This window comes from Aegilops tauschii, chromosome 5 (assembly GCF_002575655.3).
Source record: "Aegilops tauschii subsp. strangulata cultivar AL8/78 chromosome 5, Aet v6.0, whole genome shotgun sequence".
Classification (NCBI taxonomy): Eukaryota; Viridiplantae; Streptophyta; class Magnoliopsida; order Poales; family Poaceae; genus Aegilops; species Aegilops tauschii.
In genome coordinates this window covers 366,011,783-366,083,871 of record NC_053039.3, presented here as the reverse complement: position 1 = coordinate 366,083,871, position 72,089 = coordinate 366,011,783, and the positions used below count along the sequence as shown (strand labels likewise).

The 72,089-nt window shown below is 44.8% G+C and overlaps 2 protein-coding genes across 2 annotated transcripts; one reads left to right on the top strand and one right to left on the bottom strand.

Moving 5' to 3' along the window:
• The first annotated feature begins 47,330 nt into the window (after nucleotides 1-47,330).
• Nucleotides 47,331-48,584, top strand: LOC109763249 (tuliposide A-converting enzyme b3, amyloplastic). Its single transcript, XM_020322097.4, has one exon. The coding sequence runs from the start codon at nucleotides 47,490-47,492 to the stop codon at nucleotides 48,462-48,464; it is 975 nt and encodes a 324-aa protein (XP_020177686.1). The 5' UTR covers nucleotides 47,331-47,489; the 3' UTR covers nucleotides 48,465-48,584.
• Nucleotides 48,585-51,384: 2,800 nt separating this feature from the next.
• LOC109763228 (uncharacterized) lies at nucleotides 51,385-53,288 on the bottom strand. The gene has a single exon (XM_020322078.4). It carries the CDS (start codon nucleotides 53,142-53,144, stop codon nucleotides 51,537-51,539), a length of 1,608 nt encoding a protein of 535 aa, XP_020177667.1. The 5' UTR covers nucleotides 53,145-53,288; the 3' UTR covers nucleotides 51,385-51,536.
• Nucleotides 53,289-72,089: the final 18,801 nt, after the last annotated feature.

The window sequence follows — 72,089 nt, the reverse complement described above, 5'->3', positions numbered from 1 at the left end:
TAGTGCAATCTCTCAACAGTGCTAACATAGTTGGATCATATGATTATCCCTCAAAGTGCAATAAAGAATCACTCCCGAGTTCCTATTAGCGGAGAACAACAGATAGAAATTGTTTGTAGGGTACGAAACCACATCAAAGCTATTCTTTCCGATCAATCTATCCTAGAGTTCATACTAAAATAACGCAAGCTATTCTTTCCGATTGATCTAATCAAGAGTTCGTACTAAAATAACACCATATGACACACATCAACCAACTCTAATGTCACCTAGATACTCCAATGTCACCACGAGTATCCGTGAGTTAATTCTACGATATGCATCAAACAACTTCATGATCATAATATTCAATCCACACAAAGAACTATAAGGAAACCCCAAAGTTTCTATCGGAGAAAAGATAATAAAAACGTGCATCAACCCCAATGCATAGATTACCCCAATGTCACCGTGGGAATCCGCGAGTTGAATGCCAAAACATATATCAAGTGAATCAATATGATACCCCATTGTCACCTCAAGTATTCATACCGCAAGACATACATCATGTGTTCTCAGATCTGAACATTCAATCCAACAAGACAAAACTTCAAAGGGTAATTAAAGACTCAATTCATCACAACAAGAGTAGAGAGGGGAGAAACATCATATGATCCATCTATGTTAACAAAGCCCATGATATATCAAGATCATGACATCTCAAGATCATGAGAGAGAGAGAGATTAAACACATAGCTACTGGTACAAACCCTCAACCCCGAGGGTGGACTACTTCCTCTTCATCGTGGTGGCCGCCGGGATGATGAAGATGGCCACCGGTGATGATCTCCCCCTTCGCCAGGGTGCCGGAACGGGCTCCCGATTGGTTTTCGGTGGCTATAGAGGCTTGCGGCAGCGGAACTTCCGATCTAGGTTAACCCCCAAGGGTTTTGGAATATTTGTGAACTTATAGGGTAAAGAGGGGGTGCGGGAGGCCATCGAGGTGGCCACAACCCACCTGGGCACGCCTGGGGGCCCAGGCTCGCCCTGGTGGGTTGGTCCCCCCTCGAGGCACCCCCAGGTGCTGCACTGGCCCATCCTGGGTGTTCTGGTCCATAAAAAATCTTCAAGAAGTTTCGCGGTGTTTGGACCCCATTTGATATTGGTTTTCCGTGATGTAAAAAACAAGTAGAAAACAACAACTCGCACTTGGCACTATGTCAATAGGTTAGTCCCAAAAAATGAAATAAAATGCTTGTAAAACACCCAAGAATGATAATATAACAGCATGGAACAATCAAAAATTATAGATACGTTGGAGATGTATCAGTGATGACCCACAAGTATAGGGGATCTATCGTAGTCTTTTCGATAAGTAAGAGTGTCGAACCCAATGAGGAGCAGAAGGAAATGACAAGCGGTTTTCAGTAAGGTATTCTGTACAAGCACTGAAATTATCGGTAATAGATAGTTTTGTGATAAGGTAATTTGTAACGGGTAACAAGTAACAAAAGTAAACAAGGTGCAGCAAGGTGGCCCAATCCTTTTTGTAGCAAAGGACAAGCCTGGACAAACTCTTATATAAATGAAAACGCTCCCGAGGTCACATGGGAATTATTGTCAAGCTAGTTTTCATCATGCTCATATGATTCGCGTTCGTTACTTTGATAATTTGATATGTGGGTGGACCGGTGCTTGGGTACTGCCCTTCCTTGGACAAGCATCCCACTTATGATTAACCCCTCCCGCAAGCATCCGCAACTACGAAAGAAGAATTAAGGTAAACCTAACCATAGCATGAAACATGTGGATCCAAATTAGCCCCTTACGAAGCAACGCATAAACTAGGGTTTAAGCTTCTGTCACTCTAGCAACCCATCATCTACTTATTACTTCCCAATGCCTTCCCCTAGGCCCAAACAATGGTGTAGTGTCATGTAGTCGACGTTCACATAACACCACTAGAGGAAAGACAACATAGATCTCATCAAAATATCAAGCGAATACCAAATTCACATGACTACTTATAGCAAGACTTCTCCCATGTCCTCAGGAACAAACGTAACTACTCACAAATCATATTCATGTTCATAATCAGAGGGGTATTAATATGCATAAAGGATCTGAACATATGATCTTCCACCAAATAAACCAACAAGCATCAACTACAAGGAGTAATCAACACTACTAGCAACCCACAGGTACCAATCTGAGGTTTTGAGACAAAGATAGGATACAAGAGATGAACTAGGGTTTGAGATGAGATGGTGCTGGTGTAGATGTTGATGGAGATTGACCCCCTCCCGATGAGAGGATAGATGGTGATGATTTCCCACTCCCGGAGGGATGTTTCCCCGGCAGAACAGCTCCGCCAGATCCCTAGATTGGTTTCGCCAGGTTCCGCCTCGAGACGGCGGCGCTTCGTCCCGAAAGCTTCCTTCTAATTTTTTCCAGGACGAAAGACTTCATATAGCAAAAGATGGGCACCGGAGGCCTACCAGGGGGCCCACGAGGCAGGGGGCGCGCCCAGGGGGTAGGGCCCCCCCTCGTGGACAGGGTGTGGCCCCCCTCTGGTGCTTTCTTTGCCCAATATTTTTAATATATTCCAAAACTGACTTTCGTGGAGTTTCAGGACTTTTGGAGTTGTGCAGAATAGGTCTCTAATATTTGCTCCTTTTCCAGCCCAGTATTCCAGCTGCCGGCATTCTCCCTCTTCGTGTAAACCTTGTAAAATAAGAGAGAATAGGCATAAGTATTGTGACATAATGTGTAATAACAGCCCATAATGCAATAAATATCGATATAAAAGCATGATGCAAAATGGACGTATCAACTCCCCCAAGCTTAGACCTCGCTTGTCCTCAAGCGGAAGCCGATAACGAAAACTATGTCCACATGTTTAGAGATAGAGGTGTCGATAAAATAGAATACGGACATGAGGGCATCATGATCATTCTTATAACAACAACATATGTATATATTGTCATATGATTTCTTATGCTAAAGTAACAATCTATTCCCAATGTCAAGTATGAATTACAAACTTCATTGAGAACTAACAAACTATGATCTCGGTCATTGAAGCAATTGCAATTTATCATAACATCAGAAAGAGTCAATATAAGAGCTTTTCAGCAAGTCCACATACTCAAATATCATTTAGTCTTTCACAATTGCTAACACTCACGCAATACTTATGGGTATGGAGTTTTAATTAGACACACAGAAAGATAGGGGCTTATAGTGCTGCCTCCCAACCTTTTACCTCAAGGGTAATGTCAACAATAATAGTTCATGATAACTTACATCCAATTGGATATATATATATATATATATCAGGATCTTTCCAACACAATGTGCTTGCCAAAGGATAAAATGTAAAAAGGAAAGGTGAAGATCACCATGACTCTTGCATAAGGTATAAGACAAGAATAAAAGATAGGTCCTTCGCAAAGGGAAGCAGAGGTTGTCATGTGCTTTTATGGTTGGATGCACAAAATCTTAATGCGAAAGAATGTCACTTTATGTTGCCACTTGTGATAGGGACCTTTATTATGCAGTCCTTCGCTTTTATTTCTTCCATATCACAAGATCGTATAAAGCTTATTTTCTCCACACTAATAGATCATACATATTTAGAGAGCAATTTTTATTGCATGCAACAATGACAACTTACTTGAAGGATCTTACTCAATCCATAGGTAGATATGGTGGACTCTCATGGTAAAACTGGGTTGAAGGATATTTGGAAGCACAAGTAGTATCTCTACTTGGTGCAAAGAATTTGGCCAACATGAGGGGGAAAGGCAAGCTCAACATATTGGATGATCCATGAAAATATACTTTATTTCGGATATAAGAAAACATAACCCATTATGTTGTCTTCCTTGTCCAACATCAACTTTTTAGCATGTCATATTTTAATGAGTGCTCACAGTCATAAAAGATGTCCAAGATAGTATATTTATATGTGAAAACCTCTCTTTGTTTATTACTTCCTATTAATCGCAACAATGACCAAACTTATGTTTGTCAACTCTCAACAACTTTTATTCATCATACTCTTTATATGTGAATTCATTACTCTCCATAAGATCAATATGATCTTTTTATTTCTTTTTACTCTTTCTCTTCTCTTCTATTTTTATTCCCTCAAGATCATAGCAAGGTAACCAAGCCCTCGACTCAAAACTAATCTTTATTATATGTAGCTCACGCACTCGATTACATAGATAAGGATCATAAAGCAAAACTCAAAACTAGATCATACTAAAACTTTATTCTACTAGATCAAGATATTACCAAAAGGATCGTACTAAGAAAAATGGTAAAGATAGGAGTGTGATGGTGATACGATACCGGGGCACCTCCCCCAAGCTTGGCAGTTGCCAAGGGGAGTGCCCATACCCATGTATTTATGTCCCTTTCTTCGGAGGTGGTGATGGTGGTGACAATTGTGCCTTCAACTTCTTCATATTGTATTTGAGAAGAGCAATTTCCTCCTTTAAATCATCGACCTCCGATTCCAGCTTCAAGATCTTGTCACATAAATCTCCTTTGCTTTTCTGCCGAAAACGAGAAGGAATAGATCGGTTGTTTGACAGTTTAGTCCTCTTCGGGAGACTAGACTTCTTGAACTTCACGTGCATATCCCCATGTTGAGGTAGAGGGACATCCTCCTCTCCCGAACTTGAATCATCGATCCTCATCAAATGAGCATCCTCCTCATCATCCGTAGTTCGACCACAAGGAGATAAGTCCCCATAGGTCTTTGGGTCAGCAATGAAATGTGAGACATAGCTCTCTCTGTCGCAGTCTTGAGATGACATCTTGCTCTTAACCTGCGGCAGAAACAACTAGAAACGAAAATAGAGGATATTTGCATGGTACGATGGTCAAAACCTTCAGGAGATTATATAATGATATTTTTACTAACCAAAAGAAGTATCATGCAAGAAAACGGAGTTTGGAGGGCACACGAGGTGCCCACGAGGCAGGGGGCGCGCCCTCCACCCTCGTGGATGCCTTGTGTCCTCTTCGGACTACTTATTATTTTCCTATTTTGTTAAATATTCCAAAATGGAGAAAAATTGCTATTAGAACTGTTTTGGAGTCGGTTTACTCACCGTACCACATACCTATTCCTTTTTGGAGCCTGAAACGTTCTGGAAAGTGTCCCTTATATATTCCTCCGGGGTTACAGTTTCAATAACATTAGTTTCAACATTTATGGGATTACCTGAGATGTAATGTTTGATTCTTTGCCCATTCACCACTTTCGGATTTGTGCCTTCGAAGTTGTTGATTTTTATGGCCCCAGAATGATAGACCTCCTCGATAACGTAAGGACCTTCGCATTTAGAGAGGAGTTTTCCTGAAAAAAATCTTAAACGAGAGTTGTATAGAAAAACATAATCACCTACATTAAACGCACGCTTTTGTATCCTTTTGTCATGCCATCTTTTAACTTTTTCTTTAAACAGTTTGGCATTCTCATAGGCCTGGGTTCTCCATTCATCAAGTGAGCTAATGTCAAATAGTCTCTTCTCACCGGCAAGTTTGAAATCATAATTGAGCTCTTTAATGGCCCAATATGCCTTATGTTCTAGTTCGAGAGGTAAGTGACATGCTTTTCCATAGACCATTTTATATGGAGACATACCCATAGGATTTTTATATGCAGTTCTATAGGCCCATAATGCATCATCAAGTTTCTTGGACCAATTCTTTCTAGATCTATTAACAGTCTTCTACAAAATTAATTTAATTTCTCTATTACTTAGTTCTACTTGACCACTAGACTGTGGGTGGTATGGAGATGCAATTCTATGATTAACGTCATACTTAGCAAGCATTTTATGAAAAGCACCATGAATAAAATGTGAACCACCATCAGTCATTAAGTATCTAGGGACTCCAAACCTCGGGAAAATAACTTCTTTAAGCATCTTAATAGAGGTGTTATGATCAACACTACTAGTTGCAATAGATTCTACCCACTTAGTAACGTAATCAACAGCACCTAAAATATGTGTATAGCCATTAGAGGAAGGAAACGGTCCCATATAATCAAAGCCCCAAACATCAAATGGTTCAATAACAAGTGAATAGTTCATACGAATTTCTTGACGTCTACTAACATTACCAATTCTTCGACATTCATCACAAGACAAGACAAACTTACGGGCATCTTTGAAGAGAGTAGGCCAATAAAAACCGGATTGCAATACCTTATGTGTAGTTCTATCTCCAGCGTGGTGTCCTCCATGAGCCTCGGAGTGACACTTGCGTAGGATCTGTTCCTGTTCATGCTCAGGTACACAACGTCTAATAACCCCATCTACTCCTTCTTTATAAAGGTGTGGGTCATCCCAAAAGTAATGTCTTAAATCATAGAAAAACTTTTTCTTTTGCTGGTATGTGAAACTAGGTGGTATAAATTTATCAACAATGTAATTATCATAATCAGCATACCATGGAGCAGTACGAGAAGCATTTATGACAACTAATTGTTCATCAGGAAAGCTATCATCAATAGGTAGTGGGTCATCAAGAACATTTTCTAACCTAGACAAGTTGTCTGCAACGGGGTTCTCAGCTCCGTTTCTATAATAATATGCAAATCAAATTCTTGTAGCTAGAGAACCCATCTAATAAGTCTAGGTTTAGCATCTTTCTTTTCCATAAGATATTTAATAGCAGCATGATCAGTGTGAATAGTTACTTTAGAATCAACCATATAAGGTCTGAACTTATCACAAGCAAATACAAATGCTAAAAATTCTTTTTCAGTAGGAGCATAATTTCTCTGGGCACTGTCTAGAGTTTTACTAGCATATTGGATAACATTTAATTTCATGTCAACTCTTTGTCCTAAAACAGCACGTACAGCATAATCACTAGCATCGCACATAATTTCAAAGGGTAAATTCCAATCAGGTGGCTGAACAATAGGTGCAGAAATCAAGGCTTTCTTAAGTATGTAAAATGCTTCTACACAATCATCATCAAAGATAAAAGGAACGTCTTTTTGTAAGAGATTAGTCAGAGGCATAGTAATTTTTGAGAAGTCCTTAATGAACCTCCTATAAAAACCGGCATGACCAAGGAAACTTCTTATACCTTTAATGTCCTTAGGACACGACATCTTCAATAGCATCAACTTTAGCTTTATCAACTTCAATACCTCTTTCAAAAATTTTGTGCCCCAAGACAATACCTTCATTAACCATAAAGTGGCACTTCTCCCAATTCAAGACAAGATTAGTTTCTTCACATCTCTGCAAAACTCGATCAAGGTTTCTCAAGCAATCATCAAAAGAAGTTCCATATACGGAGAAATCATCCATGAAAACCTCAACAATCTTTTCACAAAAGTCAGAGAATATAGCAGCCATACATCTTTGAAAGGTAGCAGGTGCATTGCATAAACCAAAAGGCATACGTCTACAAGCAAAGGTACCAAAAGGGCAAGTAAAAGTGGTTTTTTCTTGATCCTCTTTTGACACAGGTATTTGAGAGAAACCAGAATAACCATCTAGAAAGCAAAAATGTGTATGTTTGGATAATCTTTCTAGCATTTGATCAATAAAAGGTAAAGGGTAATGATCCTTTTTAGTAGCTTTATTTAGTTTGCGGAAATCAATTACCATTCTATAACCTATAACAATTCTTTGTGGGATCAATTCATCTTTATCATTAGGAACGACAGTAATACCTCCCTTCTTAGGAACACAATGGACATGACTTACCCACTGACTATCCACAAGAGGATAAATTATACCTGCCTCCAGAAGCTTTTGTATTTCTTTTCTTACCACTTCTTTCATCTTAGGATTTAACCATCGTTGGTGATCAACAACCAGTTTAGCGTCTTTCTCCAATTTTATTTTGTGCTGGCATAGAGTGGGACTAATGCCCTTAAGATCATCCAGAGTATATCCAATAGCAGCACGGTGTTTCTTCAGAGTTTTCAATAATTTCTCTTCTTCTTGCTCTGAAAGGTTAGCACTAATAATAACAGGATATATCTTCTTTTCATCAAGATAAGCATATTTAAGAGTATCAGGTAATGGTTTAAGATCAAACATGGGATCACCCTTGGGTGGAGGAGGATTCCCTAGAAATTCAACAGGCAAGTTGTGTTTCAAAATAGGCCCCTGTTTAAACAATACTTCATCTATTTCCGTTCTTTCATTTATAAACATATCATTTTCATGGTCTAGCAAATATTGTTCTAAAGGATCATTAGGAGGCATGGCAATCGAAGCATGACCAATAATTTCATCTTTACTAGGCAATTCTTTATCATGGGGTTGTCTATGAAATTTAGCAAAATTAAAGTCATGAGACATATCCCCTAAACCAACAGAAACAACATCCTTTTTGCAGTCTATCTCAGCATTAACAGTATTCAAGAAGGGTCTACCAAATATAAAGGGACAAAAGTCATCTTGTGAAGAACCAAGAACAAGAAAATCAGTAGGATATTTAACTTTCCCACACAAGACTTCAACATCTCTAACAATCCCAACTAGTGAAATAGTATCTCTATTGGCAAGCTTAATAGTAACATCAATTTCTTCTATCTCAGCAGGTGCAATATCATGCATAATTTCTTCGTATAAAGAATGAGGTATTACACTTGCACTAGCACCAATATCACATAAGCCATGATAGCAATTATCTCCTATTTTAACAGAAATAACAGGCATGCCTACAACAGGTCTATATTTATTTTTAGTATCGGGTCTAGCAATTCTAGCAGCTTCATCATAGAAGTAAATAACATGCCCATCAATATTATTGGCCAAGAGATCTTTAACCATAGCAATACTAGTTTCAACTTTAATTTGCTCGGGGGTGTAGGTGTTCTAGTATTACTCTTACAAACCACAGTTGAAGCTTTAGCATGATCCGTTATTCTAACAGGGAAAGGTGGTTTCTCAATATAAGCAGTAGGAACAATAGGATCAACATTATAAGTGATAGTTTTTTCTTCAACTTTAATAGGTTCAACTACTTTTACTTCAATGGGAGGATGATATTTAAACCACTTCTCCTTAGGGAGATCAACATGAGTAGCAAAGGATTCACAGAAAGAAGCTACTATCTCAGAGTCAAGTCCATATTTAGTGCTAAATTCACGAAAAACATTGGTATCCATAAACGATTTAACATAATCAAACTTACGTGTTATACCTGACTCCTTACCTTCGTCGAGTTCCCAATCTTCAGAGTTGCTTTTAATTCTTTCCAATAAATCCCATCTGAATTCAATAGTCTTCATCATAAAAGAACCAGTACAAGAAGTATCGAACATGGAGCTATTATTGAGAGAAAGCCGAGCATAAAATTTTTGAATAATAATTTCTCTTGAGAGCTCATGATTGGGGCATGAATATAACATTGACTTAGGCCTCCCCAAGCTTGAGCGATGCTTTCTCCTTCGCGAGGCCAAATATTATATATGTAATTACGATCACGATGAACCAGATGCATAGGATAAAACTTCTGATGAAATTCCAATTTCAATCGTTTGTAGTTCCATGATCCAATATCATCACATAGCCTACACAATGTCAATGCCTTTCCCTTCAAAGATAAAGGGAAGACTTTCTTCTTGATAACATCCTCGGGCATACCTGCAAGCTTAAATAATCCACAAACTTCATCCACATAGATTAGGTGCAAATCGGGATGTAATGTTCCATCTCCTGTAAAAGGGTTAGCTAGAAGTTTCTCTATCATACCCGAAGGAATTTAGAAGTAAAAATTTTCAGTAGGTTCAGTAGGTTGAGGAGCAACTCTTTGCTCTACTGGTCAGGGTGAAGATACCCCGAACAAGGCCCTCAAAGTATTACTTTCCATGGTAACAAGTGACAGTAAATTTCAGCACACTATATAAATTTTTCCTTAGCAAATTCCACTTACCAAAGGCGCTTCACTCCCCGGCAACGGCGCCAGAAAAGAGTCTTGATGACCCACAAGTATAGGGGATCTATCATAGTCCTTTCGATAAGTAAGAGTGTCGAACCCAACGAGGAGCAGAAGGAAATGACAAGCGATTTTCAGTAAGGTATTCTCTGCAAGCACTGAAATTATTGGTAACAGATAGTTTTGTGATAAGGTAATTTGTAACGGGTAACAAGTAACAAAAGTAAACAAGGTGCAGCAACGTGGCCCAATCCTTTTTGTAGAAAAGGACAAACCTGGACAAACTCTTATATAAAGGAAAACGCTCCCGAGGACACATGGGAATTATCGTCAAGCTAGTTTTCATCATGCTCATATGATTCGCGTTCGTTACTTTGATAATTTGATATGTGGGTGGCCCGGTGCTTGGATACTGCCCTTCCTTGGACAAGCATCCCACTTATGATTAACCCCTCTCGCAAGCATCCGCGACTACGAAAGAAGAATTAAGGTAAACCTAACCATAGCATGAAACATGTGGATCCAAATCAGCCCCTTACGAAGCAACGCATAAACTAGGGTTTAAGCTTCTGTCACTCTAGCAACCCATCATCTACTTATTACTTCCCAATGCCTTCCCCTAGGCCCAATTAATGGTGAAGTGCCATGTAGTCGACGTTCACATAACACCACTAGCGGAAAGACAACATACATCTCATCAAAATATCGAATGAATACCAAATTCACATGACTACTTATAGCAAGACTTCTCCCATGTCCTCAGGAACAAACGTAACTACTCACAAATCATATTCATGTTCATAATCAGAGGGGTATTAATGTGCATAAAGGATCTGAACATATGATCTTCCACCAAATAAACCAACTAGCATCAACTACAAGGAGTAATCAATACTACTAGCAACCCACAGGTACCAATCTGAGGTTTTGAGACAAAGATTGGATACAAGAGATGAACTAGGGTTTGAGATGAGATGGTGCTGGTGAAGATGTTGATGGAGATTGACCCCCTCCCGATGAGAGGATAGATGGTGATGATTTCCCCCTCCCGGAGGGATGTTTCCCCAGCAGAACAGCTCCGTCGGAACCCTAGATTGGTTTCGCCAGGTTCTGCCTCGAGACGGCGACGCTTCGTCCCGAAAGCTTCCTTCTGATTTTTTTCAGGGCGAAAGACTTCATATAGCAAAAGATGGGCACCGGAGGCCTGCCAGGGGGCCCACGAGGCAGGGGCGTGCCCAGGGGGGTAGGGCGCGCCCCCACCCTCGTGGACAGGGTGTGGCCCCCCTCTGGTGCTTTCTTCGCCCAATATTTGTAATATATTCCAAAACTGACTTTCATGGAGTTTCAGGACTTTTGGAGTTGTGCAGAATAGGTCTCTAATATTTGCTCCTTTTCCAGCCCAGAATTCCAGCTGTCGGCATTCTCCCTCTTCATGTAAACCTTTTAAAATAAGAGAGAATAGGCATAAGTATTGTGACATAATGTGTAATTATAGCCCATAATGCAATAAATATCAATATAAAAGCATGATGCAAAATGGACGTATTAATCAGCAACCCCAAGCTTAATTCCTACTCGTCCTCGAGTAGGTAAATGGTAAAAACAGAATTTTTGATGTGGAATGCTGCTTAACAAGTCATCTCATAATCTTTTCTTTTGTAGCATGGACATTTGGACTTTTATATGGTTCAAAGTAATAGTCTAGTTTTGACATGATAACTTAAATACTCAAGCATATCAACAAGAAAGCATGTTTTTCAAAATATCAATGCTAAAATAAGCTATCCCTAGCCCATCATGCTCAATCATTGATCCATTCATGAAACACACTCGCATATTTACTACACCCGATACTCAAGTACGATCATAGTGCCTCCTAGTTGGTGCTTTTATAAGAGAAGATGGAGACTCAAATTCAAAATAAAAATTGCATAAAGTAAAAGAAAGGCCCTTCACAGAGGGAAGTAGGGATTTGTAGAGGTGCCAGAGGTCGAAGCGAAAATTGAGAGATAAAAACATTTTGAGAGGCATACTTTTCCCACCAACGAAAACGACTTAGAGCTCCCAACACTTTCCATGCTAGATATATCATAGGCGGTTCCCAAACAAAAAATAAAGTTTATTCCTTTTTCCACCATACTTTCACTTTCCATGGCTAGCCGAATCCACGGTTTCCCTCCATACCAACACTTTCCAAGGAATTTATTATTTGACAACATAAAGTAAATTTATTTTTCATTTCGGGACTGGGCATCCCTAATACCTTTGCCTTACTCTCGTGGAATGACAAGTGAATAAACACTCATCGTGAGAATAACACATCTAGCATGGAAAATATTGGCCACCCCTCACTGCCACGCGAGCGGTACGAGCACACAAAATAGAAATTTATTTTGAAAATTAGAGATGGCACATACAAATTTGCTTATAACGGCAAAAGAATATCGCATATAGGTAGGTATATGCTACCTCTTGAGCACTGCGTTGGTTTTCCCTTGAAGAGGAAAGGGTGATGCAGTAGAGCAGCGTAAGTATTTCCCTTAGCTTTCGAGAACCAAGGTATCAATCCAGTAGGAGGCCTCGCACAAGTCCCTCGCACCTACACAAACAAATAAATCTTCGCAACCAACGCACTAAGGGGTTGTCAATCCCTTCGCGGTCACTTACGAGAGTGAGATCTGATAGATATGATAAGATAATTTTTTTGGTATTTTTATGATAAAGATGCAAAGTAAAGAAAGTAAAATAAAAACGGCGCAAGAAATAACTTGTTGAAGGAAGATTAATATGATGGAAAATAGACCCGGGGGCCATAGGTTTCACTAGTGGCTTCTCTCAAGAGCATAAGTATTACGGTGGGTGAACAAATTACTGTTGAGCAATTGACAGAATTGAGCATAGTTATGAGAATATCTAGGTATGATCATGTATATAGGCATCACGTCCAAGACAAGTAGACCGACTCCTGCCTGCATCTACTACTATTACTCCACACATCGACCGCTATCCAGCATGCATCTAGAGTATTAAGTTCAAAAGAACAGAGTAACGCTTTAAGTAAGATGACATGATGTAGAGGGATAAATTCATGCAATATGATATAAACCCCATCTTGTTATCCTCGATGGCAACAATACAATACGTGCCTTGCTGCCCCTACTGTCGCTGGGAAAGGACACCGCAAGATTGAACCCAAAGCTAAGCACTTCTCCCATTGCAAGAAAGATCAATCTAGTAGGCCAAACCAAACTAATAATTCGAAGAGACTTGCAAAGATAACCAATCATACATAAAAAAATTCAAAGAAGATTCAAATATTGTTCATAGATAAACTTGATCATAAACCCACAATTCATCGGTCTGAACAAACACACCGCAAAAGAAGATTACATCGAATAGATCTCCACAAGAGAGGGGGAGAACATTGTATTGAGATCCAAAAAGAGAGAAGAAGCCATCTAGCTAATAACTATGGACACGAAGGTCTGAGGTAAACTACTCACACATCATCGGAGAGGCTATGGTGTTGATGTAGAAGCCCTCCATGATCGATGCCCCCTCCGTCGGAGCTCCAAAAAAGGCCCCAAGATGGGATCTCACGGGTACAGAAGGTTGCGCCGGTGGAATTAGGTTTTTGGCTCCGTATCTGGTAGTTTGGGGGTACGTAGGTATATATAGGAGGAAGAAGTATGTCGGTGGAGCAACATGGGCCCCACGAGGGTGGAGGGCGCGCCCAGGGGGTAGGCGCGCCCCCCTACCTCGTGCCTTCCTGGTTGATGTCTTGACGTAGGGTCCAAGTCCTCCGGATCATGTTCGTTCCAAAAATCACGTTCCCGAAGGTTTCATTCCGTTTGGACTCCATTTGATATTCTTTTTCTGCGAAACTCTGAAATAGGCAAAAAACAATAATTCTGGGTTGGGCCTCCGGTTAATAGGTTAGTCCCAAATATAATATGAAAGTGTATAATAAAGCCCAATAATGTCCAAAACAAAATATAATATAGCATGGAACAATCAAAAATTATAGATACGTCGGAGACGTATCAGTATAGTGGACTCATGTGGCAAAACTGGTTTAAGGGATTTTGGATGCACAAGTAGAGATCATACTTAGTGCAAAATGAAGGAAAGTAAAAAGACTGGGAAGCAACCAACCAAGAAACGAATAATCTCATAAGTGAGCATTGAGCATAATTAACACCGAATAATGCACCACAAGTGTGACGCCCGGATAATTAAGCTACAGTAACCCTCTACTAATGATACCACGTCACCACTTTTACTGTTACTAAACTCACTCTGATTCAAATCCCCTTCGAATTCAAAATTCAACATCAAGTCAAACAGTAAAACTTTTCAAATATTTAAACTAAATTCGGGTTGTGCCAAATAATCCATACTAAATATTGTTGAAGAAACCACACTTCTTTAAAGTATTAAATTGCACTATAATAAGTAAAACAACGACAAAACTATTATTTAGCTGCTCTTAAGATAATAAACAAATACAAACTACTGTATTTAATGTGTCAAAATATTTGTGGCAGTGGCATAATTACATATACTCCCTCCGTCCGGAAATACTTATCTTAGAAATGGTTGAAAATTTATAAGACAAGTATTTCCGGACGGAGGGAGTACTAAATTTGGTACAACTTTTGTATTTTACTAAAACTAAAATAAATAGAAGCTGAGGCAAAAACAGAAAAGGAAATAAAAAAAGAAAACGAAAAGCTACACTGTGCACTTGTAGCCCAATGCTACACTGCAGACACAAGCCCACCACGGCCTTCTCCTCCTCCTCTGTGCAGAGAGGAGGCAGTGCCCGTGCGTGGCGTGCATCCACGCCCGCCATGGTCTCGTCTGTCGCCGTGTCGATCATCCACCGGCACCCCGAGGTGTATAAAGCCCTCCCCGACGCATCAAACAAACCCTAGGCCAACCATTCTTCCCTCTCGCTCGCCCCTTTCTTTTTCATCGTCCGAGCGCGTGGTCGCCGCCACCTCGTCGATCCCGCGGCCACAGGACTCCCCTCCCCCTGCAACAAGTCCAGGAGCTCCGCAGTGTTCGTCTACGTACTCTACGCACCACCGTTCGAGCTGGAGGGGACGACATCGCTGGGATCGACTTCATCTACTTCCTTCGGTCGTCGGCATTCATCGCCAAATCCGGCTACCCCCTGCTGCTCCTAAGCTACTCACCGAGCCTCCTTGTGCTCCCTAGGTGAGCTCCGCGTCAACCCCCTCTCTTCCCCGCTCATTTTCGTCGCCCCATCGTTGTCCCATCGTGACCGAGAGCTCCTTACCGCCGGGCATGGCGCAGCCATGGCCACAGCCACTACCGCTCGCTTCCGAGCACGACATTGTGCTCCTCGTCTCCCCCGCCTTCAACCGGGACCCATACCTCCTCTCCCCGTGCCCTGCATGGCCGATGGCCAAGCACGCCCAACCGCACCAGTCCGCACTCGCCCCTGCGCGTACTGCGTCGCCCCACGCACCGGGCCGCGCCCGCCCGCTTCCCCCGTGTGCGCTCGCCGCGCTCAGGCCACGCCCCGCGCGTGCGCGTGGCCGCTGCCTGCCGGTCGGTCTCCTCCCACTCCTACCTTGTTCTGCTGCGCCGCTGCCTCTGCTTCTGCTGTCGCCGCCGCTGCCAACCGCGCCCCGCGCCCGTCTCCGCCTAGTGCTCGCCTAGCCGCGCCCTCTGTGGCTACCCACCCAGGCCTGCTCCTGCTCAACTGTTGTTGTCGCTGCTGCTTTGCTGCCGCTGCTCGTCCTGCCATGTCTCTACTCTGCTGCATAACTGCTGGTTACTGCTGCTGTCGAGCCTTCCTCTGTTGCTTGCTGCTCCGCTGCCAACTGCCACTGCTCATCGCTCGCACCGCCGCCCCGCTGCCGCACCCCCTCCCGCTACGCCGCCCGGGTCTGCCCCCCTGCCGCCGCCGCCGACGGCCAGCTGCACCAGCCGTGCCGCTCGACCCCGCTCCTGCCGCGCCTCGCTCCTGGGTGGGATGCGGCTTCGCCCACAGCCGCGCCCGCTCCCGCCCAGCGCCTAGTGCCCGGTAACCGCCCCTATGGCTTGGCCTTTGGGCCACTGCCCAGCGGGACCCATAGCCCCTTTTTTAAAAAGGAGAAGATAAAATAAAAGTAAAATAAAAATTAATTAATTAATTAATTGGGTAATTAAGTAACTTAATTAACCTTGCTTAACTAGCCTTTTTTTGAGTCCATGATTAGACTAATTAAACATGCTTAACTAATTGAGTCCATGACAGATGGGCCCCACCGTCAGTTTGACCGGTCAACGGTCAGAGTTGACCGCTGATGTCATGCTGACATCACGCTTACGCAATAAACAATTTTTCTGAATTAAATGAATTTAATAATTCTAGAAATTAATTAAATCTTTGAAAATTATTATAAAATAATCCGTAGTTCGGATGAAAATACTTTGTACATGAAAGTTGCTCAGAACGACGAGACGAATCCGAATACGTAGCCCGTTTGTCTGCCACACATCCCTAGCATAGCGAACACGCAACTTACCCCCTCCGGTTCATCTGTCCGAAGACACGAAACACCGGGAATACTTTCCCGGATGTTCCCCCCCTTCGCCGGTATCACCTCCTACCGAGTTAGGGCACACCTAGCACCGTTACTTGTCTTGTCATGCATCGATATGCATCTGTTTGCGTTGTATTCATTGTTTCTTCCCCCTCCTCTCTCCGGTAGACTACGAGACTGACGCCGCTGCTGGTGCCCCGGTCGACTACTGTGTTGACGACCCCTCCTTGCCAGAGCAACCAGGCAAGCCCCCCCCTTGATCACCAGATATAGCCTATTCGTTCTCTCTACTGTTTGCATTAGAGTAGTGTAGCATGTTGCTACTTTCGGTTAATCCTATTCTGCTGCATAGCCTTTCATTGTTGCTACAATTGTTGATACCTTTACCTGCAATCCTACATGCTTAGTATAGGTTGCTAGTACTTCATCAGTGGCCCTACATTCTTGTCCGTCTGCCATGCTATGCTATCGGGCCGTGATCACTCGGGAGGTGATCACGGGTATATACATACATACTATACAGGTGGTGACTAAAGTCGGGTCGGCTCGTAGAGTACCCGCATGTGATTCCGATGTGGGGGCTGAAAGGACAGGTGGCTCCATCCAGGTAGTGGTGGGCCTGAGTTCCCGATGGCCCCCGATTGTTACTTTGTGGCGGAGCGACAGGGCAGGTTGAGACCACCTAGGAGAGAGGTGGGCCTGGCCCTGCCCGGCATCCGCGGTTACTTCAAAATAACACGCTTAACGAGATCTTGGTATTTGATCTGAGTCTGGCCACTGGCCTATACGCACTAACCAACTACGCGGGAACAGTTATGGGCACTCGACATCGTGGCATCAGCCGAAGCCTTCTTGACGTCAGCGACTGAGCGGCGCGCGCCGGATTGGACTGGAACACCTGCTCTTGTATTAGGGAGGCTAGGTCTACTTACCGGCCGTGTACGCAACATGCAGTTGTGCAATGGGCGATGGGCCCAGACCCCTGCGCGCATAGGATTTGGACCGACGTGCTGACCTCTCTGTTGTGCCTAGGTAGGGCTGCGACGTGTTGATCTTCCGAGGCCAGGCATGACCCAGGAAAGTGTGTCCGGCCAAAGGGGATCGAGCGTGTTGGGAAATGTGGTGCACTCCTGCAGGGAAGTTTATCTATTCGAATAGCTGTGTCCCTGGGTAAAAGGACGACCCAGAGTTGTACCTTGACCTTATGACAACTAGAACCAGATACTTAATAAAACACACCCTTCCAAGTACCAAATATAACCCGGTGATCGCTGTGACACAGGGCGACGAGGGGGGGGATCGCCGGGTTGGATTATGCTATGCGATGATACTTGGTGAACTTACCATCTACTCTCTTCTACATGCTGCAAGATGGAGGCTGCCAGAAGCGTAGTCATGCACAGGACTAGCTATCCCCCTCTTATTCTGGCATTCTGCAGTTCACTCCACCGATATTGCCCCTTTACACTGATACCCGTGCATATGTAGTGTAGATCTTTGCTTGCGAGTACTTTGGATGAGTACTCACGGTTCCTTTGCTCCCCCTTTTCCCCCTTTCCTTTCTTCTCGGTTGTCGCAACCAAATGCTAGATCCCAGGAGCCAGACGCCACCGTCGACGACAACTCCTACTACACCACGGGTTCCTACTACTACGTGCAGGCCGTCGACGACTAGGAGTAGTTTATGAGGATCCTAGGCAGGAGGCATGCGCCTCTTTCGATCTGTATACCAGTTTGTGCTAGCCATCTTATGGCACCTTGTTTAACTTTATGTCTGTACTCAGATACTATTGCTTCCGCTGACTCTTCTATGATCGAGCACTTGTATTCGAGCCCTCGAGGCCCCTGGCTTGTATTATGATGCTTGTATGCCTTATTTACTTTTAGGGTTGTGCTGTGATATCTTCCCGTGAGTCCCTGATCTTGATCGTACACGTTTGCGTGCATGATTAGTGTACGATTAAATTGGGGGCGTCACAAGTTGGTATCAGAGCCGACTGCCTGTAGGAATCCCCCTTCCACACTCCTTGGCCGAAGTCGAGTCTAGTCATTGCAAAACTTTTACTAACATGGATGTGTGCCTTATGGGCCCATGTCGCCATTGGGTGGTATTAGGATCTTTTATTCCTCGTCTATACTCTGGGACTCTGAGCTCCCTTCTATTCGGGTTAAATGATTTTGCTAAAAACGAAACTAACTTTAGGTTCTCAAAAATACTTTCTCCCGGAGAGCCCCTCACTTCAAATGATCGCCTGCTGCACTAGAAGATTCCAAAGTTACTCTACGATGTTCCCTCGAGTCTTTGTGCCATCGCATTTGCGATTTCCTTCCACCATCAACCCCTATGAAAACTGCATACACTTGCCATTCATGCAATCATTCCCCGTTGATCTTGTTATTACAAGATGCCTCGAAATCCTCTCTGTTGTCCCGACAATCCTTTGAGCTTACTGCCTTGCAGTTCTTTACCACATGAATACCCCTACGGATTATTTCTCACACTTATCGAGTATCCGTTCATCCATAGTTGATTCCTGTATTTCACAAATGTCTTCAAAATACCATTGGATCTTCTGAAAATCCCCAACAGCCTATTGCTCTTGAAATTCTTACTTGCTTGGATTATGATTTACCATAAGTCTGGTAATCTAATTGGCATCCTTTGTCGTTATCATTTTGAGTTCCTTGATTCAATATGTTGCGAATGCCCGCAATCATCAGTTGATCCTTATAAATTATCTTTCCGGCTCAGCCGTCATTTTTAACTGGAGCTAGTTCTCGACCAATCAAATTGCAGTCGATTGTACCCCTAAGCCTACTCAACTTATCCATCCTTTATCAGAGCGTTTGCTCCCCTTGGTGAGAAATCATAATTCCTTTACATTTGAGCTTTGAATTAGTCAGTTGTTTCTATACCCCAATGCATTTGCATTGTTTTTTCCTTTGATTGTGTGTCGATGCTCACATCAGCTCCGTTGTGGACCGTCAGATCCTTTGTTGAATTATCAATCCGACAGTGTCCTTTGTATACAAAAACCTCGAGAAGTTTTTTCCCTAATACATAATGCCATTGGTAAATTCTATTCTCTGATATGGCCAACGACGCTCTGCTTTCGAGCTTGAGTTATTTACTTCGGAACTTTGTAGTATATGTTCCTAAGATACCCGATGGGTTGGGCCAATGCCTTCCCTAATCTGTGCAAACCCAAGAGTTTTCACGAGTCATATTCTCCTGGTGATTTACCAGATAAAATTTCAACACTACAACTCCATCGAAAATGATAGGTTATGCATTGGAGAAGTGGGAGTCGACCTTGAACTTTGTGTTCATGCCCATGGACACGATGGAGATCCTATCATGGAAGCTTTTTGTAATAATAACTATTTTTCTTGATAAATATCATCTGGTATCTATGAATTGATCATTTGCAATCGTCGTTCCGACCATGATTGTTCTCCTTTGATTCTATTTCCCGGATAAGTTAAAGTACTGCCTTCTGCAGATCAATACGCGTGCCCAACCTCTATTTTGATCTACATTCGAGTATTACCCCCTGGTATCTCGAGATTATCACGGAACTGCATAACTCCTTATGAGTTCTCCATCAAGTACTACATTCTCACCGATTCCAATTTTTTCATGGGATTTGAGTTATTAAACACTCAAGGACACCGATAACTGAATCGAGTCCGCACTGCGATTCGACAACTCTTAGTAATCTTCATTGCTTACGAGTTTGTACTCGATCATGTCATTCTCAACTGATTGACTACATCATCATCGTCAGGCTGACTACTTAACCATTCTACCTATGTCCTTCATCCCCGGGACACAATCCCGATAGTGCTCTAAGCTTACATAGAACTTTTCGCATCATATTGTTTGTCTTGAGAGACAACTCCAAATTCTGAGATGGCATCTTATCTATGGTTATAGTAACCTTTTGCTTCACCATTCCCTTGGTGTGATGTCATCGCCGATCGATTATATCTTCATGAAATCTCTCGACAAATGTGTCATGATCATCATCAACATTTTGAGCTCTTCAAGGATATTGATCGAATTCATGTTGAGAAATACCATCCTTGCCCCTCGATGAATTGTGTTATCATCGACCACATCCTTGTCTTCCCTCAACACAAACGTGTTCATGTTTTGGATTGAATCTTGAGTTCCTTGCTATCCAACATCTGTTCTTCTTCACCTTGGAGTATTACCATCTTTTATGTCAAGAAGGTCGTGAGAATTGCTCCGCCCCTTAAAATTCCTTGGTATAGTGATACTTCTCACCATCACCATTCTTTCTTGGTCCCAATGTTGATTCTAAACGGAATACCAACAAGTGAACGGTGTTGCTTGGATTCTGTACTCCTAGCAACCCTATTGCTTTGGAGTTAATGGCCGACATTTCATTCTTAGACTATTGGTTATCGAATCACCATTCTAACATTGATCATGCTATCTAAGCCCATATTTCGGGTGCACCTTTCAGCCAATGTTTAATTGTGTTTGTTTTCCTTGATTATACATCATTATACCACTTGATCTAACAAATGTTACCTCCTTGTGGAAATCCATCTTTTGGAGATCTCGATAAATTGTCGCTGAGTTCATTAGCTACCTCCTCATCCCCTCATTGGTTTAATGATGAACTTCTGTTTTGGAAATCACTTCCATAGTTCATTCCCTAGAATCTTACAATGTCATCTCGTCAATTTGTGTTGCCCCTTTTCTTCTCAGGCATCCTGAGTCTGAGGTATCCTGACACCAATTAGATCTGAATCTCAGTCAGATATGATGGTTGGAACATATTTCAAAGAGTTATAACATTGGTCTTTATATGACCCGGTAAGGTGATGTCATGCCTGGCACACCTGGCCGGAGGGCCTATTGTTATAGCTTGCTCTTTGGCAAGGTTATCCATTCTTCCATGAGGAAATTGCAAGACTTATAGATCTATAAGTTGTTCCTGATGGATCCTTTGTGTATCCAAAGCCTGATCTTTACCTGATGACCATGTCAATGCTATCTCGAAGAATGACTGTGCTACTCCGATCATCAATAAGAGCATTTGAAGCACAATGCTAAATTCTCTTTATCAATTATCCAAACACTGTTGTATGGGTAATGTCATGAAATTTCTTCCCCCTTTACTAAAGGGTTTTCTATGTTATATCCTATCATGGATTCATGCTCTACTTGTCCTTGGGAAGGATATACCCCTGAAATATGCGTTTAAACACATTTTCCTTTCCATTGTTCTATTTAATATGATGATCACCTTTTCCATTGTTTTGTTTAACCTTTCTGGTGATCTATATGATCTAAGCGGTAATATTCTTCTGCTTATGAAAACACCTAGGTGTACAACCGTGTCAGTAAGACCCTGTTGCTTTTGTTGATGGCATTCCGGTAACCACTGATGGACAAGAACTTTGCCTATAGGTCCGCCTCGTTTCAACGAGCAGGAAAATGGTTCTCTTTGTCCCTCGCCCTTGGTACCAACGTTGTTGCCAACATAACTGGCAGGCTACCCTCTGACATGCCTTGCTATCATGACCGTGCAAGATGTCAGTACCCTTCCTACATTTAACCCACATGGTGGGCCCATAACCCACAGGTCCCAGGATCAAAATCTGACTCTCCTGTACACCCTGTTGCCAAAGTTATTCCTCGCGCTTGACTTTCTATGTAATTCATGGGCCACCTACCTAGTGATCTATTCTGGTATCAGACGCAATACTAATTCCCATTGCTCTGAACCCCTTTCACACTTCGTTTCAGGCAACGAACAATTGCCTATGCGCTTGAAACTCCTATTTTGCACCTTCTTACTTTGCTCTCGATAATTTCTTAAGTTTCAATTCGAGAGATACTTTCTACCACATCCGTGGAGTTAACTACTAGATAAGCAACCTTGTAGAGTTTCGTTCTCCCGGAATACCCACCCTTCATTCTTTCATAAGTACGACGGAGTTCCCGAAGAAAGGATGCCGATTTCATCATAATGACCTGAAGCAGAGTAATGAAGACATCCACGTAATGGATTGACCTCTTCGAGAAGAGCAACCAAGTCCGAGAAGTTTTGTTAGAATTTCATAACCAGATATTTCCCCCTTACACACCCCTTAAATCTCGGGACGAGATTTCTTGTAGTGGGGGAGAATTGTGACGCCCGGATAATTAAGCTACAGTAACCCTCTACTAATGATGCCACGTCACCACTATTACTGTTACTAAACTCACTCTGATTCAAATCCCCTTCGAATTCAAAATTCAACGTCAAGTCAAATGGTAAAACTTTTCAAATATTTAAACTAAAATGTTCGGGTTGTGCCAAATAATCCATACTAAATATTGGTGAAGAAACCACACTTCTTTAAAGTATTAAATTGCACTATAATAAGTAAAACAGCGACAAAAATATTATTTAGATGCTCTTAAGATAATAAACAAATACAAACTACTGTATTTAATGTGTCAAAATATTTGTGGCAGTGGCATAATTACATATACTAAATTAGGTACAACTTTTGTATTTTACTAAAACTAAAATAAACAGAAGCTGAGGCAAAAACAGAAAAGGAAATAAAAAAAAGAAAACGAAAAGCTACACTGTGCACTTGTAGCCCAATGCTACGGTGCAGACCCAAGCCCACCACGGCCTTTTCCTCCTCCTCTGTACAGAGAGGAGGCAGTGCCCGTGTGCGGCGTGAATCCACGCCCGCCATGGCCTCGTCTATCGCCGTGTCGATCATCCACCGGCACCCGGAGGTGTATAAATCCCTCCCCGACGCATCAGACAAACCCTAGGCCAACCATTCTTCCCTCTCGCTCGCCCCTTTCTTTTTCTTCATCGTCCGAGCGTGTGGTCGCCGCCACCTCATCGATCCCGCGGCCACCGGACTCCCCTTGTCGTTGCAACAAGTCCAGGAGCTCCGCAGTGTTCGTCTACGTCCTCTACGCACCACCGTTCGAGCTGGAGGGGACGACATCGCCGGGATCGACTTCATCTACTTCCTTTGGTCGTCGGCGTTCATCGCCAAATCCGGCTACCCCCTGCTGCTCCTAAGCTACTCATGGAGCCTCCTTGTGCTCCCTAGGTGAGCTCCGCGTCAATCCCCTCTCTTCCCCGCTCATTTTCGTCGCCCCATCGTTGTCCCGTCGTGACCGAGAGCCCCTCGTCGCCGGGCATGGCGCAGCCATGGCCACAGCCACTACCGCTCGTGTCCGAGCACGACAGTGTGCTCCTCGTCTCCCCCGCCTTCCAGTGAGACCCATACCTCCTCTCCTCGTGCCCTGCATGGCCGATGGCCAAGCACGCCCGACCGCACCAGTCCTCGCTCGCCCCTGCGCGTACTGCGTTGCCCCACGCACCTGGTCGCGCCTGCCCGCTGTCGGTGTCAAAACCGGCGGACCTCGGGTGGGGGTCCCGAACTGTGCATCTAGGGTCGATGGTAACACGAGACCGGGGACACGATGTTTACCCAGGTTCGGACCCTCTCTATGGAGGTAATACCCTACTTCCTGCTTGATTGATCTTGATGAATATGAGTGTTACAAGAGTTGATATACCACGAGATCGTAATGGCTAAACCCTAGAAGCCTAGCCTGTATGACTATGGTAACGAGTATATCCTTTCCGAACTAAACCCTCCGGTTTATATAGACACTGGGGGGATCTAGGGTTACATGGAGTCGGTTACATGAGAAGGAATCTTCATAGTTGGTCGCCAAGCTTGACTTCCACGCCAAGGAGAGTCCAATCCGGACACGGGTACAGTCTTCGGTCTTCATGTCTTCACAGCCCACCAGTCTGGCCCATAGATAACAGGCCGGACGCCCGAGGACCCCTTAGTCCAGGACTCCCTCAGTAGCCCCTGAACCTGGCTTCAATGACGAGGAGTCCGGCGCGCAGATTGTCTTCGGCATTGCAAGGCGGGTTCCCCTTTCCGAACTCCCAGATAGTCTTCAGATGTAATGAGTGTATCCGGACTCGTATACTCAACTGCAGAGGATATAATATTTCACGAGTTCAATCCGTTGACAACTTTTTGGTAATATGACATCACGCCTACTCGGCCATTATTTTCGAACCGTTAGCTGGCCCGCCGTCCCACATCTCAAGACGTGGTTTTATTGGCATGTCTTATCCAAGCGGAGATAGTGTCTCCCTTTTTTGAGGGATTCTTATCAACCCGGGCGTGGGTAACCCAACCTTCGTTTGGGTACAACTCCTTGGGAACAGGCAGGTCCTGAGGCCCAGGAGGGGAAGTTCGATATTCACGGCCTTTATATAGGGGTTCAGACCCGTCTTTTTCTTTCACGCTTGCTTCTTCCTCAACCCTTGCCACCCCGAGTTCCAACACCCAGGTTCGAAGCGCCACAAACTCCAATCATGTCCAGATCTAGCCGTTAAGGCCGGTGGGTGGCTTCTTCTGTCACGGAGGGAGATATTGCAAAGCTTCAAGCGGCGAGATATCTGACCGCAGAAATCCTTCATCGGCTTCCTGCCGAGGGGCAGGTTATTCCCACCCCTAGATCCATCGAGAGGGTCGTGTTCGTGTCCCACTTCCTCCGCGGGTTAGGGTTTGCACTTAATCCCTTTGTACGAGGACTCATGTTCTATTACGGGCTAGATTTTCACGATCTGGCCCCGGACTCTATTCTTCTTATCTCGGTGTTTATCGTCACGTGCGAAGCCTTCCTCTGAATTCCTCCACACTTCGGCTTGTGGCTCAAGACCTTCGACGTGAAGCCGCAAGTGACAGAGGGGGAGCAGGCAGAGTGCGGTGGTGCCATAGTGAGCAAGCTCGCTAGCGCTGTTTGGTTGGAGGGATCCTTTGCCAAATCTTCCAATTTATGGCAGCAGGGGTGGTTCTATATCACCGAGCCCCGTGGCTCCAAGTGGGCGGCTGCGCCCGCATTTCGATCCAGCCTACCAACTCAGCTTGCATCGTGGATTAACAAGGGGTTGGACTGGGGATCAACGAACGAGGTGCGGACTTTGCAAAGGTGCATCCGAAGCCTCATTGAGAGGGATACCAATATCGTCAACGTTGTTCAAGTGATGCTAGTCCGCGGGACCCTACCGTGCCAGCGACGGCCTCTCCGCATGTGGGAGTTCAATCCAGAAGGGCCGCGGACCCTTCAGCACTTCTTCGGCACTACGCACGAAGGAATGTGGAGATTATTTTTCGGAAAACGAAAGCAATGGTCGGACACCACCGAAGACATCGGCTTAGACTGCAACCATCTCGGACACCCCGGTAAGTACTCGTTCGCCGAACACCTCATAGTCAGACACTCAGTGGTACTGACCAAATCATCCTTTTTCAGGGCTGGATAAAGAAAGTGGAACGGATCAGGTGTCCGGCTCCCCTTCCCGAAGACTCAGCTAGTCCTTTGTTAACAAGGATGCTGGCCTCGGCACCATACAAGGCGCCGGCAAGGGAGGGTAAACAGGAGAGTGAGAAGACCTGAGATGACCTTTGTTCCGAAGGTAAGTCGGATGTAGAGTCTGAAGAAATCAATCTTTCCTCGCCTGAAGACAGAGGCGAGAGAGGACCCAGTATCCCTTCTCTAAGAAGGAGGAAAAGGGCCGCCTCCAAAGGTACGGAGGGGTGGTCTCCCAAGAGGGGCAAGACGCCACCGTCGAGCGGCTTGGGTTTGGAAAGCAACGCTGTTGTACGGCTCCATCATGGGGACAAGCCCTCGACCAAACCGTAAGTGAATCCGGGGTACTTTGATACTCCTTTGTCGTTACCGAAGATATACGTAACGCGTTCGTGCATTTTTACAGGTCGACACAGAGTTTTTCTGGGCAATCCTCTTCTTCGGGAGGTCTCCTCCCAGAGATGATGGAGAGTGAGACGCCTCCCCCAACCTCCTCGCCTAATAAGGCGGACGATTCTGAAGTGTCATCGCGGAGGGTTTTTCTTGATCAACAAGCTATGCAGGGGATAAAAGAGGCAGTACCCGAAGGTGGATCTCCGACCGTCCGAGATTTTGGGGCTGATAATAAAGGCCCCGGACTATCCGGCTCGCAGCCGACGGTGATTCTGGAGACAGGTGACCAGATTCCTTCAAAGGATGGTGGTGCTCCTAGAGCGGCTTTCGGAGACCCGGAGGCTCCGGATATATTGCGGGACATGTTGCGAAAAGCATCTATCTCGGGGGAACAGCGTACCTTGATGGGTATAGTGGTTGAGAAGATTTCGTCCACGAAGAGCGGATTGAATGAAGCATTCATGAGCCTGCTAAAAGGCTTCGAGGTTTGTGACATAATGTCTTCAACTATGTTTTATTTGCAAAGATGCACCTGTGTATAGGTAGTAGCCCCTGAGACTCAGGTCGCCTTCCACTAGGAAGCGAACGGAGGATCGAAAAGAATTACTCAAGGACTAATCTGGTGAACTTGAACACAGGCTGCTTCCCCCTTGTCCACTTCCCAGACTATGGATATTGCCGAGCTGCAGCGGAAGCTGGATGTAGCAGGGGACGATCTTGCGTTAATCAATATGCGTCTTGACGAGTCGCAAGGTATGTATTCCGGGCAATACCCGTACATTTGTGTGGTATAAGCATGATGCTAAAATTTATATGCTGGGATGTCCATGGCTGCAGATGGTGCTGCCGTCGTTGAAGTTCTTCGAGCGGAGCTGGCCCGGACCAAGGAGCAGGCCCAGAGTAGCAATGCGGCTGCCGAAAAGGCATCGGCTGAGTTAAAAGCCGAACAAGCTGCCCGGCGCCAAGTCGAGGAGAAGATATCCACGATGGCGCTAAAACTGAATAATGCTACTGGCCGCTGTGAATTGCTGGAGAAGGAGAATAAAGCCAAAACGGCTGAACTAGATAAGGCCTTACAAGAGGCGAAAGAAGCGCGGTCCGAATCCAGAGCAGCCCGTGAGGAGATCCGGCAAGCTGGGGAGATTGTGGCTGGTAAACCCTTTTTGTTAAAGACTAAGTTCGGCGATACGAACTATGCTCAGCTTGACCTCGTGTGGAGTTCTTCGGACGAGTTTTTAGACTTGCCGAAGAGTTCTTCCGATGCGGCGCAGTATTGTCAAGCGTGAGAGGGGTACGCAACGGAGAAGCTTTTCTGGTCACAGTTTGGCATATCAAAGCGCCCTCTGTTGCTGAATGAACAGTTGTCCCAATGGGCCGAGCTTCATAGGATATCCGGCGCTGCCATGAAGAATGTCATAATCCGGTTGTGGCCAACCGAGCCTGTTCCGAATAGCTACTTCGGTTCAGTGCAAAGGCTTGTTGTGTGCCGCGTATCGATGCTGTGAAGTGGTCGACGTGCATTGAGGGTGCACGGATGGCTCTTGCCCGAGTCAAGATATTGTGGGGGAAGATGAAGGCCATCGACGTCGCGGCGAAGAGTCCACCCAAGGGCAAGGACCGTCCTGAACTGGAGCACTATTTTGAAGACGTCCTAGAGGCTGCCCGCTTGATAGAGGGTCAGTGCTCGAAAGACATAATGTTCGAGTGAGGTGTATGATAATTGTAAAAGACAATTTTATAGTTAATCTATTTTTATGTTTTTGCTCGAAAGCTTGTATTCCTCCTGTGCGGCCGTTTTAATATAATCTGAAAGTTTTCCAGTCGTCGGCTTCAGCCCCCTCGTAGGAAGTACGGGGGTGTTCGTAAAAGCATTTAATCACTCTTTATCCAACGTCTTGGTCCATGAAGGAGGTGATAATGCGGCGAACCAGGCAATCGGACTATAGGGCGTTAACACTTTCACTTAGCCATAGGAGTTTTATGGTGGGGCTACGACATAGCCCCTGGTATGTATGCGGCGTATTATAATATAGTGCCTTACATATTTGATCTGAAAAAGATCCCTCGTGTGACACGGAGAATCACTAAAGATTCCACTAAGTCGTCAAGTGGTTGACCAGCTCTCGCCGCATCATGACAGTCAGTTTTCAGCTTTCTCTACTGAGGTGCTCGTCCGGTTTAAGCCAGGGCACAATCGTAGTAGTTCTCCCTTTATTACCCTACCGATGGAGCGGAGCATAGGAGCCGGGCAACCCAACTATTGACCCAAGACAATGATTCGGAGCTGATGCATATAAGGCCAAACTTGCAACGCCGAAGTACGCTATAGAGCTGTTCGAACTTTTGCTGGCAACTCATTTGTTCCCATACTGAGCCCCTGGCAGGTTGTGCCAGGGTATATCTGTGAAATAATCATGGGAGACGTACTCATTGGCGGAACAAAATGGATGATTAATTCGGATACTGTTTACTGGGACCCAATCAATATGCCAATGATTGCTTTGTATATATAAAGACCACAACCCCGACTATTTGACATGCTCGGGGTTGGAGGAGGAGGAAGAGGCATAGTACAGGCTTGAAATAAAGAGTGTGATCTACAAAAAGTTATTTTGGACCTCCTGTCGCACGTCTGCGCTGCCTGTCCTCGGTGAGGGGAATCCTTGATGGAAGTAGCCCCTTAGGTGAGTGTACGGATCCGAACTCCGATGGAGTTAGTTTTAGATATTTGCCCTGTTCGTCACCTGTTTTTAAGAGATAGTGAAGGAATAAGAAGAAAATAGATAAAAAATATTACGGGAATGTTTGTAGGCCTGTCCGTAGTGTGCTTCCGCCGACGCCCATGGTATCTTGAGTGCGTAGTGATGTATGCACGGTACACATTTTGCAGGTGTACTAGGTGGGCGTCGGAAGTCGGACTGCTATTTCCGCTCTGGGAGTAGTCGATCCTCTGGTGGAAATCGTTTCTGGCCCCCGGTATTTCGTTGGTGAACCTCTCCGTCGTCCCTGTCGCCTGGCGGCCTCCTCCCCTTGTGTTCGGCGCTGATCTTGCCGGCCTGCTTGAAGACCCAGCAATTTCTATTGGTATGGTTAGCTGGTTTATCGGGGTGTCCGTGAATCTGGCAGGGTCGGTCCAATATCTTGTCTAGGTTGGATGGTTCATCTCGGTTCGCCTTGAATGGCTTCTTCCATTGACCGGGCTTGGGGTTGCTGAATCCGGCGTTGACCGTTGTGCCGCGTGATCGTTCATTTTCATTGCGACTGTTGTGTTTGCTTCGTCGTGGCTTGCCATTGCCGTCTCGGATTTCGAAGGTGCCCGGGTCATTGGCGCTATTGCTTCTACGAGCGAGCCAGCTGTCTTCTCCCGCGCAAAAGCGGGTCATTAGAGCAGTAAGGGCTGTCATGGATTTAGGACCTTCTTGACCGAGGTGTCGTGCAAGCCATTCGTCCCGGACGCTGTGTCTGAAGGCTGCGAGGGCTTCCGCGTCTGGACAGTCGACGATTTGGTTCTTTTTGACTAAGAACCGAGTCCAGAGTTTCCTGGCTGACTCTCCGGGCTGTTGGATAATGTGACTTAGGTCATCGGCGTCCGGTGGCCGGACATATGTTCCTTGGAAGTTGTCGAGGAAGGCTTCTTCCAAATCTTCCCAGATGTCTATGGAATTTTTGGGTAGGCTGTTCAACCAGTGCCGAGCTGACCCTTTTAGCTTTAGTGGGAGGTATTTAATGGCGTGGAGATCGTCCCCACGAGCCATATGGATGTGGAGGATAAAATCTTCTATCCATACCGCGGGATCGGTTGTTCTGTCATATGATTCAATATTGACGGGTTTGAATCCTTGGGGGAATTCATGATTCATTACTTCATCAGTGAAGCAAAAAGGGTGTGCGGCGCCTCTATTTAGGGCCACACTGCAGCGTACCTCCGAAGGAATCCATTTGCGATTTTTGGCTCGGGCGTGGCTAGGTTCGTCACGTCCGAATAGGTGGCTGCCGTCGTGTGTCGAGGCATGCCCTCGCGATCCATAGATCGGTCTTGCGTGTCCTGCTCTACTGTCCAAGTCCCGTTGAAGGTCGTCTGTGCAACCATGAGTTGTGTTATTCCTGCCTTTATGGCGAGGTGGGGCGTTCTGGTGTTCGGCTTGAGTTGCCTCTTATTCGGACAGAGTTGTCGACGGCCTGCCGCATTCTGTGATGATGGTACGGGCTCCAATGCCTCATCATCGAATTGAGGTAGCAATTTATGCTTTGGGTAGCTTTTGGCTGGGCCTCTAAGGCCGTATTCTTCAGCGGCCAGGACTTCGGTCCATCTATCGTTGAGTAGGTCTTGGTCAGCTTGGAGCTGTTGCTGCTTCTTTTTCAGGCTCCTTGCAGTGGCAATTAGCCTGCGCTTGAAGCGCTCCTGCTCGAGGGGCTCTTCGGGCACAATGAAGCCTTCGTCACCGAGGCTCACCTCATCTTCGGAGAGCGGAAGGTAGTTGTCATCCTCCAAATTGTCGCTGGGCAGGGCATGTTCATCGGGGCTGACTTGCCCGTTTTCTTGTTCCTCCTGTTCGGATCTTGCTCCAACAGGGTCTTCATTGTTTTCGGCGTCGTCTGGAGTACTATTTTTTCGGTGTCATCGTTGCTGCGATGTGACTTGGATCGGTGTTTAGGGCGCCGGTACTTAGACTGTGTCTCAGGAGGTTTATTCTCAACTGGATCTTCCTTGTCAGCATCGCTAGCTTTTGTAGGTGTATCAACCATGTACACGTCGTATGAAGAGGTGGCCATCCCACGTCCCGTGAGTGGCGGGTCTTGGCCTTGCTCTTTGTCGGCATCGTCGTCTATACCGTCGATGTCTTCGGAGCCATAATCAGACATGTCGGTTAAGTCCTCGACAGTGGCTATGAAGTGGGTGGCGGGTGGGAAGCGAAATTCTTCATTATCGGCCTCTAGCTCGAACCGGACATAGTTCGGCTGTGAGTCCCCTGCCAAGGACAGGTTTTTTCATGAATTTAGAACATCGCCCAAGGGCGAGTGTTGGAAGATATCTGCGGCGCTGAACTCGAAGTTCGATAGCCGATCCAGCTCTGCGTCCGCAGGCGTGTGTGGTCCGAAACTTATAGCCGGAGGCGAGTCCGGAATTCCATTGACGCAAACATTCCGAGGTGCTGAGTCCGTGTGCGGCTCCAACGCCGCGGATTCTACGGTTTCGGATGGCGTAATCCGCTCTGGATCTAAGGCCGTAGCAGTTATAGGAACCATCTCCTGAGTATGTTCCGATGACAGATTTAGGTCATGTTCATCGGAGCGAGCAGGAGCGATCGCCGTGGTCTCAAATCCGTTGAAGATCAGGTCTCCACGGATATCCGCGACGTAGTTCAAGCTTCCAAATCTGACCTGGTGGCCAGGGGTGTAGCTATCGATCTGCTCCAGATGGCCAAGCGAGTTGGCCCGCTGTACGAAGCCACCGAATACGAAAATCTGTCCGGGGAGGAAGTTTTCTCCTTGGACAGCGTCACTATGGACGATCGAAGGGGCCATCGAAGCTTTCGTCGACGGCACAGTGGAACTCTCAATGAAAGCACCAATGTCGGTGTCAAAACCGGCGGATCTCGGGTAGGGGGTCCCAAACTGTGCGTCTAGGGTCGATGGTAACAGGAGACGGGCGACACGATGTTTACCCAGGTTCAGGCCCTCTCTATGGAGGTAATACCCTACTCCCTGCTTGATTGATCTTGATGAATATGAGTGTTACAAGAGTTGATCTACCACGAGATCGTAATGGCTAAACCCTAGAAGCCTAGCCTGTATGACTATGGTAATGAGTATATCCTTTCCGGACTAAACCCTCCGGTTTATATAGACACCGGGGGGATCTAGGGTTACATGGAGTCGGTTACATGAGAAGGAATCTTCATATTTAGTCGCCAAGCTTGCCTTCCAGGCCAAGGAGAGTCCAATCCGGACACGGGTACAGTCTTCGGTCTTCATGTCTTCACAGCCCACCAGTCCGGCCCATAGATAACAGGCCGGACGCCCGAGGACCCCTTAGTCCAGGACTCCCTCACCCGCTTCCCCCGTGCGCGCTCGCCGCGCTCAGGCCTGGTCCTGCGCGCGCGTGGCATCTGCCCGCCGGTCGGCCTCCTCCCGCTGCTACCTTGTTCTACTGCGCCGCTGCCTCTGCTTCTGCTATCGCCGCCGCTACCAACCGCGCCCCGCGCCCGTCTCCGACTAGTGCTTGCCTAGCCGCGCCCTCCGTGGCTCCCCGCCCAGGCCTGCGCCTGCTCAACAGCTGTTGTCGCTGTTGCTTTGCCGCCGCTGCTCGTCCTGCCGTTGCTATACTCTGCTGCATAACTGCTGGTTACTGCTGCTGCCGAGCCTTCCTCTGCTGCTTGCTGCTCCGCTGCCAACTGCCGCTGCTCATCGCTCGCACCACCGCCGCCCCGCTGCCGCACCCCCTCCCGCGGCGCCGCCCAGGTCTGCGCCCCTGCCGCCGCCGTCGACGGCCGGCTGCACCAGCTGCACCGCTCGGCCCCGCTCCTGCCGCGCCTCGCTCCTCGGCGGGCTGCGGCTTCGCCCGCAGCCGCGCCTGCTCGCGCCCAGCGCCCGGTGCCCGCTAACCGCCCCTGTGGCTTGGCCTTTGGGCCACTGCCCAGCGGGACCCACAGCCCCTTTTTCAAAAAAATGGAGAAAACAAAAATAAAATTAATTAATTAATTGGGTAATTAAGTAACTTAATTAACCTTGCTTAATTAGCCTAATAAACTAGATTAGACAAATTAAACCTCCTTAACTAATTGAGTCCATGACAGATGGGCTCCACCGTCAGTTTGATCGGTCAACGGTCAGAGTTGACTGCTGATGTCATGCTGACATCACGCTGATGCAATAAACAATTTTTTCGAATTAAATGAATTTAACAATTCTAGAAATTGATTAAATCTTTGAAAATTATTATAAAATAATCCGTAGTTCGGATGAAAATACTTTGTACATGAAACTTGCTCCTCAACGACGAGATGAATCCGATTACGTAGCCCGTTCGTCCGCCACACATCCCTAGCATAGCGAACACGCAACTTTCCCCCTCTGGTTCATCTGTCCGAAAACGCGAAACACCGGGAATACTTTCCCGGATGTTTCCCCCCCTTCGCCGGTATCACCTCCTACCGCGTTAGGGCACACCTAGCACCGTTACTTGTCTTGTCATGCATCGATATGCATCTGTTTGCATTATTCATTGTTTCTTCCCCCTCTTCTCTCCGGTAGACTACGAGACTGACGCCGCTGCTGGTGCCCCGATCGACTACTGTGTTGATGACCCCTCCTTGCCAGAGCAACCAGGCAAGCCCCCCCCCCCTTGATCACCAGATATCGCCTATTCCTTCTCTCTACTGCTTGCATTAGAGTAGTGTAGCATGTTACTACTTTCGGTTAATCCTATTCTGCTGCATAGCCTGTCATTGTTGCTACAATTGTTGATACCTTTACCTGCAATCCTACATGCTTAGTATAGGTTGCTAGTACTTCATCAGTGGCCCTACATTCTTGTCTGTCTGCCATGCTATACTATTGAGCCGTGATCACTTGGGACGTGATCACGGGTATATACATACATACTATACAGGTGGTGACTAAAGTCGGGTCGGCTCGTAGAGTACCCGCATGTGATTCCTATGTGGGGGCTGAAAGGACAGGTGGCTCCATCCAGGTAGTGGTGGGCCTGAGTTCCCGACGGCCCCTGACTATTACTTCGTGGCGGAGCGACAAGGCAGGTTGAGACCACCTAGGAGAGAGGTGGGCCTGGCCCTGGTCGGCGTCCGCGGTTACTTCAAAATAACACGCTTAACGAGATCTTTGTATTTGATATGAGTCTGGCCACTGGCCTATACGCACTAACTAACTACACGGGAACAGTTATGGGCACTCGACGTCGTGGTATCAGCCGAAGCCTTCTTGACGTCAGCGACTGAGCGGCGCGCGCCGGATTGGACTAGAACGCCTGCTCTTGTATTAGGGAGGCTAGGTCTGCTTACCGGCCGCGTACGCAACGTGCAGGTGTGCAATGGGCGATGGGCCCAGACCCCTGCGCGCATAGGATTTAGACTGGTGTGCTGACCACTCTGTTGTGCCTAGGTAGGGCTGCGACGTGTTGATCTTCCGAGGCCGGGCATGACCCAGGAAAGTGTGTCCAGCCAAAGGGGATCGAGTGTGTTGGGAAATGTGGTGCACCCCTGCAGGGAAGTTTATCTATTCAAATAGGCGTGTCCCTCGGTAAAAGGACAACCCGGAGTTGTACCTTGACCTTATGACAACTAGAACCGAATAATTAATAAAACACACCCTTCCAAGTGCCAGATATAACCCAGTGATCGCTCTCACACAGGGCGGCGAGGGGAGGATCGCCGGGTAGGATTATGCTATGCGATGATACTTGGTGAACTTACCATCTACTCTCTTATACATGCTGCAAGATGGAGGCTGCCAGAAGCGTAGTCTTCGACAGGATTAGCTATCCCCCTCTTATTCTGGCATTCTGCAGTTCAGTCCACCGATATTGGCCCTTTACACTGATACCCATGCATATGTAGTGTAGATCTTTACTTGCGAGTACTTTGGATGAGTACTCACGGTTGCTTTGCTTCCCCTTTTTCCCCTTTCCTTTCTTCTCGGTTGTCGCAACCATATGCTGGAGCCCAGGAGCCAGACGCTACCGTCGACGACGACTCCTACTACACCGTGGGTGCCTACTACTACGTGCAGGCCGCCGACGACCAGGACTAGTTTAGGAGGATCCCAGGCAGGAGGCCTGCGCCTCTTTCGATCTGTATACCAGTTTGTGCTAGCCATCTTATGGCACCTTGTTTAACTTTATGTCTGTGCTCAGATACTGTTGCTTCCGCTGACTCGTCTATGATCGAGCACTTGTATTCGAGCCCTCGAGGCCCCTGGCTTGTATTATGATGCTTGTATGACTTATTTACTTTTAGAGTTGTGCTGTGATATCTTCCCGTGAGTCCCTGATCTTGATCATACACGTTTGCGTGCATGACTAGTGTACGATTAAATCGGGGGCGTCACAACAAGTAGGATATTATTTCATTGCATGACTATTGACTTTCGTGCTTGCATAGGGAATCACAAACCTTAACACCAGTATTCTTACTAAAGCATGATTACTCATCAACGTGACTAACATATCACATCATCATATCTCAAAACTATTACAAAGAATCAAGTTTATTTTGTCCAATATCTTCATGAAAGTTTTTATTATATCCTTCTTGGATACTTTGGGACTAATTTTCATAAGTTGCTTTTGATAAGCTCAAACAAATATAAGTGAAGATCATGAGCATAATATTTCTTTCCCTCAAATTAATTTAAGTGAAGCAAGAGAGAATTTCTTCAAAAATACTAAAGCACACCGTGCTCAAAAAGATATAAGTGAAGCACTAGACCAATTCCATAGAAAAGAGCTTCGTTGACGGGATGTGAATGCCGCTTACTTAGCCTCCCTGGCAACTATTTGAGCACTCTATTTTATTTAAAAACTTTCAAATCTAAGTATTTTATTAAAACAACAAGAAAAATGAAAATAAAATGACATTCCAAGGATATCACACATCATGTGAAGCAGCAAAAACTTATGATCAACCGATACTAACCGATAACTGTTGATGAAGAAAGGTGGGATGCCTACCATGGCATCCCCAAGCTTAGATGCTTGAGACTTATTGGAATATTAACTCGGGATGCCTTGGGCATCCCCAAGCTTGAGCTTTTGTGTCTCCTTAATTCCTCTCATATCACGGTTTCCCTAAATCTCAAAAGCTTCATCCACACAACACTCAACAAGAACTCGTGAGATAAGTTAGTATAAACCAATGCAAAAACCTCATTCTCTACTGTAGCAAACCACAAAAATTATTATTTAACATTGCATACTAAATGCCTTTGCATATTTAATACTCATATCCTCAAATAGAATCATTAAACAAGCAAACATATGCAAACAATGCAAACAAAACAGCAATCTGCCAAAACAGTGGATGCCTACCGGGGCATCCCCAAGCTTAGATGCTTGAGACTTATTGGAATATTAACTTGGGATGCCTTGGGCATCCCCAAGCTTGATCTTTTGTGTCTCCTTAATTCCTCTCATATCACAGTTTCCCTAAATCTCAAAAGCTTCATCCACACAACACTCAACAAGAACTCGTGAGATAACTTAGTATAAACCAATGCAAAAACCTTATCATTCTCTGCTGTAGCAAACCACAAAAATTATTATTTAACATTGCATACTAAATGCCTCTGCATATTTAATACTCATATCCTCAAATAGAATCATTAAACAAGCAAACATATGCAAACAAAACAGTAATCTGCCAAAACAGTACAGTCTGTAAAGAATGCAAGAGTATCTATACTTATTCAATTCAAACAATTCTGAAAATTTCACACACTATAGAAAATTTATCAGAGCTTATTGTGCAAAAAGTTTAATGCCTTTTAGCTAGGCATGATGATATATAGGTCATGCTCTGTGATGACATGATACAGTTTGAGCACTACACATGCATGTGTACGCATGAATGATGTCTACTACGCAACTTTTTTCTTGTAGACTCATGTTGGGCCTCCAAGCGCGGAGTTTTGTAGGACAGTAGCAATTTTCCCTCAAGTGGATGACCTAAGGTTTATCAATCCATGGGAGGCATAGGATGAAGATAGTATCTCTCAAGCAACCTTGCAATTAAATGCAAGACATCTCTTGTGTCCCCAACACACCCAATACAATGGCAAATTGTATAGGTGCACTAGTTCGGCGAAGAGATGGTGACAAAAGTGTGGTATGGATAGTAGATATGAGTTTTTGTAGTGCGAACAATAAAAAACAGCAAGGTAGTAAATATTAAAACGGAGCACAAACGGTATTGCAATGATGGAAAATGAGGCCTAGGGTGCATACTTTCACTAGTGCAATCTCTCAACAGTGCTAGCACAGTTGGATCATATGATTATCCCTCAAAGTGCAATAAAGAATCACTCCCGAGTTCCTATTAGCGGAGAACAACAGATAGAAATTGTTTGTAGGGTACGAAACCACCTCAAAGCTATTCTTTCCGATCAATCTATCCTAGAGTTCGTACTAAAATAACGCAAGCTATTCTTTCCGATCGATCTAATCAAGAGTTCGTACTAAAATAACACCATATGACACACATCAACCAACTCTAATGTCACCTAGATACTCCAATGTCACCACGAGTATCCGTGAGTTAATTCTACGATATGCATCAAACAACTTCATGATCATAATATTCAATCCACACAAAGAACTATAAGGAAACCCCAAAGTTTCTATCGGAGAAAAGATAATAAAAACGTGCATCAACCCCAATGCATAGATTACCCCAATGTCACCGTGGGAATCCGCGAGTTGAATGCCAAAACATATATCAAGTGAATCAATATGATACCCCATTGTCACCTCAAGTATTCATACCGCAAGACATACATCATGTGTTCTCAGATCTGAACATTCAATCCAACAAGACAAAACTTCAAAGGGTAATTAAAGACTCAATTCATCACAACAAGAGTAGAGAGGGGAGAAACATCGTATGATCCATCTATGTTAACAAAGCCCATGATATATCAAGATCATGACATCTCAAGATCATGAGAGAGAGAGAGAGAGCGTGATTAAACACATAGCTACTGGTACAAACCCTCAGCCCCGAGGGTGGACTACTCCCTCCTCATCGTGGTGGCCGCCGGGATGATGAAGATGGCCACCGGTGATGATCTCCCCCTCCAGTAGGGTGCCGGAATGGGCTCCCGATTGGTTTTCGGTGGCTATAGAGGCTTGCGGCAGCGGAACTTCCGATCTAGGTTAACCCCCAAGGGTTTTGGAATATTTTTGAATTTATAGGGTAAAGAGGGGGTGCGGGAGGCCACCGAGGTGGCCACAACCCACCTGGGCGTGCCTGGGGGCCCAGGCATGCCCTGGTGGGTTGGTCCCCCCTCGAGGCACCCCCAGGTGCTGCACTGGCCCATCCTGGGTGTTCTGGTCCATAAAAAATCTCCAAAAAGTTTCGCGGTGTTTGGACTCCGTTTGATATTGATTTTCTGCGATGTAAAAAATAAGTAGAAAACAGCAACTGGCACTTGGCACTATGTCAAGAGGTTAGTCCCAAAAAATATATAAAATGATTGTAAAATGCTTGTAGAACACCCAAGAATGATAATATAACAGCATGGAACAATCAAAAATTATAGATATGTTGGAGACGTATCAATGAATCCCTCTCCCATCGAGTCGTAGTGGCCAGTACCACGACACGTCATGAACCGATCTCGCTCTGTCTGGGGACTGTACGATTTTCGACGCATGTGCCACATCAATGTTGTGAATGGTATTCAAACATGCGTGCACGCATCACCTGCATACATACATATGCATGTAGTGGTTGTCTTCGAACGGTACACTCCCTCGCGTGGTTATAGGCGACAAGCCTATATATTCATGGGCCTGCGTGGACATCCGTGATCACTTTGACCGACAACAAGATAGGTTACCATGGTGGATTGTTCCTTTGGTTCATGTTATCGTAGTAGGTCATGGTGAGATTTAGACCTAATTAAGTTTGAGCGCATACTATGCATGCATGCATGCATGAATCCCCAACATCGGCTCAAAGTGTGGTGTGACATACATATGCATCATCAACTAACCCTCGCTCTGTGTGAGGATTTTTGGTTCCAAAAAGGATGGTGCCACATCAAACTTGTTCCATTGTGTATTCAAACATCAACACCTCCATACATATGTTTGGGCCACACGCAGGCAGTGGTTGTCTTCGGGGACTAGCTACTTGCGTGATTATTGGCGAGCTAGCCCATCTCTGGGGTCGCATGGACGGCCATCACTTTGACCAACAATGAGAGAGAGGTTGTACGACCAAGCTGGATTATTCTTGGTCCATTTTACGATACATCTTGTTGATATGCCCTCTCCTGCCGACTGAAAGTGTATGTGTGTGTGTGTATGTGTGATGTGGGCGGGACTGCGGATACCTCTCCAACGTATCTATAACTTTTGATTATTCCATGCTCACTACTGGAATCAGGACCTTTGTCGTCAGCCTATTCTTTGCCGTCCGCTAGCTGATGGCAAAGGTCTTTGCCATATGCAGACAGAAGGCTGACGGCAAAGAACAAGCGTCAGCCAGGAATGCCTTTGCCGTCAGCCATGGCTGACGGCAAAGTGTCTGATTCCTATAGTGCTATTATATTATCCATCTGGATGTTTTATGTGCCTTAATATGCTATTTTATATTATTTTTGGAACTAACCTATTAACCTAGAGCCCAGTGTCAGTTTCTGTTTTTCCTTGTTTTTGAGTTTTACAGAAAAGGAATATCAAACAGAGTCCAAACGAGCTGAAAATTTACGATGATTTTTTATGGACCAGAAGAAGCCCATGGAGTATCGGAGATGGACCAGGGGAGCCACAAGGCATCCACAAGGGTGGAGGGCGCGCCCCTCTGCCTTGTCGCCGCCTCGTGGACCCCCCTGACTTGTCCCCGACGCTAAAAACTCCTATAAATATAGAAAACCCCAGAAAGAAACCTAGATCGGAAGTTCTGCCGCCACAAGCCTCTGTAGCCACGAAAAACCAATCGGGGCCCCGTTCCGGCACTGTTGAGGATATAGACCTGGGGGTCACCCGCCAGGAGGGCCGGGTTACTCCAAGGATCATTACCAGAAGCCCGGAGCTAAGTTTCAGGATAATGGGCCAGAGATGGGCTGAGACCCGGATATAGCTTAAAGCCCGTAGTTACAATCATTGTTATAGTAGACTTGTAGTGTAAGGCAAGTATTGTTTAGAGTCCAAGCCGGACACTCTTATGAGCCGGCCGGGACTCTAAGGGCTGCTAGGCGTCAGCCTCCTTATATAAGGAGACGACCCGGCAGCGGTTTAAGGGCGACAACGATCTCTCCGAGAGCCGGGCATAGCTGTTTAGCTCCCTGGCGATTGTAACCCTAATCAATAACACCTCGAACTGGACGTAGGCTTTTACCTTCACCGTAAGGGGCCGAACCAGTATAAACCCTCGTGTTCCTTGTCCCGCATAACCCCTTCAAGCTTCCTAGTTGCGATGGCTCCACGACTAAGTCCTAGCCCAAGGACATCTGACGTGACAATTCCACGACAGGCACCCTGCCGGAGGGGGAAACCATCACCGGTGGTCATCTTCATCATCCCGGCGGTCTCCATGACGAGGAGGGAGTAGTTCACCCTCGGGGTTGAGGGTATGTACCAGCAGCTATGTGTTTGATCTCTCTCTCGTGTTCTTGATTTGGCACGATCTTGATGTACCGCGAGCTTTGCTACTATAGTTGGATCATATGGTGTTTCTCCCTCTCTACCTTGTGATGAATTGAGTCTTTTCCTTTGAGGTTTTGTTATGTCGGATTGAATCTTTGGATGTGAGAGCACTTGATGTATGTTTTGTTGATCCACTTGATGTATGTTTCGGTTATCAACTTGCGGATTCCCGTGGTGACATTGGGGTAATATATGCATAGGGGTTGATGCACATTTTCATATTCCTTTCTCCGGTAGAAATCTCAGGATACTCTTGAAGTTCTTTGCGTTGGATTGAATATTATGAATCTAAAATTGTGTGATGCATATTTTATAATTGACCCACGGATACTTGTGGTGACATTGGAGTATCTAGGTGACATTAGGGTTGATTGATGTGTGTCATGTGGTGTTATTTTAGTACAAACTCTAGGGCTGTTTGTGGCACTTATAGGAATAGCCCAATAGATCAATCAGAAATAATAACTTTGAGGTGGTTTCGTACCCTGCAAGCAATTTCATCTTATGTTCAACTTTGGAGTGATATCCAATTATTTCCTCTAGGGATTGTTATATGATCCAATTATGTTATCATTGTTGAGAGAACTTGCACTAGTGGAAGTATGAACCCTAGGCCTTGTTTCCAAGCATTGCAATACCGTTTGTGCTCACTTTTATCATTAGTTACCTTGCTGTTTTTATATTTTTCAGATTACAAAAACCTATATCTACCATCCATATTACACTTGTATCACCATCTCTTCGCCGAACTAGTGCACCTATACAATTTATCATTGTATTGGGTGTGTTGGGGACACAAGAGACTCTTTGTTATTTGGTTGCAGGGTTGTTTGAGAGAGACCATCTTCATCCTACGCCTCCCACGAATTGATAAACCTTAGGTCATCCACTTGAGGGAAATTTGCTACTGTCCTACAAAACTCTGCGCTTGGAGGCCCAACACGAGTCTACAAGAAGAACATTGCTAGTAGACATCAAGCTCTTTTCTGGCACCGTTGCCGGGAAGGTGAGTGCTTGAAGGTACATCTTTAGATCTTGCAATTGAATCTTTTAGTTTCTTGTTTTATCACTAGTTTAGTCTATAAAAGAAAACTACAAAAAATGGAATTGAGGTTGCCTCATATGCTTCATCTTTTTAATGTCTTTCGTGAAAATGATGGAAAGGAAAATTGTGCTCAAGTGTTAGAAGAAGAAGCTCATAAAATGTTTAGCATAAAATCTTTGAATGATGAGAATGATTGCAATGTTTTTAGTATGAATTCTTTGAATATCCATAGTACTAATGATTATTGCACTAGTCATGATAAAAATGTTTCTTATAAGCATATCAATTTTTGTGGAGTGCATAGAGTTTGCAATTACATACCAAAAAGGAAAGATAGATTTTGTAAGAGGCATAAGTATTTAGAAACTAAATGGTTGTAAGAGAGGCTAGATGTTTGTGCTGAAAAATTTATTTTTTCTCACCGTCCTTGTGGACTTTGCAATGAACGTGGTCATTTAAATCTCCAATGCAAATTGTTTCATGATCGAATCGTGTCCAAAAATTGTGATGACTTGATTTCCCTTGCGCATCATAATGAACTTAGTTTCCTTCTGGGATATGGAGAAATGAAACGTATAACTAAGGATATTCCAGAATATAAGCTTAAGAGATTTCTTGATTTTGATCTATAGATTTTTTTGATCTATAGGAAATCTGTATGTATTGTGCGGTAAATTGCATTGAGAATCCTTATATTGCCAATTACTTAAAGACAAGAAAACAAATAGAAGATGAAGATAATACTAATGAAAGGGAAGAGGTTTCCCAATATCCTCCTATTTTTTCTTACGATGAATCAGGTAACGAGAATGAGCTTCCTATGCAACCAATCTCATCAACAAGGAGCTCCAAAAAGTTGATTAAACCCACACATGATGTGGAGAAGAAAAAGAAAAAGACAGAAAAGCAAAGGTAAAAAGGTATCTCTCCCGAATGATGTTGCTCCTATTAATGTTATGCCTCATGAGAATGAATCAAAAATAAATGTGGAGGATGATATACTTGATGATGATATTGATTCTTTGCCTTATGGTACAACGTCCGAAGAAAATATTGAGGATGATTTTGTTATGCCTATTACTCATTGTGATGATTATGATTGGGAAAGTAATGATACTTGTTATAATCTTGAGAATCTTTTTGGCACCAACTTAGAAAATTGTGATGATAATAATTTCTATACTATTGGTTTCATTCATACTATTAATGATAAAAGTGATTATGCTTATGATATGCAAAGACACAAGCTTGGGGATGCTATGTTTGATGAGAATGACATGCTTGACAATTTATTTGCTGAAATTAATGTTTGTCCCAAGCTTGGGGATGCGATGCTTGATGACGATGATATTTTTAGTCCCCCAAGTTTTGATGTGCAAATTTATTATGACAATAGCATGCCTCCTATTTACGATGATTGCAATACTTATGAAACTGGGTTTGGAAGAGTGTAACTTTAGATAATAACTATCCCACTATTTTGGAGGGTGTCGAATCTTATTATAATGATAAAGGTGGATTTGGAGAGGCCATGACTTTATTTAGTAATGTTTCCACTATCTTGGAAGAGGTTTCAATTGATTTTGATGAGAATAAAGTTGCTACTTATGATGATTATTGCGATGACACTTATGTTATAAAAAGTAGTGATGATTATATTTATAAAACTTGTCATAATTATGATTACCCTTTTTCTGAACATTACTCTTTTAATGTGGAAACAATTTATAGTATTCGAGTTTCTTATGATACTCCCACTATTCCAAATGAGAAGCATTTTGCTTATGTGGAGAGTAGTAAATTTTCTATGCTTGGGGATCATGAAAATAATTCTTTATGTGATGGTTATCTTGTTGAATTCATTCATGATGCCACTTAAAATTATTATGAGGGAGGAATATATGCTTGTAGGAATTTCAATAATATCAAGTTTCCTCTCTTTATGTTGAAAATCTTGAAGTTTTGCTTGTTTTGTCTTCCTATGCTAGTTGATTCTTGTTCTATTAAATTGTTTGCTCACAAAATCCCTATGCATAGGAAGTGGGTTAGACTTAAATGTGCTAGTCATATTCTTCATCATGCTCTCTTTGTGTTTCAATTCTTTACTTTATGTGAGCATCACTAAAATCACCATGCCTAGCTAAAAAGGCATTAAAGAAAAGCGCTTGTTGGGAGACAATCCAACATTTACACCTACTATTTTTGTGTGTTCACATGATTATGATACTGTAGTAATCATGTTTTATAGCTTTTTTCAATAAAGTGCCAAGTAAAGCCTTTGAGATAGTGTGGATGATAGTTGACTTGATTCTGTGAAAAAACAGAAACTTTTGCGCTCAGTCCAGGAATTTTCAAAATTCACTAGAACATGATTTTGATTTGAATTTTTGACACATGATTGATATACAAATTGCCTACGTTGTCCTAATTTTTCAGAATTTTGGGAGTTACAGAAGTATACGAAGTTTCCAGATTACTACAAACTGTTCTGTTATTAACAGATTCTATTTTCTCTGTGTTGTTTGCTTATTTTGATAAATCCATGAGTAGTATCGGAGGGTATGAACCATTGAGAAGTTGGAATACAGTAGATATTACACCAATATAAAGTTAGAATGAGTTCACAACAGTACCTAAGTGGTGATTTGCTTTGTTATACAAACGGAGCTTACGAGTTTTCTGTTGAGTTTTGTTTTGTGAAGTTTTCAAGTTTTGGGTTAAGTTTTGATGGACTACGGAATAAGGAATGTGTCGGATTTCGGGCTCCGCAGACCCAAGACAGGTTCGAACTCTGGGGTGCATGCGAAGAACTCAATCTCCCTGGTCTGCCAACTCGTCGATCTCACGGCCAAGCTCGAAGAACAAGAAGGAAACGGGACACGATGATTTACCCAGGTTCGGGCCACCTTGCGGTGTAAAACTCTACTCCTGCTTTGTGGTGGATTAGCCTCAAGGTGGGCTGAGGATGAACTAGTACAGTGGAGGAACAACCTCAGGAGGTGTGTTCTTGTGAGCTGGTGAGGGTGTGGATGAACTGGATCCGGATCGGTCTGTTCTCTACGGTGGTGGCCCGAAGTGACAGTATTCGGGATACTTTCCGGTGATGACCGTAGTTTGAGAAGTTCATGTATTAACTATGTGCTAATGCTTTGTTCCGGTTCTCTATTAAAAGGAGGCCTTAATATCCCTTAGTTTCCTTATGGACCCCGCTGCCACGGGAGGGTAGGACAAAAGATGTCATGCAAGTTCTTTCCATAAGCATGTATGACTATTTACGGAATACATGCCTACATTATATTTATGAACCGGAGCTAGTTTTGTATCGCCGTAGGTTATGACTGTTATATGGTGAATATCATCCAACGAATTCACCGATCTAATGCCTACGAGTTTTTCACATATTGTTCTTGCTAAGTTACTACTGTTATTGCTACTGTCACAACTGCTACAAAATCATTGCTATCACTGTTACTGTTACTACTACTGTTACCGTTGCCATCAAAACTACCATATTACTGTGCTACTGATCAGCTTGCTATAGATAATTAATCTCCAGGTGTGGTTGAATTGACAACTCAGCTGCTAATACTTGCAAATATTCTTTGGCTCCCCTTGTGTCGAATCTATAATTTGGGTTGAATACTCTACCATCGAAAACTGTTGCGATCACCTATACTTGTGGGTTATCAGGAAGCGGAGCGGCTCCTCCACAGGCGCGAGAGGGCAGCCGGGCAAGACTATTGCGCCCTTTCACTGCTGGACAAAGGACCACTCCAACGACGATGACATCACTTATGATGACGGCAGTGTGGCCGCCCAGGGGGGCACACGTACGAGGTCATACCGCTAGAAGTTAGCCTCCTCTTTTTGCAAGTTTTAGTTAAACAGTTTATTCAAATTTGATAAAATTTGTCTAGTTCATTCAATTTTGTTTTGAAATGGATGTGGCATGATTGGATGTCGTCTCCAGCATCACTATTCACGGACTAGTCTAGACCAGTCAGCGGACAAATACCGTGTGTGTTTTCGGAGTCAGCGTTGGAGATACCCTTACTACTTACACCTATGTGTGTGCCTTCCAGGCATGGATGTTGTTACGAACTATAAACCCTATTGGTAGTGTTAGTTTCCATCAAGGCCCACTTTGATCAATCGTTGAACAAGATTGTCCAACTATTATTAATAATACCACTATATTTATCCCTAGCTTCTCTCACTAAATTAAAATCACCCCCAATAGAATATGGTAAGATAACAAATCTATCACCTCATGCACTCTTTGCAATAAAATCAATTTTGTGCACATCATAAATTGTACCATAAACCACCACTAAATGCCTGAAAACCCCATCAGATTTAATCTTAATGGTAACAATTAAAAATGTTTCGTAAGAATCGACCCAATAGTTTGAAAAACATCTTCATTTAGCCCAACCCGGATACCCCCAATAGGTATTAACAGCATGCAACAGGTGCCAAGAATAACAAATATTACCAGAAAACACTTTTAGGAAAGAATGGGAAATGTTTTCCCTCTTGATCTATTGAAACCACATTGATTCAGGCTTGTGTTTGCTAAGTAGATTCCACACAGGCACTGAAGTTTCCCATCTTGGCCCAAACCAGGAATATTCTAGAAGATTCATATCATGGGATCTTAAAAGGGCGTGTATGACCACAAGGTCAAGCTTTGGATGCATCATCTAACTCAATTGTGGAACCAACAGCGCCCCTGGTCCACAACGAGCATAAATGATAATGGGAGGAGTACAAACTCCACTATTAGGCAACATTTTAAAACATCAGGTAAAGAAACTCACATAAGAGTAGCATAGACGAGAGTAAGAGCAACCCCTCCAAGATAGGACTATGCATATGAACATGTTGATTATCAATCTTGCCAAAAAAACCACCTTAGGATAATCAGCTAACATCTGGACAATATCAACAAAGTTGATAATTGTGTTGTCAATAAATGAAGTCATAACATCAATAGAAGGATCAGCAGGTTGAGAGGTGCATACCTATCTGAATTTAGCAGGACGAAAATCAACAACTGGAGTCTCCACCATACCAAGTTGTTTTCCAATCTGAGAACTACGGATTCCTTCCTGTTAGCGGTATCTAACAGAAAGCTCCAATAAACGTTTAGCTCCAATGTTTGACCAATATTGCCCACCCTTTCACGAATGGAAAAAGAAAAAACAACCATAATAGGCGAACGTTTGGTGGGAAGGATTACAATTGTGAAAATTTGATGGCAACTTTAGTTGCCGTGAGGATGCAAAGATAATAAATTTAGTTTGCAAGCACGGCAATTTTCTGACAAAAAACAGAACTGCAGCGGAGTTGCCATGCTGGCTAACTATTTTTGCCATGCTCAGCCAACACAAATTGCCGTGAAAATCGTTCGCAAATGTCATCCATCTGAGGGAACGTTCGCTGGCTATTGGGTCCAAAAGAAAAGGAAATATAATTTTCAATCACATTTGCTGGCTGAATAGTTAGGGGGGAGGGCGGTTGTACGTACGAGCGTGACGTGACCAGAGTGCTTGCGTCTAACAAAAAACGAGCACAGTAGCTAAGTGACAGTGAACTGATCGATGCATTTGAGCTGTAGTACTTTGTCCTCAAGGCGTCACCACAAATACAAGGGCACACATACACATAAGCATAGGATAACATAACACGGATCCTCTGGGCATCAACGTGTCCTGCTACTCCACCTCTACCACACCGCCGCTCCCCTTGCGGCCTGCGCCCATCGAATCTTAGCTTGGCTGGCGCTGGACAATGGATTCCGGGAGCACGGAGATCCTCGTTGAAAACGGCTGCTTCCGACTATACAAGGACGGCCACATCGACCGTGTCGGAGGCACGGACAACGTGTCCGCCGGCTTCGACGCCGACACCGGCGTCACCTCCAGAGACGTCGTGATCGACGCCGTCACCGGCGTCGCCGTTCGCCTCTACCTGCCAGACATCCATGCCGCTGAATCCGACGGCACCGACATCTGCACCGCCGCGGTCACGAAGCTCCCGATCGTCGTCTTCTTCCACGGCGGTTACTTCATCGTCGGATCTGCCGGCTGCCCTAAGCACCACCGCTACGTGAACTCGCTGGCCGCCGACGCCCGCGCCATCGTCGTCTCCGTCGACTACCGCCTCGCGCCCGAGCACCTGCTCCCGGCGGCCTACGACGACTCCTGGGCCGCGCTCAACTGGGCGGTGTCCGGCGCCGACGCGTGGCTGTCCGAGCACGGCGACCTCGGCCGCGTCTTCTTGGCCGGCGCCAGCGCCGGCGGGAACATAGCCCACAACATGGCCATCGCGGCCGGCGCGAGCAGCCTCTTCGCCGCGGCGACACGCCTAGAGGGCGCGGTCTTGCTCCACCCTTCCTTCAGCGGCGAGCAGAGGATCGAGGCGGAGTCAGAGGAGTACAGGGCGAGCGTCAAGATGCGGTGCTCCGTGATCTTCCCCGGCGCGAGGGGCGGGCTGGACGACCCGAGGATGAACCCGACGGCCGACAGCGCGCCGAGCCTGCGGACGCTGCCGTGCGGGAGGATGCTGGTGTGCGCGGCGTCGGAGGACGCGAGGCTGCCGAGGGTGCGGGCGTACTACGACGCCGTGAAGTCCAGCGGGTGGTCTGGGCAAGTGGAGTGGTTCGAGTCGGAAGGCAAGGAGCACGCCTTCTTCGTCGACGAGCATGGCTGCCGCGAGGCGGTTGCGCTCATGGAACGAGTGGCTGGTTTCATCGCCGGCCATTAATAACCGGGCTCTCAAATGTTAAGTGATTTTCCGAAAAATAAATGTGAAGTTATTTTGACTTCACTCAGTATCTTAGTTAGTATATGAAATGGAAACTGAATGGTGGAAAGTTTTCTCTCAGAGCCTTGTATTTACAACTCAGGGCAGCGACAGTGGTGCACTATAAAAGCTTGTGGAAAATAAAAGCGCCTCTAAATTCAAGATTTTCCTCTGATTGCTCCTGAAGAATAGCATCCCGACAAAATATAACTTGACTAGAAAAGGATGGACAAGAAATGAGCAATGTCAATTTTGCTTTGAGGATGAAAACTCCTGACAGTGGTATTATTGTGTGCTTTGAACCTCCGAAAACTCCTGATACAGAGGATGTGTTTGCGGGTCGGATCTCTTCCTTTTTCAGTAAAGCAATGCAAGCTGATGCTTTGTTTCGACATCAATTTCCTACTGATCCTGCTAGTGTTGCTTTTACGATGTGTAATTATATCAACTCTTGGGAGGTGCTTTTCGATTTCAGTGTGTGATCCTGTTGTGCTTTCAGTTCCTTTGTTTAACTTAATATTTGGTACTCCTCCTGGTGTATAAGTCATTCGCGTAGTTTTAGGTCATTGATTTGAGGAATTAAATATGTGCTATATGTCATGAAAAGTACTCCCTCCGTAAACTTTAGTGATCTAAACGATCTTATATTAGTTTCCAGAGGGAGTATATCACTAGATTTCTACACGGATGTAGTTTCTAAATATATATTTTCTGTCACATATAATACATATTTAGATAGTTAAATTGTCGACCTAGAACTACGCGAATGACTTATACACAAGACGGAGGTAGTATTAAACCTTGTATTTTGTGGCAGTTCCACAGAAAAAATAAGTGTATGCACCAACGAAGTTCAGTAGTCACCACCAAGTTAGCAAAATCACATGACAATGATCACGGTCTTGTGTATGCACGTAAAAGCTTGTCCCTGGGTATACACAACTTCTATGCACAACCCTGCATGTCTAAGTATATACTCCCTCCGTTCCTAAATACAAGTCTTTATAGAGATTTCACTATATGAACTACATACGGAGTAAAATAAGTGAATCTACACTCTAAAATGCATCTATATACATCCGAATGTGATCCATAGTGAAATCTCTACAAAAACTTATATTTAAAAACGGAGGGAGTATATACAACTTCTATGCACGTTAAAGCTTGTAAGCAGTCTTGCAAAGCACAGAATAAGCTGCTGACCGAAATCAGAATGGAGATGCAACGACAGCATAGCACTAGAGCTCTCCAATAATCAGGTGGAAACAGAGCTTTGGTCACACACACACACACTGGCGCAAACAAGTAGAGCAACTTCTGAACATCCGCATCAGTCACCATTACAGAGCATATTCAAAAGAGACTACGCCAGCATTACATAAGAGAGCCAGACAAAACACTTCATGGAATGCCACAACAGTTCAGTTTTAGGGCATGTTTGGTTCATGACTAATTTTGCCACAACTAACATTAGTCAAATTCCGGCTGCCACAAAAAGTGTGGTGAACAAAATGGCCACAAAAAGTGTGCCGAGATTTGGCAAAAAAAACTGAGCCTATGACATGTGGACCACATAGCTAGAAAAGTGTGGCAAGCCACAAGTGATGAACCAAACATATGCCTAAAATGTTGTGGCATGACTAAGGTTAAGGTGTGGCAACCTTAGGCTACAAACCAAACATGCCCTTAGTCCAGCAAGATACAACTACCACCTACTACCATCAACCAGGCTGAAAGGCACCATATAGCCCCTGCTAAGACACCCTTTGTTAGGATAAGACTTCCACTAGTAGCTAACAACATGAACACCTTGATTTTAGAAGGAATTTTGATTTTCCATAATGTTAATGTTCCAACCATTTCCAGAATGAAGTGCTGCAGTGATCAGTGTAATGGTGATTGTACGTGGTTGGAAATGGTTACATAATCGATCGACAAAGCATCAATCGACGACAGCCATGACGTGGCTGACTGAGAGGCCAAGAAGAACAATTTTGGTTAATTTACGGTTATATGGGATGAATGCAAGTACGGTCCATAGATGAGTTCTTAAGCAAGCTAGCCTGTTTATAAATAAGTTCTTAAGCAGCCTTTGAAAGTTATGTACAAAAAGAGTGTACTTCATCCGGTTTACAGTATTCTAATTTGAGATTGCCAACTTAAAGCTAGATGAATATTGCTATTATGAATCAAATATCCAGTGAAGTCAAAGGGACAGTTTAGAATGTAGAGTTAATAATGACATCTAACATCCCAAATATAGCCATATGCCTGCAGCACATTGGTAAATGGTCTCACGCATCACCCTAATACATTCATTTTATCTTACTCACAAGAGAACAGATCATGGAAGGGCAGCTTTAATCTAACATTCATTTGAGCTTACTCACAAGAGAACTGATCATGGGACGGCAGTTCTTAACGGGTGATCGCCATAACCATGAATTAATGGATGAAACTATTGCTGCTCATAGGTGTATCAAAATAATGACTAAAGCCCACGTGAAATTCAGCAAAACAAGGATCCAAGCTATCCAGTCAATCTAAAACTAAATAATTTTCGTATAATGAGTAAATGCATACCTCTATGATCTTAGGACAAACAAATTTCATTATAGATGTTAACAAAATTCCGTTTCAGATAGTGAAGATTTAGTTGAAATCCGCAAGTGCCAAAGAAGACCCGCAGTACCCAAGCACCCCTTGCATGCTATAACAATTCTGATCCTAAACAATAACTGTACTGTCTTTCACATTCAAAAATACAAAAAGGAAAAAAAAATGACCATTCTATCTTATCATTGCAAAAAAATCCTATACAAATCATAGTGTGGTAAACCAAGCAGCTTGACAAACATGACAACAATCATGAACACATATAGAACAAAAGAGTAATATCTGATAAGCATAAGCTAAGTACAGCACAAAACAGAAGTTACAAAGATGCAAACTCGACATCACTAGTACTACAGGAAAAACATGCATAACTAACAGTGGCAACCATTTCTTTGTAAAATAGCTAGAAATAATTACTCAGTCATCTGTAGTAGCAAATGGATCATGCGAAGGTCCTGTCTCTTGGCCAATGGTTCTTGAAACCAAGCGCTGCAAATCAGCCATAACCTTGTGCTCTCTCTTTGACTTCTCCTCGTAGTTAAACATGGCCAGTGCTCTCTTATCCTCTGCACTATAAACCTGGTTTTCCTTCCTTATACGGATAGCATTCATCCTCTGGTGCCTACTTCCACTCATCACATACCCCAAATCTTCAAACTTCTGAATCTCATCTGCAGACAGACCAACCTCACCACGCCGTGGGATACGCTTCCCCTGCTGTACATACTGTGCAATGGCATCACCCTCACCAGGTCTCAGTGCGCCACCATAGCTAATATGACCATCTGCACGCGGGAGTGGCATCGGTCCAACCGGCATCTCATTCTCCAGTGCAGCCTTCTTCTGGGCCTCAAGCATTTCCTTGAACTTAATTGCCTCTGGGTCAATCTCAGGCTCATCTGTCTCTTCAATTTCCTTTTCATCAATGATGGCATCAGAAGGGATCGAATCTTCAGAATCAGACTGACTGCTATTCTTCTTCCTTGAGCTCTTGCCCATTTTCTTGCTGTCCGTTGAGATAGGGCTAGAGACTAACACCTCCACCTCCTCAGAGCTAACATCAGATGGTACATCCAGACTCTTACTCTTCTTCCTCCTAGAGCTCCTTCCCCTCCTCTTAGACTTCTTGTGCCTCCGTGATCTCTTGCTCCTCTTCTTATCCCTAGAATCTTCAGAGTCATAGGAACCCTCTGAATCCTCATCGACCTTGCTATCACTCTCACTCTCCGCATCAGACTTCCTGTGGCGACGATGGGCACGCCGGCTACGCTTGCTGCTAGAACGTCTGCCCTTACGCCCTTTCTTTTTCTTACTAGAATAATCTGATTCACTGGAATCAGATAAGCTACCAGACTCATCGGTCTCAGATTCCGACGAATCCTTGTTCTCCTCATCGCTCTTCTCAGATGATTCCTTCTTCGGCGATTCCTTCTTCTCCTCCTCCTCCTCCTCGCTATACTGGTACTCGTCGGCCTCGTCGTCACGGCGAGGAGGGCTGGGCGTGACTTTCCAGATGCACTTCTTCAGGCTTTTGCGGAGCTTCTGGCGCTTGACGCGGCGGTACTCGAAGTAGGTGAGGCCCTTGAGATCCTCGTCGTCGTCGTCGGAGGCGGACCATTCGCCTCCTCCACCGCCGCCACGGCGCGCCGGGGGCTCCACGTCCCGAACCCGGTCCATGTCCCGGCCGCGCTCATTATGGTAGGGCGACCACTGGCGGCGGCGGTCGCGGAAGGGGCTTGGGGACCGGTCGCGGCGGCGGTCGCGGAAGGGGCTTGGGGACCGGTCGCGGCGCCGGTCGCGGTAGGGGCTAGGGGATCGGTCGCGGCGGCGGTCGCGAGAGGGGACGGGGGACCTCTCGCCGCGGCGGTCGCGGGAGGGGATGGGGGAGCGGTCGCGGCGGCGCTGGCGGCGCGGGGAGGGCGACGGGGACAGGGAGCGGCGGCGAGGGGAGGGCGAGGCGGAGACGCGGGAGCGGTCGGGGTGGCGCACCACGGCGGACGCGAGGCGGCTCCCCGTGCGAGACATGGCGACCGCGGATCGCCGATTAGGTCGGGGTTGGGGATTCGATTTGGGGAAAAGAGATGGGAAATTTGCGATGGATGCGTGTGGAACCAGCGGAGGTGGGGGGGGGGGGGGGGGGGGGGGAGGGGCCGACGGGAGAGGCTTCTCGATGTCGGTTTGGAATCGGATGGATCGGTCATGCTGCGCGGCTTTGGGCTTTACGGGCCTTTTAGTGCTCCCCGACGAGGGGGGTAAGGAGCAACTACATAAAAAACTCCAGGTAGGAAATTTAATTTGGAGACGCTAAAAAAAAGAATTTTAATTTGGAGGCGCATCGCCTAGCTTGTTCATTAGGTATTGGCCATCGTGTCTGGCTGGGACAATTGTATGATCCAGTCACAGTATCCGTAAATATTCGTTCTAAGCATCAATAAAGCATATGTTTGGCCTAAGAAAATTAACTTGAGGTTACAAGCATCTAGCCTAAAAAAATCTAATTACGATTTCTCTCTCTGTCGGGAAGCATCTGTGGTTGAGTACTCCGCATGACCCAATTATAATCCCTGCGAACATTTTAGCTAATCAATAAAGGTCTAGCAAGCTTTTCTTAAAAAGAACAAAAAAAACTCAAGGTTACGCTAAGCATGGTCTTACCTTATGGGTTGGTCAAGTTTGGCTAAAAAAACTAACGAGTTTACCCCTTGCGGGACCTTCACGGGTGACTTTTGGTGCTCTAAAACATGCTAAATGATGAGCCCGGCCGTCGCCACATGTCGCATGTCGGGCGCTTTCTCTGGATTCTGTTTTTTTTCTATTTTTCTCCTCACATTCTCGGATTTTAGATACGGGTTTCCCCGTTTTGCTCGGTTTTGGAGAAAAAACATGGACTTTCTTTGCATGGAATTTTTTTTGTGCTTCTCAGAAAAGGAAAAAAATGTGCTTCCACGAGAAGCAAATATTTGCTTCTCATGGAGGCATAAATCTGTTGTGCTTCTTGAAAAAAAATTGTGCTTCTACAAGAAACGCATATTTGTGTCCGCGAGATGCATGGTTGTGCTTCCACGAGAAGCACGTATCTGCTTCTCATGGAAGCATAGATTTGCTACCGTAAGAAACACGGAATCCACAAGAAGCTCATATTTACTTCTCGCGCAAACACAGATTTGCTTCCGAGAAGTACAACCGTGCTTCTCGGAAAGGAAAAAGAAGTGAAAAACCAAACCGTGCTTCTGTCTCTGGGGCTTTTCTTCCATTTTTTTGCCATTCTTTTGTTCGATTGCCTGGTTTTTAAAGGCTTTTTTGAGGGTTTTCGGTTTCCGGATTTTTTTGTGAGAAAAAAAATTTGTCAAAACTTATTAACAAGAGATATAGTTTCGAATATCTCGACGCAAGAAATCCAGCACTGAAAACGGTTTGGAATTTTGGATGCACGGTTCAAGAGATAAATCCTTTTTTAATAAATGAATCTATGAAAAAAAGAAAAAACTCGCAGGTTGCGACACATGGCACACATGCATTACATTACTTGTCAGCGCGTCAGAAGGCGGGAGTGACCTTTGAAAGTGGAAACCCTAAACAAGTGATTTTCTGACATGTATCGCCCACGACAACCTCGACCGTAGCGATCGCTCGCGACATCTAACTCGCGTGATTAAAAGTGTGGTGTGGGCCGGCCCAATACTGCAGATCGCCTACCATCTCGCTCGTCGCTACAATAGCGTAGGTACGATTTCCCAGGGTTTGTTCCTTCTGATATTTTTCCTTTTTTTTTTACAAAATACACCCAAAAGAATTACCACGAAGTAAAAAAAAAACTAAGTTCATGAATTTGAAGGAAAAATAATAATTTAAAAAATGCTCATGAATTTAAGAATGTTCTTGAATTAAAGAATATTCATGAATCCGAAAAATGTTTACGAAAATTCTAAAATTGTTCATGGATTCAAAAAATATACATGGATTAGAAAAAATGTTCATGAATTCATAAATTGTTCGTGAGTCAAAAATGTTTTCAAATTCAAAATTTGCTCGCGAATCCAAAAAATGATTGTGATTTCTCAACAAAATTCAGAATTTCTAAAAATGTTCACAAATTCAAAAATCATGAATTTAAAAATTATTCACTAATTGAAATTTTTTATGAATTAAAAAAGTGCACTAATTAGTAAAAAAGTTCACAAATTAGAATGTAAAAAAGGAAAGGGAAAAATGGGGAAGGAAAAATAACAAAAAAGGGACGAAAACAAAAATTACAGAAGGAAGAAACTAAAAAATTGATAGAAAACCAGATAAATCGCGTGAGGAAATGGTTTCCTTCACTAGAAGGTTCCATTAAAGGACGGCCCTTTCCCTTAATTTGGTCGCGCCTCCCAGTTATGCAGGAACTCACCGTGGTCGGTGTCTAGCAGCACTACTCCACCACCCAGCCTACCCAGGATCGATCACTGGATGCCCCCATTTTCTTTTCTTTTTCTCTGGTTTTAAGTGTGGGTTAATGGGCCGACACATACATGCAATCACTACAAGTGATCAACACGTTAACATTTGCAAAGATAAATATATATCATTTGTCCCCTGAGAGTAATCTGGGGAAGCAAATAACTCAATTTGGCCCAGGGAGCTCTTAGAGCATTATATAGACCTTAAACGCGCACATTGTCTCCAGGGCTATTTCTCACCTACTATGAGAGCTATGGTAACCTCGCATCTGGTGCGAGGCTATTAGGATGGCCGAGTACTGTAATTGCCTCTGCTGTGAGTTTTTTTCTATGCGTTTTTTCTTATCGGTTTTCCCTGCTTTCTTTTGGCTTTTCTTAGTTTTTTCATTTGTTTTATCTTCCTTTTCTTTGGTTCTTTCTTATGATTTTACCCTTATCTTTTTTAACAAATGTCTATTCTTCTCAATACACATTGCACATTATTTTTACACACACAGAACACTTTGTGATACATGTTGAACACTTTTCAAAATACATAATATACTTTTTAAATACATGTTAAAAAAATTAAATAAATGTTGAATGTTTCTTTTAATGGCTCGAAACATCTTTAAAACTACATAGACAATTTTTACAATGTGATTTTTTCCCAAATGTGACAAACATATTTTTAAAACTTGTGAACATTTTTAAATGTCAGCTACATTCTTCTAAATAGTATGAAACATTTTTTTGAAGTATTTGAACATTTTTATTACACTGTATTAAATAAATGTTTTTGGAAACGCATGACATTTTATTGTATTTTTAATGGTATAAAGATTTTTATTGGATTACGCAAATATTGTTTGTACAAATTCTATAATAAATGTCACAAAAGTTTTTTGCGAAATGAGTGAACATTTTACAATGCCACTTACATTAAAAACATCATACCTACTACACGCTCCGTCTCATAATATAAGAACCTTTTCTAAGCCAAAACAGTTTTAAAAATGTTCTTATATTATGAGAAGGCGGGAGTAATAAAGTACCGATTGTTTCTGCCCGTTCAAATAGTGCATGTTGTTTTAGGTATTTATAAGCCGCAGTCCTTTTTTTAAGTGGCCAATCTGCAAAAACCTTGGTGTATTCATCGATCAATATATGTTTGTCATTGCCATGTAAGTAGATATACCGTTGCAGATTGCCGAATAGATAAAGCAACTTCTCAAAGGTTTTTGCTGGTGATGTTTGTTGGATTCATCAAACAACCTTTTAGACTTGGCAACGCATGTGGGATTATTGATGGCCTAGCCGCTGAACATCGAACGACGGAGTCAGATGTGGCTTGAAGGGCAAATGCTTCACCGGCCTTAATAAAACTCATACCTGCACATGGAGCAGTCCTGAATGGTTCACCATTAAGGACACCACAAAACTTCAGAAGTATCCATTGCTAAACTTTATTCATAAACAGTGAGAGTAATATGTCTTGACAATTTGTCCGCTGGAAAATCTTATGTGCTATTCCTTTCATGAGGTTTCCGAATTGCTTGAAGTTGTACAGTTCAGATGTCCAGACACTTTCAAATCTGAGAGTTGAATCGAAGGTGTGCATTTGAATCTGTGAAATTATTATTTTATATTTTGGTATCTAATCAGTTTTGAGGTGATTGATGTGGAGGAGTCGGCGGCAAAATGAGCGAGAAGGCACGAACAATTGGTCTGGGAGGCAAAAATGTCTTTTTTTTCACGCACTGCAAACTATAACTTATAATTTTGTAAGCATGTAAAACTATGAACATCCGTGTTTTTGTAGTTGTGATCGGGCGCGATGAACAACACGCTTTAATTTGCTCGTGTTGCTATGCATTTGAAACTAAAAGGAGGCGGAGCTGGGCGAACATTGATGCGGTTGAATGACCGGCTTCTCCATCCGTGTCCATGGACAAATAGTGTGTTCGTTTTAATGGACGGTGTTGGAGATGCCCTAAGGTCATCATAGTAAAGAAAAGTTAGATAAAGGGAGCTTTCCCAAAACAGGGCTTGGTCATGAAGCTAGACTATGAAAAAACTTTTGCTAAAGTTGACCTTAATTTCCTAGCTGAGCTCTTGGAAGCTAGAGGCTTCGGGGATAAATGGCTGTTGTGTATTAAAAAATTACTCATAGAGGTTCACTAGGGGTTATGCTTAACAATGTTGAAAGAGATTTTTTATGTGTTTTTTCTTATCGGTTTTCCCTGCTTTTTTGGCTTTTCTTAGGTTTTTTGTTTGTTTTATCTTCCTTTTCTTTGGTTCTTTCTTATGATTTTACCCTTATGTTTTTAACACATGTCAATTCTTCTCAATACACATTGCACATTATTTTTACACACACATAACACTTTGGGATACATGTGGAACAGTTTTCAAAATACATAATATACATTTTTTTAATACATGTTAAAAAATTCAAATACATGTTGAACGTTTCTTTTAATGGCTCGAAACATCTATAAAACTACACGGACAATTTTACTAATGTATATTTTTTCCTAAATGTGACAAATATATTTTTGAAACTTGTGAACGTTTTTAAATGTCAGGTACATTCTTCTGAATGGTATGAAACATTTTTTTTTGAATTACGTGAACATTGTTATTACACTGTATAAAATATAATTTTTGAAACGCATGACATTTTCTTGTATTATTTAATGGTATAAAGATTTTTATTGAATTATGCAAATATTATTTGTACAAATTCTATAATAAATGTCATCATTTTTTTGCGAAATGAGTGAACATTTTTACAGTGCCACTTACATTAAAAAAATCTTTACCTGCTACACCCTACGTTCCATAATATAAAAACGTTTTTAGGCCAAAACAGTTTTAAAAACACTCTTATATTATGAGATGACAGGAGTAAAGTACCGATTGTTTCTGCCCGTTCAAATAGTGCCTGTTGTTTTAGATATTTAAGCCGCAGTCCTTTTTTAAGTGGCCAATATGCGAAAACATTGGTGTAGATCATTGATCAGTATATGTTTGTCATTGCCATGTAAGTAGATATACTGTTGTAGATTGCCGAATAGATAAAGCAACTTCTCAAAAGGATTTTGCCGCTGCTGTTTGTCGGATTCATCAGACAGATTGCCTTTAGACTTGGCAATGAATGTGGGATTATTGATGGCCTAGCCACTGAACATCGAACGACGGAGTCAGATGTGGCTTGAAGTGCAAATGCTTCATTAGCCTTAATAAAACTCATACCTGCTCATGGAGCAGTCCTGAATGGTTGACCATTCAGGACACCACAAAACTTCATAAGTATCCATTGCTAAACTTTTATTCATAAACAGTGAGAGTAATATGTCTTGACAATTTGTCCGCTGGAAAATCCTATGTGCTATTTGTTTCATGTAGGTTTTCGAATTGCTTGAAGCTGTACAGTTTAGATGTCCAGACACTTTCAAATTTGAGAGTTGAATTGAAAGCGTGCATTTGAACCTATGAAATTATTATTTTATCTTTTGGTATCTAATCAGTTTTGAGGCGATTGGTGTGGAGGAATCGGCGGCAGAATGAGCGATAAGGCACAAACAACTGGTCTAGGAGGGCAAAAATGTCTTTTTTTGCACGCGCTGAGGACTATAACTTCTAATTTTGTACGCATGTAAAACTATGAAGATCCGTCTTTTTGTAGTTGTGATCGGGCGCTATGAACAACAGGCTTTAATTTGCTCGTGTTGCTATGCATTTGAAAATGAAAGGAGGCGGAGCTGGGCAAACATTGATGCGGTTGGATGACCAGCTTCCGCATCCGTGTCCGTGGACAAATAGTATGTTCGTTTTAATGGACGGTGTTGGAGATGCCCTAAGGTCATGATAGTAAAGAAAGGTTAGATAAAGGGAGCTTCCTCAAAACAGGGCTTGGTCCTCAAGCTAGACTATGAGAAAACTTTTTGATAAAGTTGACCTTAATTTCCTAGCTGGCCTCTTGGAAGCTAGAGGCTTTGGGGATAAATGGTTGATGTGGATTAAAAAATTACTCGCGGAGGTTTAGTAGTTGTTAAGCTTAACAATGTTGAAAGTGATTTCTTTACCACTGGTAAAGGATTAAGACAAGGGGACCCGTTTCCCCCCTTGTCTTCAATTTAGTGGTAGACGTCTTAACTAAAATGCTAGTAAAAGATGCCGATCATAATGTGATAACTGGTCTCTACACTAAGGTTTGCCCTGGGGGGGGGGTATATCCCTTCAATATGCAGATGATACCAACTTTTTTTAGATAAGAACCCCATCCATGCCCACAACCCGAAATTGGTTCTAACCTCTCTTGAACAGATTTCTGGCATGAGGATTAATTATATCAAAAGTGAACTAATACCAGTTAACATTGAGTGTGGGAAGTTCTAGGAATACATCACCCTACTAGGCTGAAGTGGTGGAAACTTTCCCATCAAGTATTTAGGGGTCAACCTCCACCATGACAAACTTAGAAGGGAGGATATACAACCTCTAGCTGACAAGATTATGAAGAGGATTGCTAGATGGAGGGGAAAGCTCCTTCCCTACAAAGGCAGGCTCGTTCTAATCCAAGCTTGCTTAGCCAGTATTCCAATATATTTGTTATCTTTTTTTCAAATTCCCCAAGTGGGCTCTGGATATGATCAACTCTCAGATGGCACACTATGTGTGCAATGATTTTGAAGGGCACAGGAAGTTGCATTTAGCTAATTGGAAATTAGTTTGTATGAGGAAATAATTTGGAGGGTTAGGCGTTCCTAACCTTCAGGAGATCAATCTCTATTTGTTAGCATCATGGGTTAAGAGATATTACAAGGGAGAAGAGAAACCCTTGAAAATAATTATTGACCATAATTATATGTCTAGTAGACCTAATATTTTCTCCCCAAATCATAACCCTAACATTTCCAGATTCTGGAGAGGAGTCAGGTCCATCATCCAAGATTTGAAGTTTGGATATGGATGGAAGGTTGGACTAGGTGACAATATCAGGTTTTGGGAAGACACCTGGTTTGGCACCTCTCCTCTGGCAGTCCAATTCTGGCCTATCTTGTTAAGGCATATCTCTCTAGATGTAGTTTTGGTGATTGATGACAACATGTTTACGGACTAACCGTGTGCTTTGAGCATTTCAGAGATTCATCCTTTGGCACGAGACGATTTATTTCCCCTCGGAATGTCATTCAAGACGGTGTAGCTCTTTCGCTTCTTTTTGGTGGACTAGTTTCGTAGGAGTCACCGTACTATAAAGAGGGGGTCCGTTTTGGTAAGGCTAGGGTGGAATCAACACGTACACATCCTCTTTACACCCTCTAAGTCTTTCCGCTTCTTTGGAGATCTCTTTCCCTTTCTTTGGGCTGTGTCTGGTCCCAGCGGTAGTACCGCGGTACCCAGCGGTAGTACCGCTTAGGGGTCACAGGCGGCAGTACCGCTCCGCAGCGGTAGTACCGCCGGTGGGTCCTCAGCTGTAGTACCGCTGCGGTACCAGGCCCCTACCGCGTCGACTCGAGGGGTCTTTTCTCGTGTCGGATTGTGCGGTACTTTGCAGCGGCAGTAGAGCGACAGTGCCGCTCATGAGCGGTAGCACCGCCCTACCACCGAGGCAGTACCGCTCAGGTCCGTCTCTCTCCTTGCCCTCCTTTCTTCACGGTAGTACCGCCCGGGGGAGCGGTAGTACCGCTGCCTCCTGTGGTAGTACCGCCCTCGGCGGGGCTGTTTTGGGGGGTAACGGTTGGATTGTCCCCCCCCACTATATAAGGAGGTCTTCTTCCCCAAAGTTGATTTACCTCTTCCCCCATAAGCTCCATTGTTGCTCCAAGCTCCATTTCCGCCCGATCTCTCTCCCTAGCCAATCAAACTTGTTGATTTGCTCGGGATTGGTTGAGAAGGCCCCGATCTACTCTTCCACCAAGAGAAATTTGATTCCCCCACTTATCCCTAGCGGATCTTGGTACTCTTGGGTGTTTGAGCACCCTAGACGGTTGAGGTCACCGCGGAGCCATAGTCCATTGTGGTGAAGCTTTGTGGTGTCGTTGGGAGCCTCCAATTAAGTTGTGGAGATTGCCCCAACCTTGTTTGTAAAGGTCCGGTCGCCGCCTTCAAGGGCACCAATAGTGGAATCACGGCATCTCGCATTGTGTGAGGGCGTGAGGAGAATACGGTGGCCCTAGTGGCTTCTTGGGGAGCATTGTGCCTCCACACCGCTCCAACGGAGACGTACTTCCCCTCAAAAGGAAGGAACTTCGGTAACACATCCTCGTCTTCATCGGCTCCACTCTTGGTTATCTCGTCCCTTTACTTTCGCAAGCTTACTTGTGTTAAATCCCTTGCTTGCTTGTGTGCTTGTTGTCATTGCATCATATAGGTTGCTCACTTAGTTGCATATCTAGACAACCTACTTTGATGAAAAGTTTAAATTGGTAAAGAAAAGCTAAAAATTGTTAGTTGCCTATTCACCCCCCTCTAGTCAACTATATCGATCCTTTCAATTGGTATCAGAGCATCATCTCTTTATTAAGGACTTTACCATCTGAAGAGTATGGTTGACGTCGTAGATGGTGTGGAGGAGCACTCCGGTGTGAATCCGGTCTCGTCTACGGGAGATGGGGGAACCGCGGTCTCTCGTGAGGAATTCAATGTGGCGTTGGACACATTGAAAACCTCCATGACTACAGAGGTCGAAAGCATGTTTAATAAATTCTTAGAAGGGCTTAAACTTTCCACCGCACCGTTGAAAGTGGGTGATCCCGCCAACAAGGTGACGGATGCTACCTCCGACAAGGGGGAAGCTACTAGCGAGAAAGCTCCTTCTTCTAGTGGTAAAAATGGCACCGGCATCTTTGCCCATGTGGAACCTCCACTTGTCTATGGTGGACCGCTCCCTTCCACTCATTTGAATCATGCTGGCCCGGCCCCTAAGATTGAGAAGAATGTAGATTTTGATTCTTGGGTCTATCGTTTTAAGCGTCATTTAAATCATGTGAACACTAACCTTTGGAGAATCATTGAAGAAGGTTTCTATCCGCATGACCGAAGTAACTTCACTCCTAGAGAAGTCGTGGATCATCAATTCAATGAGAATGCTCTCTTCATCATCCAAGAAGCAATCCCACCCGAAGATCTTCCTCATATCCGGCCCTACACCGTGGCCAAAGATGCTTGGCTCCAAGTTGTTTCCCTCTATCTGGGAAGCGCAAGCATTCAACGCTCCAACTATGAAGTGGTGCAGGATGAAGCCGATGAGTTTGCAATGAAAGAAGATGAAGAACCTCGTGAGCTTTTTTGGAGAGTAACCAAACTCGCGGTCTCTCTTCGAGATCATGGAAGTAAGGACACGGATGACAATTGGATCAAGCGCAAATTCCTCAAGGCAATGATGCCCTACCACAAAGCCATGTCCTCCGTCATTCGTCAAAGGCCGGACTTCCACACCTTGTCCTCAAGTGAAGTGTTCGATGAGTTCGTTGTTATGAGCATCTTGGACAAGACCGCCGACAATGCAGTTCTTCGCTCTCAAAGAGTAAAGAAGCCCAACCTTGCTCTAAAGGCCAAGGTTAGTATGGAGGAAGAGGATGAAGAGGAAGAAGAGGAGAGCAACCTCGAAGATACGAAGTATGCCTATCATGAACACATGGCTCTTGCTTCGAGGCAATTTTGGAGCAAGAAGAACACAAGGCCAAACTTCAACAAGAACTATTCAAGTGGTGCAAAGGGCAAGCAACGAGTGAGGACTTGCTTCAATTGTGGCAATGTGAGCCACTTTGTTGCGGAGTGCCCTTACGAGAAGAGGGAAGACAATGGTGGCAAGCTCATCCGAAAGGACAAGGCCAAGTCGTTCCCCAACAAGAGCAACTTCACCAAGAAGACTCCTCCCAAGGCATTGGTGGTACAAGAAGAGTACAATGAGGATGATGACGATGATGAAGATGGTGAGTCGGTTGCCATGGCCTCCGTTGCCATTGCGATGACTCCACGGATGTCTCTCTTCGACTCACCCAATGAGAACATCACCGCCAAGTGCCTTATGGCTAAAGCCACCAACAAGGTAACCCCCAACATCAAAACTACCATCATTAATCATCCCTCTTCGACGGATAGCATTGATGAACATGAGGGGACAAATGTGGAGGAAACTGAGTTTGAGACCTTTATGGGTAAATCCAAGAAGCACTTCGTTGCTCTCTTGGAACAACTTGGTGAAGCCAATGACATGATCGAGGCTCACGAAGATACCATCTCTAAGATGGAGGGGCATAGTCGTGACTATGCCGATGAGATTTCGGATCTTTCCAATGCTCTTGACGAAGAGCGTGGCCTTTGTTTGGCTCTTGAGGAGTCATACAACGATGATCATGCTAAGTTAAATAAAGATCTTGATCATGCTCTTGTTGTGTCTCGTGTGCTAAACTCCGAGAAGGCAAAGCTTGGGGTTGATCTTGCTAGACTCAAAGAGGAGTTTGACATTCTCGACAAGGCTCACAAAGTCTTGAAGGGTGTTCATTCTAGCCTCAAGGAGTCTCATGATCAACTCCAAGTGAAGCTAACTAAGGAGAAAGCCACCTTTCCTCATATGGTGTTAATTGATAATGCAAATGCTACTAACCCTTGTTGTGAGCATGTGCATCTTGTTGAGGAGAATGCTAAGTTGAAGGAGCAACTTGAGAAAGGCCTTGTGTCATGCATACAAGGTGAGAAGAACCTCAACGACCTTTTGAGCAATCAAAAGGAAGTTGTGGCCAAGGAGGGGATTGGGTTCGCACCCAAGCCCAAGAACAAGAAGAAGCATGACAAGACCAAACGACCTCCTCCTCTCAAGCAAACTTTTGTGAAGGAGGGAGAGGGTGCTTCCGAGGAGAAGAAGAACAATGCGAAGGGTGGCGGTGTCAAGAAGGGCAATGCCACCCCTTCCAACAAAGCCGGTGACTTTAATCCTTCTTATGTGCTATGCCGTGCTAGTGATGGGCATGTTTATGCCAAATTTGTTGGTTCTCCTCATGAGTATATTGAATGGTCTATTTGGGTTCCTAAGACCCTTGTTACTAACATCAAAGGACCCATTACAAAATGGGTACCTAAAACCAAGCATTGATCTCTTGTAGGTGTTTGCTTCCGGTGGGGGATCATGGTTGCTCGATAGTGGAGCTACAAATCATATGACCGGAAGCAAGGACTTGGTGGTGGACGTGCACAAGATTCCATCTATGCCCACCAATGTCGAGTGGGGTGATGCCTCGTCTTCTAAGGTATTGGGACTCGGCAAAGTTGTCATTTCTCATGATCTCACGATCGAGAAAGTCATGCTTATTGAGTCCCTTGCATACAATTTACTTTCCGTTCGTCAACTTGCAATCATGGGTTTTGCCACCTTCTTTGATATTGACACCGTGGCCCTCTTGTGGAGCAAGACTCTTAAAGTAGCCTTTGTTGGGCATGTCGAGAATGGTCTCTATGTGATTAACTTTTCGGAGCGACCCACTAAGACCGCGACATGCCTAATGGCTAAAGTTGGCGTGGGATGGCTTTGGCATCGCCGTTTAGCCCATGTCAATATGAGATCTTTGCAAAGTCTTATCAAGGGGGACCATGTCCGTGGACTAACGAACGTTAGTTTTGCTAAAGATCGTGCTTGCAGTGCTTGTATCGAAGGAAAGCTTCATGAGAAGGCTCACCCTCCCACGACTCTCATTTACTCGAAGAGGCCTTTGGAGCTCCTTCATTTGGATCTCTTTGGGCCTCCATCCTTTGATAGTCTTGGGGGTAGAAAGTATTGCTTGGTGATTGTGGATGACTATTCAAGATACACTTGGGTGTATTTCTTCAAGAGGAAGAGTGAGACCCAACAAACCTTCATTGACTTTGCATATGAAGCCCAACGTCAACACAATGCAAAGATCTTGACAATAAGAAGTGACAACGGCACCGGGTTCAAGAACTACACCTTGGATGAGTTTCTTAGTGATGAGGGGATCAAGCATCAATATTCCGCACCCTACACCCCTCAACAAAACAGTGTTGCGGAGAGGAAGAACCGGACGTTGATGGATGCCGCAAGGACCATGATGGCGGAGTTCAACTCTCCATACAACTTTTGGGCCGAAACCATCAACACCGCGTGTCATGCATCCAATCGGCTCTACCTCCGCAAGGGCTTGAACAAGACTCCATATGAGATTCTCACCGGTAACAAGCCCAACCTCAAGTACTTTCGGGTGTTCGGGTGTAAGTGTTTCATTCTCAAGAAAGGTGTTCGGTTGTCTAAATTTGAGGCTAGAGCTTATGAGGGCATATTTGTTGGTTATGCTACAAACTCTCATGCTTACCGTGTCCTCAATAAATCCACGGGACTTATTGAGGAGACGTGTAACGTGGAGTTTGATGAGAATAACGGCTCCCAAGTGGAGCAAAGTGGCACTTGTGATGTAGGTGATGAAATTCCTCCTCAAGCCATAAGAAGAATGGGTGTTGGTTTTATCCTACCCATTGAGGAACGCCTTGTGGCCGAAGGAGAAGGACAATGCTCCACTCAAGTGGAGCCATCACCAACCCAAGGCCCACACGCTTCCGAAGAACAAAGTGAAGGCCCTCAACCTCATGAACAAGACCAAGGGCAAGATCATGCTCAAGACGGTGGTGACACACCAAGTGATGCCCAAGGTCAAGTTCTCTCTCCCGAGCAAGTTCAAGATCAATAACAAGCTCAAGACGGCGCTCAAGATGATCAAGTGACCACTCCTCAACTCTCCACCGAGGAGGAATTGGAGCGTCGTGCCGCCAAGATTGCTTCCAAGCTCTCCACCAAGGGTCATCTCATGAAGAATGCGCTTGGAAGCATTCAAAAGGGGGTAAGCACTCGTAGACAATTGGCAAACTATTGTGAACATCACGCGTTTGTCTCTTGTGTGGAACCCCAAAAGGTATATGAAGCTCTCGAAGATCCGGATTGGCTTAATGCCATGCATGAAGAACTCAACAACTTCGAGTACAACAAGGTGTGGAGATTAGTGCCAAGGCCAGCGGGGAACCACAATGTCATTGGAACCAAGTGGATATTCAAGAACAAGCAAGATGCTCATGGGACCATCATCCGCAACAAGGCACGATTGGTGGCACAAGCCTACTCCCAAGTCGAGGGTATCGACTACGGTGAAACCTTTGCTCCCGTTGCTCGCCTTGAATCTATTCGTTTGTTGATTGCTTATGCTTCTCATCACAACTTTAAGTTGCAACAAATGGATGTGAAGAGTGCTTTTCTTAATGGTCCTATTAATGAGTTGGTTTATGTCAAGCAACCCCCGGGTTCGAGGATCCCTACTTTCCCGATCATGTGTATCAACTCGATAGGGCACTCTATGGCCTTAAACAAGCCCCACGTGCGTGGTATGAGCACCTTACTGAGTTGTTACAAGATTGTGGGTTTGAAGTTGGGCTAATCGACCCCACTCTTTTTACTAAGAAGGTCAAAGGGGAGTTGTTTGTGTGCCAACTATATGTTGATGACATTATCTTTGGTTCCCCTAACAAAGCTTTCAATGAGGAATTTGCCGCACTCATGACCTCAAAGTTCAAGATGTCTTCCATGGGAGAGTTGAAGTTCTTTCTCGGTTTCGAAGTAAAGCAAAGAAGAGAAGGAACCTTCATCAACCAAGCCAAATACACTCAAGACATGCTCAAGAGATTCAAGCTAAGTGATGTCAAGCCGGCGTCCACTCCAATGCCCACCAAGTGCCAACTTGACATCGATCCCAATGGTAAAGCGGTGGATCAAAAGGTATATCACTCCATGATTGGTTCCTTACTTTACCTTTGTGCATCTAGACCGGATATCATGTTGAGTGTGGGAATTTTTGCACGTTTTCAAGCCGCACCTAAGGCAAGCCACTTTGTGGCGGTCAAGCGAATCTTTTGATATTTGGCTCATACCCCAAATTTTGGCTTATGGTACCCAAGAGGAGCAAACTTCAAGCTTGTAGGGTACTCGGACTCCGATTGGGCGGGAGGCAAAGTGGATAGGAAGTCCACTTCCGGAGGGTGCCAATTCCTTGGTTGCTCTTTGGTAAGTTGGTCTTCTAAAAAGCAAAGTTGTGTGTCTCTCTCGTCCACCGAAGCGGAGTATGTGGTGGCCGGCAGTTGTTGTGCACAACTCTTATGGATGAGGCAAACTTTAAAGGATCACGGTGTCATTTGTGACAAAGTGCCTCTTTGGTGTGACAATGAAAGTGCCATCAAGATTTCTCCCAACCCGGTGCAACACTTCAAGACGAAGCATATTGAGATTCGGTATCACTTCATCCGGGATCATATTAGGCGAGGGGAGATCGAGCTCAACTATGTCAACACTCATGATAACCTTGCAGATATTTTCACGAAGCCGTTGGATGAAGCAAGATTTCGCGAGTTAAGGCATGAGCTAAATATCATTGATTCGAGCAATGTTGCTTGAACACTTGCACTCCCCACCATACTCAACTTGTTATCTTGTTTAGGTGTAGGCATGGACATAGGGGGAGTGTTGTTCTCTTAATGAACTCTCCCTCCCCTTATTATGCATAAATTAATCAACTCTTTCACATTAGCCATTTTTATGGTACTTGTGCTTTAAAGACGAGTTTTGGTCATGGGCCCAAGGATAATTCTTCGCGGTGCCATACCAATTGACTCAAACATAGGTGGCTCCGGCCACCGCCCTCTCCTTGGAGAGGCTGTGTCTTGTGGTTGGTCCTCGTGGTCTCTTGCCTTTCTTTCTCTCTGCCTTGTCTTAGTCTCCTCTTCTTGCCTTTTTGTTTTTCCCTTCTTTTGAGCTAGTCGTTTGGTGTCTAGTCTTTGGGTCTTGCTGGGCGGTACTACCGCTGGTGGTGCGCGGTACTACCACTTATGTTGACAAGCGGTACTACCGCCCACCCGAGCGGTACTACCGTTGGGGGGCGGGACCAGGGGGTTATGTTGGGGCAGGGGGAGGTTTCTCCTCCCCCATACCCATTCGCACCGCCCCCTCGTCCCTCTTCCTCTCTTCAGCGTCGCCTCGCCGCGGGAGGGCTCTGGCGGGCCGCCGTCTCCGAGCCATCCCTCTCCATTCCCTTTGGTGGAGTCGATCCCCACCTCGTCCTCTTTCCATGGATGCCGGTATTGCCCTCGTTCCTTCTCTCTTTTTGTCTAGTTCTCAGATCTAGCGTTTTTGGGGCAATAGTGGTTGCATCTCTCGATTTTTGGCTAAATCCCGGCTTGAGTAGTTTGGAGAAGGCGTCTAGACTGTGTGGATTAAGTTTTGGTAGGAGTATTTTTGAATTTGGCAGTCCGGTAGTGCCGGATCTGACCACGGCAGTAGGAACCGCCACTTCCCAGCCTTGAGCGGTACTACCGCTCGTGCGGTACTGCCGCCTATGGCCAGCGGTACTACCGCTGCTTGCCCGATTCCATCATTTTCCTACCACTATTTGATCCATGTTGTTTTGTTTGGAGGCTTATGCTCTTTCTTTCGTGTTGGCTCTTCTGTTCTTGTGTTTGGTTCCAGGTGATGAACGTCCTGAGAAGCAAGTCCGCCGTGTCAACCCCGATCGTGCAACATCAAAGCGCTACCGCACCTCTGAGTCAGCAGGTGCTTCCTCTAGTGCGGCACCTACGCCTGAACTCCAGAAGAAGCCTACCAACAGACCGAAGCCAAGGGGCAATACTGTGACTGAGCTGTCTGCCAAGGAGTTCCGTGAAAGGCGTCGCCACAACCCCTACGCGAAAGACCAAGAACCCAATTTGGTTAACCGCCCGTTCTGGAACCGCTTTCAATTTGCCATCTACTTTGATGTGATCAAGGCCAAGAAGAATCTTTATGTTGATGTTCGCTCCATCGACACGGATGCCATGGAAAAGGATCCTGAGTACTTTGGTGAAGCTCTTCAGATGTGTGCTCAGCTCAACATTCTCAGAATCATGCAATTCAACAAGGACTTTGACGCAGATTTGGTGGCTCAATTCTATGCTACTGTCTATCTTGGCACTGATGCAGAAAGGACTCTGACCTGGATGACAAATGGCAAGTTACTGTCTGTCAAGTGGAAGGCCTTCATGGAGTTACTTGAGGTGGAAGATCACGGGCTTGAGACTCCTGTCGGCTTTTACCCTCACCGCAATGTCAACTCCACTCACAAGCAAGCCCTCTGGCCCTACTGCACTGTGAAGGTTCACCCTATGACTAAGAAGGAAACCTATGAGCTGTCTACCTACCTGGACATCCTTCATCGTGTCTTTCGAGAGACCCTCTTTCCTCGCATCGGGAATCTGGATATGGTCCACTCCTATCTCGTGGATATGCTTCTCTTCTGCCAGCATGAGAAGGAAGCAAACACTGGCGAGTCCCTGGACATTTCTCATGTTATGTGGTCTGAACTTCTCACTGCCATTTCTGAGCGCAAGTGCCCGATCTATGGTCTGTTCATCATGCTGCTCATTGAGAAGGCCTGGGCACGTGTCTATCCCCAGGTGATGCTGGAAACTGGAGAATTGGTTTCTCATGAGATCAAGCGTCTGAGGAAGAAGGACAGTTGGGGCACCCCTTGTGACGCCCCCGATTTGACCGTACACTAATCATGCACGCAAATGTGTACGATCAAGATCAGGGACTCACGGGAAGATATCACAACACAACTCTAAAACATAAATAAGTCATACAAGCATCATAATACAAGCCAGGGGCTTCGAGGGCTCGAATACAAGTGCTCGATCATAGACGAGTCAGCGGTAGCAACAATATCTGAGTACATACATAAGTTAAACAAGTTTGCCTTAAGAAGGCTAGCACAAACTGGGATACAGATCGAACGAGGCGCAGGCCTCCTGCCCGGGATCCTCCTAACTACTCCTGGTCGTCGTCAGCGGGCTGCACGTAGTAGTAGGCACCTCCAGTGTCGTAGGTGTCGTCGTCGACGGTGGCGTCTGGCTCCTGGACTCCAGCATCTGGTTGCGACAACCAGATAGAAAGGAAAGGGGGAAAAGAGGGAGAGAAGCAACCGTGAGTACTCATCCAAAGTACTCGCAAGCAAGGAGCTATACTACATATGCATGGGTATATGTGTAAAGGGGCATATCAGTGGACTGAACTGCAGAATGCCAGAATAAAAGGGGGATAGCTAGTCCTGTCGAAGACTACGCTTCTGGCCATCTCCATCTTGCAGCATGTAGAAGAGAGTAGATTGAAGTCCTCCAAGTAGTATCGCATAGCATAATCCTACCCGGCGATCCCCTCCTCGTCGCCCTGTTAGAGAGCGATCACCGGGTTGTATCTGGCACTTGGAAGGGTGTATTTTATTCAGTATCCAGTTCTAGTTGTCATAAGGTCAAGGTACAACTCCGGGTCGTCCTTTTACCGAGGGACACGGCTATTCGAATAGATAAACTTCCCTGCAGGGGTGCACCACATAACCCAACACGCTCGATCCCATTTGGCCGGACACACTTTTCTGGGTCATGCCCGGCCTCGTAAGATCAACGCGTCGCAGCCCCACCTAAGCACAACAGAGAGGTCAGCACGCCGGTCTAACCCTATGCGCGCAGGGGTCTGGGCCCATCGCCCTATGCACACCTGCACGTTGTGAACGCGGCCGCGAGCAGACCTAGCAACCCACACGATCACGGCGGTTACGTCAAAGCGGTCCAACACGGCGCGCGCCACTCAGTCGCTGACGTCACGAAGGCTTCGGCTGATACCATGACGCCGGGATACCCATAACTACTCCCGCGTAGATGGCTAGTGCGTATAGACCAATGGCCAGACTCAGATCAAATACCAAGATCTCGTTAAGCGTGTTAAGTAACCGCGAACGTCGACCAGGGCCAGGCCCACCTCTCACCTAGGCGGTCTCAACCTGCCCTGTCGCTCCGCCACAAAGATCCACTTGCGGGTACTCCTTCGAGCCGACCCGACTTTAGTCATCACATGTGTCATGTATATAGTATATAAGTATATACCCGTGATCACCGCCTAGGTGATCACGGCCCGATGGTATAGCACAGCAGACGGACAAGAATGTAGGGCCACTGATGGTAACTAGCATCCTATACTAAGCATGTAGGATTGCAGGTAAAGGTATCAACAGTAGTAGCAAGGATAGGCTATGCATCAGGATAGGATATCGGAAAGCAGTAACATGCTACACTACTCTAATGCAAGCAGTAAGAGAAGAATAGGCGATATCTGGTGATCAAGGGGGGGGGGGGCTTGCCTGGTTGCTCTGGCAAGTAGGAGGGGTCGTCGACTCCGTAGGCGAACTGGGCAGCAGCAGTGTCGGTCTCGTAGTCTACCGGAGAGAAGAGGGGGGAAGAAACAGTAAATACAATGCAAACATAAGCATGACGATGCGTGACATGACAATGAGCGGTGCGAGGTGTGTCCTAACACGACAGTAGGTGGTACCGGCGAAGGGGGGAACACCCGGGAAGTATTCCCGATGTTTCACGTTTTCGGACAGACGGACCGGAGGGGGAAAGTTGCTAGTTCGATAGGTTAGGGAGGTGTGGTGGACGAACGGACTGCGTATTCGGATTCGTCTCG

Coding starts and splice junctions, on each gene's coding strand:
- LOC109763228 (XM_020322078.4), bottom strand. CDS start 53,144: ATGTCTCGCACGGGGAGCCGCCTCGCGTCCGCCGTGGTGCGCCACCCC.
- LOC109763249 (XM_020322097.4), top strand. CDS start 47,490: ATGGATTCCGGGAGCACGGAGATCCTCGTTGAAAACGGCTGCTTCCGA.